At 41.6% G+C, this 72,089-nt stretch overlaps 1 protein-coding gene across 1 annotated transcript; it reads right to left on the bottom strand.

Annotated features, from left to right (window-relative positions):
- Positions 1-35,866: 35,866 nt before the first annotated feature.
- LOC123938408 (proline-rich protein HaeIII subfamily 1-like) lies at positions 35,867-37,481 on the bottom strand. Its single transcript, XM_045999756.1, has 3 exons — positions 37,301-37,481; positions 36,658-36,909; positions 35,867-36,204 (listed from the first exon to the last, which is right to left on the bottom strand). Exons 1-3 carry the CDS (start codon positions 37,479-37,481, stop codon positions 35,867-35,869), a joined length of 771 nt encoding a protein of 256 aa, XP_045855712.1.
- Positions 37,482-72,089: the final 34,608 nt, after the last annotated feature.

Below are 72,089 nucleotides of genomic sequence, written 5' to 3'. Positions count from 1 at the left end.
AGTCGCTGCATACATACACCCATCGCAGGTTGACAACTACATCCTTGGCAATTGGTATTCCCTAGGAATTAATGTTTGGTGCCAGCTTGAATGTTAGAACAGTAATTAGACTGTTAATTATTCTAATAGTATTGCACATTCATCATATGTATATTGGTGCATGAGAAGATATGATAATTCCACGTAACTTACTTGGGAGTAGGTAGGCTCATGAGTCATGTGAAACATCCTTTTTCTAATCAGCCAAAACAGGAAGGAGGAGAAAATGAGCATTAACCCAGGACCCACAATGTTCCCAGACCCATGTTAGATCCTGTGAAGATGGGAATCTCACAGAATGCTCACAGTCTCTCTGAAATAAACATCACTAACCTCTACATTTCACAGAGGAAGGACACAAGGTTAGGGCAGGAAAGAAGGTGTCCCATGTCACAGTACTCAGTTGGTGCTTAAGCCAGGAGGCAAGCCCAGGGCCCCTTACACTGAAGTGCGAATCATGACAGGCCTGTCTTGATCCAGCTCCAGGGATCTGGAGAAACATCTCTGCTTCTTTCTCACTCCACTTTCACCTTCCTCACAGGAGGAGTAGCCAGACCAACTGAGATGTTTGCAACACAGGTGGGAGTTTTCAGCAGGAGACGGAGCAAAGCAGACAGGAAGCACTGTTTAAATAAAGGCAGGAGTTCATCACTCAAGTTCTTTATTAAAGGAGTAGAAGTATAAACCAGAGGCAGGGCTCAGAATAATGGCTGGGTTCTCAGTCTTGGTAATTTTTAGGAGACCGCTAGTAGTGGTGTAGTCTTTTCTGTCACTGTGACTACAGGGCATGGGGTGGGGGGCAGAAGAAGGGATGGAGCGGATCAAGAGGGGATGCATTGAAGGTTTGGTCCTTCATCTTCCTGGGGGTAAACTCTGGATGTGGTGACTGGCCCCCCTCTAAGCCCAGGCAGAGGAACTGGATGTGGCCCAGCAGAAGGGCAGGAGTGGATTTTGGGAGTCCTGGGCTCTCCTTGCCATGACCAGGAGTGCTTGATTCCTGTCTGGGCTTCTCTGCCCTCTTTTATAAGATTAGACTATGCCAGCCAGAATTCTTTCAGTTGAAAGTGACAGAAACTCTAGTAATTTGAACTGAAGCTTTATCTTGGCCTACAGATGAGCCTCCTTTAGGCAGTGAGAAGATTGGAAGGCAGCCTTTGTAGGCTTACTAGCCTCAGGTTAGGACTCTAGCCCAAAGGAGGCTATCCTCTCTAAGTAGTCACATCTGAATTTCCAAGGAATGTTCTAGATGACCTGTCCTAGCTCACAGCTTTACTCCTGGCCCTGTGGCCAAAGGGGTGGGATTAAGTGGCTGATTTTCTTTCTTTCTTTCTTTCTTTTTTTTTTTTTTTTTTTTTTTTTTTTTTTTTTTTGTCAGAAGAAGGTAGGGAACAGGGACGCTAGGCAGACAATAGCTATTGATGTCTGGCAAGGAGAAGGAATAATCCTTGTAAATTCCAAAGTAAGCCAAAAAATGTTTGCCTGTTTCACCAGCTAAGTATTTACAAATTTCTCCCAATACAAACTTTCTCCTTTCCTTACTTTCTTCCCTTTTTAGTGTAAACAAAATTATTTTCTAAGAAAGGGGGAGTTCTTTCTGTCTGATCAAGATTTGTCCTGTTATAGAATTGTTTAATCACTGACTGCCTTCTCTTTCCATTGGTGGGTCCAGTGGATCACACTGCAAATCCCAGGGCACCTGCCCAACAATCACGGACATCCAGAATGTAAAGGGGATCTTCACCACTTCAGTCAAAATTAGGCAAACTTAACTACTTTCTAGTCCCTTGTTAAATTGTACCCAGAGGAAATGAGAACGCATTTAAAACACCAAAGTTTATTATATAACTATCTTCAAAGGCATTTGAAGCTATTTATTACACACACACACACACACACACACACACACACACACACACACACGACAAAGCAACCAACCAACCCAACCAGCAAACCAGAACAGTGACAGCAACAACTCAGTACATTTAACCAAGAGATGGAAATAGAAACATAAGGCAGCAAAGAAGTGAGTAGATGCAGAGAACTCTGAGACTTAAGGTGATAAGAGTGACCATGATTCGAGATCACACCAGCTCTGAGGTTCTTGGCACGGGGACAGAGATGTTCTGTGCCCTTTGAGAGCAAATCGGTTTCTCAGGGGCAATAAAGGTTTCCTCCTCAAGATAGGCATTATCATGCCCATCTTTACTAGCACTATGTTCCAAAAGACATCTCATGTCTGATTTCCTGTATGAACATCAATGACTGGCACAAGGGACTCTTTTCTGAACTACAGAAATGGACGGCATGTGGAAGTTTCAGTTGATGGGAAGTACAAGTTGTGAAGGTGAGGACTTCTGCCTGGTCTGACTGGGTCCAAATACAGAACTCATCTGGGGGGATTGGAGGGGCCCTTGTTCTAGAAACTAGGATATGGTTATACATGTCCATAATTTTTCAGTTCTAGGCACATTGGTCCATCTACTGTCTGAGTGATTTCATGTCCCCACATGAGGCCAAATGACATGTCCCCGTTCTGATATATCCGGGTGCCCTCAACGTTCTTCAAATGCTACTTCTGGGAACATTTTCTGATTTCTCCCCAGGGGAGCCTGTCCTCCCCACCACACTCAGCCCTCTGAGAGCTCACTCCATCTGCATACACCTTGCACAGGCCTGGTATATATCACAATCTGTTAGCAAAAGTTTGTCTAATGCATGGAGAATAGCTAAAGGCCAATGCCCTTTATGAAATATGAAAAGAGACAATAGTTAGGCATTTTCAGGTGAACTAGCCTACAATCTTGAATTAGGTACCTTTTTTTTTTTTAATGCACCAGTGATGAGTCAGATAAGAAGGTATCTGCAAGGGGAATCAGAAGTAAGAACTTTCCAAAGGATTTAATATAATACTTTTATTTAAGCCATTCATCTAAAGAGAGCTGAAATATTGGTTATTTGGGAAGAATCCATCAGTCTATTGATGATATTTGGAATGTCTTTCAAGGGCTAGTGCAATTCTAGGCATTGGAGACCTAGCAAGGATAAGAGGGGAAAACACACACACACACACACACACACACATCAGCTTCTAGTGGGGTGAGAGGCATGATCAAACAAATAAGGTCATTTCAGGCAGTGGTAAATAGTGTGAAGAAAATTTCAAATGCAGGGGGAGTGGGGAGTGGCAGCTCTAGTTTGACAGGCCTGGAGGAGGAGAAGGATCTGGAGCTGAGACACAAATGGGAGGAGAAGCGGTCATATGAGGACAGCAGGAGAACATCCTCAGGAGGCTGAGTCACACGTGAGCCCCAGGGCCAGAGTGAGGTTAGTCTGTGCCAGGGACAGAAGGCCAGCATAACCTTTTGCAAGATGAAGCACCCAAATATGTCAGATGACCAGGAAGATCTAGATTCAAGGCAGGGATTGGTGAACCCACTGATTTGAAGTTTGTTCTGTATATGTAGGAAGGTTCTGGAAGGACCTTCTGGCAGGTTCTTGCTATAAGGTTCTATGCTGGGGAGCAGCAAGATATGACACAAACTTTGCCAAAATTATACTGGATGCTGTGTGGGGCACAGCCTGAGATGGGTGAGGGGATGTGAGGAGGTTAGATGGAAGTGTGGCAGTCACATTAGGATAGCATGGATGGCGATGGCCACAAGGAGTGGGACAGTGGAGTGATGTGGTCAGGGTGGTGGAGAGCACTGTTCTGGGGCTCCCACCCATTGGACCCACTACTTCTAAGTTTCTGGCTAAGCAGCTGGTAGATGGGAGGTGTTCCATCTCCTTAGAGAGAAAAGGCAAGGGGAACACCTGGGTTGGTGGTGGCAGGCGTACAGAGCAGGGGGCAGCTGGAAGGGCCACTAAAGAGAGTGTTCTGACCACACTGCATTTGAGATGGCTGCTGGATGACGACGTTGTTTATTACTGAGGACAGGCTGCTTCATTACAGTTGTGTTTTTTAAAAAGTCTTGGAATACACTGTAATCTACTTCTTTCATGAGGTCTTAATTTTATTTGACTTCTAGGCACTAAATGTGGCTTCACCCACCATGACACCGCCTTCCTTTTATGTTTCATTCATCCTTCTCTTTCAATTTACTTTATTTCCTTTCTGTTGCTTTAGAGTAAAAATAATAAACCCTGTCATTTTCCATTGCCTTAGGTACCATATTTCAATATAGCAAATATCTTCAACTCATTCATTGTCTTGTTCATTCGTCCAAAGGTCATTTACTGACCTCCCAGCTCTGCAGGAAGCTAACATAAGATGTTGAAATGGGTGGCTACAAAGAAAAATAGAACAGAATATGGGACGATGGAGAGGTGGCCAAGGATAATAGTCACGACATTCAGTTGCAAAAAAAAAACTGAGAGCACAGAGAACCCGTGGAGGACACAACCTTAGCTGATGCTGAGGGTGACTTCAAGGAGTTCCTTGAAGAACAGGAAATTCATGGAGCAGAGGGGAGAGTGAGGCAATCTGGAGCCAGGCTGAAAGAGCTCTGTTGCTGAGCAGAGAAATTTGGATTTTGAGAGAGTGGAGCTCGTCAAAGAGTAAAGTGATTTCATACTACTCTCCAGGTGGTTCCCTGTGGGACCAAAGGCTGCATAACCATCCTCACCTGCAATCTCTTCATCCAGGGACATGTTGCCCCAGCTGTGACCCAGTCACCATGGGAACAGAGCTCATTCTCTGGACCCCCATTACGTAGACCTTGGCTTCCAACTCTAGAAGGAATAAAGTGTGAAAACTACCATCGGTGGTAAGATTGCTCACTGCTTTCTGTGGCCAAAAATGTAGGGGTTCCATTTGCCAGCATTTTGAAACAAGCATTTTTACATCTTTTTTTACATCTGGACAGACCCCACCCTTGTGGAGATACAGAAATCCCTGTGTTAATGGGATTGGTGTTGTGGGTGTGAGTGCGTGTGCATGAGTGTGACAGGGTGTGAATGTGTGAACCTTTGTGCGTGTGTGTGTGCCTCAAGGTGACTCCTCTGGTGGCTGGCGCCCATCTACTCTGAAAGAAGTCTTGTCAAAGTAAAGACCAGGGGCGCCTGGATGGCTCAGTGGATTAAGCCGCTGCCTTCGGCTCAGGTCATGATCTCAGGGTCCTGGGATCGAGAGCTTGCTTCCTCCTCTCTCTCTGCCTCCCTCTCTGCCTCCTTGTGATCTCTCTCTGTCAAATAAATAAATAAAATTTTTTAAAAAAGTAAAGACTAAATGCTTGTAAAGACAATTCAGAGGCAAAGAGAAGGGCTGTTTTTGTCGTGGGAATGTTTTCAGGAGGTTTAGAAGGATCTATGTGAAGAAACGAGGCTGAGCATGAAAACAAAGACCTCTGTTGCAAACCTGATATGAAGGGCATGTCAGTCATAAATATTTAGCATTATGAAATGCAAGTATTTATTAAAAACATGAGGCTTTCTGGGCTTATTGTGCTTAATGTCAACCCATGTTAGCATATCTTGCTTTACCTTTTATAAAAAAGGTTCAGTAGCCTGCGTTTAATGATATCTGTACACCTATAAGCTGCAAATGGTTTCATTTTATAAGAGATAAAACTGTATTTGGTGGAACCAATTAACTACAAAAATACCACCATCTGCCATTTATTCTACTATAAAATGATTTGGGCAGATACTGACATCACTCAAGATGATTGATTCATCCCTGACAAGAGAAGATGAGCAGAAGCTTCCAGCTGCCCACTGCTCAGACAACACCAGTTTATAGGTCTAAACACCAATCCAGGCTGCTTGATGTGGAGGGAGCAGGTGAATAGATGGCACATTAATAAGGACCAGCCATGAATTTCTAAGCACATTCACTGTCTTCTCCCCACTCCTCACCACCTTTGACATCTGGCCCCTATTTTTGCTGGAAGAATGTTCTACACACATGCTGCATTCTATTCAGTGCCTTATGTCCTAACAGTGGGATAACTGGGAGGAGTCTGTTTTATTGTCGAGAATGTTCCAGTGCTCTCAACGTGGTGCTACAGTTGCGTATAGAATTATTTTTTTTCACAGCAGGCTGTAGGATTTCATTTAAAAATATGTTGTTTACAAAGAAGCCAAGCAACATGTTACAGACTGACTTAGAAACAGCTGTACACCTAGCGCTCCAGCATCGATGCCCTTTCCGGAAAAGTATGCATTTATATCTTTGGGTAGGGATGTTTTCCTAACCATTTGTTTTTTAAACAACCTGAATACGTTGAGAAGGGAAATTTAGACATCAAGACATTTACTTGGTGCTATGTTTATAAAACATACATAGACATCTACTTAGGTAGGGATTGTTAGAGGCAAAATGATTTATCTTCTCTGATAGAATTAAAGCCAGAGGTGAAGCTGGGTTGTTTTTTTGTTTTGTTTTGTTTTGTTTTTTGGGGGTTTTTGTTTGTTTGTTTCCCTATCTGATTCATTGCATTTTTAAATATGGGAGTTCTTCATGGGTGGTTAAGCAAAGTGAATTAAGACTATTTCTTGATATTATTTTCAATTAAATGCAGTGAGCCTTTCATAGCATAACACACTTGAGCTGTGATTACATGGGCATATAATTGTGCATGTTTGTGTGCTTACAGAGAATTTGGTTACTTTCAGTCAGGTGCTCACCCACTTACTTCTTTTCTATTTCGTGTTGTCCATTCTTCTGATGTCAGAATAGGAGCATTAGCTTTTGTCTGTTTCTCTGCCAGCTATTTAAGTAACCCTGGTAGTAAGTGTTACTGGAAACTTCTTTCTGTTCACATTCTTAGCATCTTTTTTGTCTCTCTTACTTATACTTAATTCTTTACATGCTTCTCATATCCTGTCCCACTCTTTACCCACCACCTGTCCGCTGGCCTTCTTGATACTCTTTGTTATCTTATTTCTCTCAGTCCTCCAGATTTGGGGTATACTAGGATTCAGCTTTTCAAAGCCATGGGATACTCTGACGGGGTAGTTTCCTTCCAACATCACCTCACCTATCCCCACACCCTTCTTCCCAAACTCTCACCTCTTTCTCTATCCTTCCCTTCTGTTTCTCTCCCTTTTAAGAGTGCCTACTTGCTGAAAGCTGAAAACGCAAAGAAGAATAAGATAACGTTATGTATAACTGGGTCCCCTCCTTCCAGAAAAATTCAGATGTTGAAGTCCTAACTCCCAGTACCTCAGAATGGGACCATATTTGGGGAGAGGGTCCTAAAAAGTAATCAAGTTAAAGTGAAGTCATGAAGGTTGGCCCGAGTCCAATCTGACTGCTGTCCTCATAAGAAGAGAACTTTTGGACAGACTCACAGAGAGGGAAGCCCAAGTACAGAAACAAGGAAAACGTACCTGTCCACAAGCCAAGAGGAGAGGCTGGACCACATTCTCCCTGGTGGCCTCAGAAGGAACCAACTCTGCAGACAGCTGGGTCTCAGACTTATGGTCTCCAGAACTGTTAGAGAGTAAATATGTTATTGAAGCCCCCAGTCTGTGGTGCTTTGTTACAGCAGCCCTAACTAGCTAATACAGAGACTGCTGTGCCCTCGGGGTCCCCCCTGGATGAGTGGTAAAAATGCAAAGACCTGTCAGGACACAGTGACAGGAAGTCTAATGAAGCTGGTAGCAAGGCAGAGTTTAGGCCTTCTGAAAGGGCCAGGAAGGCTTCTTGGAGGAGGAAGCATGAATGTAACAACTTTAATGATGAGGAAGGAGTTTTCAGGCAGGAATTTGGAAGAAAGTATTCTGGATAAAGGGAAACTCATGCAAACTTAGGATGGAGGGAATGTGTAGGAGAACTGTGGTTACTGGTGTTTTCTTGTTACTCAGGTAATGATGGTGCCTTTCACCTACATTCCCTGCCTTCAACGACATAGCCTTACCTTCTGCCATAAATGAAGGAAGTTCCCCATTCGGTGGGCAAGTACACTTGTCTCTGGAATCTAAGGTAGTGTTTCTAAACTTGGACTTGAAACGGGAGTGGAGCGTGGGTGGTTTATCTCTCCCCACAACTTTCTGGTTTAAAACAACCATATATGATTGTGTCTCCCAGCTCTGTGGCTTGGCTGAGTTCAGTCAGGCAGTTGTCCCCTAGTCCCTCATGTGCTATCAGTCAGATGATGAGTGGAACTGGAGTTTATCTGGAAGTTTGACTGATAGGGTTCCTTGGTGGGCTACTTCGCTAACATCTGGCATTCCACGCGGTAGCTAGAGCAGCCACAGGTGCTTGGCACATCCACACTGCTTCTCTACATGCTAGTTTGGGCTTCCTTGCAACGTGGCACCTGGCCTCCTTTCTCCAGAACAAGGCTTTCTAGAGAGAAAGGCAGAAATTTGCACCCCAACCCCAGAAGTCATGCAAGAGTGTTTCAGCCATGTTTTATTCACCATGCCAGCCAAGATTCAAAGTGAGGAGGTCTTCAGAAGGCCAAGATGTTGGGGATGTGTGGTTAATTAAGCATAAGCATTTTTTAGATAGTAACACTGGGTTTGTGCTGGGTTCCATCCCCCCTGTGGTAGCTAGCTGACTCTGTGAGGGCATAGTCAAGAACTTGAACTGTAGTGGGCACCACGAAGTAGGTTTTCTTTGCCTGAGAACACTGGACCAAGAGTCTCAGCTTTAGTAACTAAGTCTCCTTAGCTAGAGCAGATGAATGCGTACAGGTGTCACAGCCCAGAGCTCCAACCGAGTGTCCAACTGGAGCCAAAGTTGACAGGAAATGGCAATCAGAGAGTTTTCTGGCTGCTTTGATTGCTACAAGGTGTCCCAAGGCTTGGGGGTATCCTTTGTGAAGCCACTAAACCTGCCTTTAATGAATGAGGACCCATTAGCATGACCATTCTTCCTGCTTATAGGGAGTACCTATGAGCGCCTGATTCTATGACCCATGAGTCATGATGAGGGAGACTTTAAGGAAATCTTCTCTGAAGCCAAAGCAACTGAAATATAAGTTAAGGTGAAAGGTTAAACTGGCTGCTTATCCTTTTTTTAATTATCTTTCAATCCTAGTTAAAATGATTAATTCTTCAAAGCAAGGAGGCTTGTTGGCTAAACAGTTGCAAGAGCCATGGACAGAGGCAGGGACAAGATATTTGTGTTTCAAGTTGTAGGCAGAAAGAAGGCAAGCGTGCTCTGAACTTCCTGTATGCAGCTTCCTTCCTGGGCTAGCACACCCAACTGGGTCTCCTGGCATCACTCTGTCCACAGCCCCTCTAATGGCCTCCCTAATTTGTACCAATTCCCCTGCAATATTACTTTTATTTTTGTCCTCTGCAAGCAGATTTCTTCTGCCATATGCTCTTTTAATTCTGATTCTGGTGCATGAACATCTCATGTAGTAAGTGACCCCATCTCTGGAGGCTTGGGGAAGCTGAGTGCTGTGTGACCCATGAAGCTGTGTCAATGGGAAAATCTCTTTGGACTGGTCTGATAATGTGGATCGCTCATTCCTAATTAAAAAGAGCACAGGTCAAGAATATTTTTGTCCTTTTAATAGGAAGGCTATACTGTTTGCTCCTAAATTGCATCAAGCTTGTGTGTCTGTTAGGGGGGAAATTGCCATGCAATATGTTTTGAGAAGTTCAGTTTCTCTGAATGGAGGACATCAAAGTTTGAATCTGGAATGTGATGCTGAAATGAGGAATGGCAATTTTTAAAAAAAAAATTTAAAGATTTTTATTTATTTATTTGACAGACAGAGATCACAAGTAGGCAGAGAGGCAGGCAGAGAGATTAAGAGGGAAGCAGGCTCCCCACCAAGCAGAGAGCCCGATGCGGGACTCGATCCCAGGACCCTGAGATCATGACCCGAGATGAAGGCAGCGGCTTAAACCACTGAGCCACCCAGGCGACCCAGGAATGGTAATTTTTAAATCCCCCATCACCAGGAGTAGAAGTTTCCCAGGCTTGACAAGTTGACAAGATGTTGGTGATCCTCACCAGTAGGTATTACTGGGAACATCCAAGGCATGCTTGCTTGTCAGTGGAAAGGTTGGCTTCCATCTGCTCCATGTCACCTTACCTGTGCTTCAGGTAAAGGGAGGGGATGGAAGGGCCAAGGAATGACAACCTGCTGAGTTCCTGCCTCTGAGCTAAAGAGGGAAATGATTTCGATTTGGGGCAGAACTGTAGCATTGTCCTCTCTGGAAACTGTCTGATTGTTTCCTGCTCCTCTTTTTTCTCATTGACCAATGTCATTAACACTTTTCTCTCAGTGCCCCTTTTATAGGCTTTCCCTCCCAGAAAGAAGCACTTCTGGAATTCAGAGCTCTTTGGACAGATGAACTGGGTTGCCTGTGTGCCTGTGTGTGTGTGTGTGTGTGTGTGTGTGTGTGTGTGTGTGTGTGATGTGATATCTCCCATCTGGAGGGTGGCTGGATCCAACTTCATTATTCATTCAAAGTGAATGGTGGCGGTTGACCCAAGGCTGCGAGTACAAGTCTGCTATGTCAATAACTTGATAGGAAGAGGTATTCTTCATAGATCACTATGAGCCAGGTGCTTTCAAACCTCTGAGACTAACATGGGTTCTCTTGTCTTAAATGCCCTTCTTTCCTTCATATACCTGATACTATACTACTTATTACTAAAGAAAATCCCATTGCGACATTTGAGTCACCTTCTCTGCAGGCTGTGCATCTGTGTGTGTACGGATCTCCAGGTAGCAAGTGGGCATGATCAACAATGGTAGTGTTTTGAACCTTTTTGTTTATATTATGATCATGTTTACTTGCTATTTCAGATGGCAGAAACACACTGAACTTTCAATAAATAGCCCAGGGTGCTTAAACACAGCCTTTTTCCAAATCAGTCATAGTGGGAACAGTTACACCATGGAAATTGGCAGAAACTGCAAATCAGACTTTTCTTGTCTTGTCTTTCTTTTCTTGTCTTATCTTTCCTTTTCTTTCATCTATTTCTTCTTCTTTTTTTTTTAATCAAGAGCCAGTTTACCATTACATTTCTAGTTATTGTAGATTGCTTTGCTTCTTGTGGGCTCATATGTCCCATTTCGATCAGCTTATGATTCATGAAACATTGGTGTCCTAAGAGCTTGTGATAGGTTTTCATTCAGGAAAGAAAAGGGGTTGTGACCAATTATAGGGTAAACACAATTAAATTTTTTAAAGTTTATTTACTTATTTGAGAGAGAGAGAGATAGAATGAGAATGAGAGAGAGAGCGTGCATGCTGGGGCAGAGGAATAGGGAGAAGCAGGCTCCCTGATGAGCAAGGAGCCCCATGCAGTGTTCGGTCCCAGTGTCCTGGGATCATGACCTGAGCCAAAAGCAGATGCTTGATGAACTGAGCCACCCAGGTGTCCCATCCCAGTGGGTGGGTGAAAGCTTGCTGTAGTCAGGGGTGGGGCTACCACCAGAACTAAGGGAGTTCAGGGACTTTATGGTGCCTACTTATCTGGTCTGATATCTTAGCTCCTTGTCTCTCCTGGTTCTTACTCACCTTCCCATATGTATAGAAATATGCCTGTTGGTAACACAGTCTTTGTGACTTGATGAGATATATTTTTTGAAAGTCTAAATTTATTTCCTGTGTTTGCATATTCCTCAAGTGCTGTGTTCTCTTCTCTGAGATACTGATTGGTGAGATACTGTTGTAAGGAGAACACTGCCTCCCAGTAAATGTGCTTATGTGCAGGGGGACCCCACCTTGATTACAGGCCACATCCGCATGTGACATGTGCCATGGTTCTAATCTAGATACAAAGCAACCACATGGCTTTTCTGCTCATAAACATGATTCAGGGCCTATGTGTTTTATAAGTCTGGGACTGTTAAGTCTGCCTAAATTCAAATAGTGAAGGCCATATCACTGTTTCTTGCAAAGCATTTCTGTATATTTTTGGATTTTATTTTTTGGTGGTCCATTGATATGAATTGTGAAAAATGGTTTGAATGGAGTATTAACAAATAATAAGGAAAAGATTTTTCATGTGGAAATAAGAATGAGAAAAGAATTGTCAATTTTATCAGCAAATACGCACACATTTTCTCAAGACATTATCTGCATGTTTCCAAAGATCTGGCCTCTGTCGGTTTGTAAATCTGTCTTCCTGAGGGATTGAGAGCCAGAGGCACACCATACAGATGGTCTAAACAGATGGACTTCCATGTGACAGATGCCCTTGAGGTCTCAGAACTATTGGGAAACATTATACCTCACATGAATATTCATGAGGTGAGGGCTGCAGCCTGAAGCTTCACTGGGAGATTGGTAACAACCTGAAAAGACCTTGGATGTGATGATTTCATTTTTAGGAGCTTAGGTTAAGGAAATATCCAATACAAGCAAGGATAGTCAGTGCAGTACTGCTTATACATGTATTAATTTAATGCTAAAAAGCATCTTTTTAAAAATGTTATGTTAGTCACCATACATTCAATCATTAACTTTTGGTGTAGTGTTCAATGATTCATTAATTGGGTATAACACCCAGTGTTCATTACAACACATGCCCTCCTTAATAGCCATCACTGGGCTACCCCATCCCTCCAAAACTCTCCTGTCTGTAACCCTCAGTTTGTTTCCTGGAGTCCAGAGTCTCTCATGGTTCATCTCCTGCTCTGATCCTCCCCCATTCAGATTTCTCTTCCATGCCATAATGTCCTCCATGCTCTTCCTTACCTTCCATATATGAGTGAAAACAAAGGATAATTCTCTTTCTCTGCTTCACTTATTTCACTTAGCATAATCCCCTCCAGTCCCATCCATGTTGATAGAAAAGCTGGGTATCCATCCTTTCTGAGGGAGGCATAATACTCCACAGTATATATGTACCATATCATCTTTATCCCTTCATCTGTTTAAGAGCATCTTGGCTCTTTCCATGGTTTGGCAATTATATCCATTGCTGCTCTGAACATTGGGGTGCATGTGGCCCTTCTTTTCACTACATCTGTATCTTTGGGGTAAATACCCAATAGTTCAATTGCTGGTTCATAAAACAGCTCTATTTTTAACTTTTTGAGGAATCTCCACGTTGTTTTCCAAAGTGGCTGCACCAACTTGCATTCCCACCAACAGTGGAAGAGGATTTCCCTTTCTTCTCGTCCTTTCCAACACTTGTTGTTTACTGTCTTGTTACTTTTTGCCATTCTAACTGGTATAAGGTGGTATCCCAATGGGGTTTTGATTTGAAATTCCCTGATGGCTCGTGATGTTGAACATTTTTTCATGTGTCTGCTAGCTATTTGCAAGTCTTCATTGGAGAAGTGTCTGTTCATGTCTTCTGCCCATTTTTTGATGCAATTATTTGTTTTTTGGGGGTTGAGTTTGAGAAGTTCTTTAAAGATTTTTGGATACCATCCCTTTATCTGCAATACCATTTGCAAATATCTTCTCCCACTCCATGGACTGTCTCTTAGTTTAGTTGACTATTTCCTTCGTCGTGCAGAACTTTTGGGACTCCATCAAGATCCAAAGCTTCTGTTTTTATACTTAAAAGATGGAAAACATTCCTGTCTACCAGTGGAGGAATAGAACATAAGTTATATGGTAGGAATATAACATAACATAATGTATGGTAGGAATATAACACAAGTACTATAACAATTACTTAAAATGATGATATTGATTTATACTGATTAACATGGGAAATTCACATTATATTGTTAAGTAAAAAAAAAAAAAAAAAAACACCTGCTCATCAAATAGTCCATTAGTATAAATATATTTCAGGAGTAAATTTCATATGTAAATATATGTTAAACCCAACAAATATAGATGTATACAAAGGAGAAACATGGAAGCTTATGTATAAAAGTGCTGATAATAGATTTCTTCTAGGGAAAGAAACATAACTTAAATTTCTTATTTCTGCTTGCTTCCTTATATGATTTTTGAAACATCCTTAACTGTTTTATTTTAAAGAAAAAAGTATCTCTGGAGCTGTTGGTTCTCACCATCAGGACCGGGTGTATTTGCAAGGCCCTGATGTCTCTCAGTTCCCACCATGGGGAGTCACTCTTCCCACACCCGGCCTGTTGGCCCAGTCCTGTGTGCTTTCACCAGGACGAGCCTGGCTGGGCCAGGAGTACCTGAGCTCTGTGCTCTGCAGTTTAGCCTCTAGCAGCCTGGCCCTCTGCCTACCTGGAATTCTGCCTTGATCCTGAGCCCAGTACTCGTACCTGTATTTGTTTTGTGTGTGTGTGCATGTGTGTGCATGTGTGTGTGTGTGTGTGTGTGTGTGTGTGTGTGTGTGTATGTGTGTTTCTGATTCTGGCCCCTGAGTCCGTCCTTGTGATCTGCAGGATATCTGCCCTTCTGGTGCTATCCTGTCTTTATGAGTTTTCCCTACACAGGGCCTCACTCTCCTGCTGCAGTTGCTGATATCCTTCTCCCTGCTGACGGACCGTCCTAGGGTCCAATACACATGGGAATGATGACCTCACCACCCACACACCATGTACCTGGGTTCCGTGCTGTTCACACCAGGCTGGGCTGCCACTCAGGGCTTGTGGGGTCTCTTGTCCCCTTGTTACTGTGCCTGGCCATGTGGTGTGTCTCTTTCCTGCTCAGGCCTGACCATTCTGCCTGGTAACCATGTCCATTATCAGGTAGAAATTGGGAGAGTTTCACACTCCAGGAGGCCCCATGGCCATAGATAAAACAACTCAGACCTGACTCAAATGAGATGTGGATGTAACTGCTGATAAATCTGGATAAACTCACCCAAAATATAGGATTCTGTCAGCTGCAGCAATAAGCCAGGTGAGAGACCTAAGGAGAGTTGTCCATGGATCATGGACCCTTCTGAAGATTTGTCAGAGGCATGGCTGTTCTGTTCCCTTGGCATACTCCGTGGCTTCCCTGCTACTTCCTCCCCAACCCCATGGACCTGCTTTCTTTTCTTTCTTTTTTTTTTAATTTATTTTCAGCATAATAGAATTAATTGTTATTGTACCACACCAAGTGCTCCATGCAATACATGTCCTCCCTAATACCCACCACCTGGATCCCCCAACCTCCCACCCCCACCCCTTCAAAATCCTCAGATTGAATTTCAGAGTCCATAGTCACTCACGGTTCATCTCCCCTTCCAATTTCCTTCAACCCCCTTCTCCTCTCCATCTCCCTCTGTCCTCCATGTTATTTGTATGCTCCACAAATAAGTGAAACCATATGATACTTGACTCTCTCTGCTTGACTTATTTCCCTCAGCATAATCTCTTCCAGTCCTGTCCACGTTGCTACAAAAGTTGGGTATTCATCCTTTCTGATGGGGGCATAATACACCATCGTGTATATGGACCACATCTTCCTTATCCATTTGTCCATTGAAGGACATCTTGGTTCTTTCCACAGTTTGGCCACCATGGCCATTGCTGCTATAAACATTGGGGTACAGATGGCCCTTCTTTTTACATCTGTATCTTTGGGGTAAATACCCAGCAGTACAATTGCAGGGCCATAGGGTAGCTCTATCTGTAATTTCTTGAGGAATCTCCACACTGTTCTCCAAAGTGGTGCACCAACTTGCATTCCCACCAACAGTGGAAGAGGGTTCCCCTTTCTCCACATCCTCTCCAACACACGTTGTTTCCTGTCTTGCTAATTTTTACCATTCTAACTGGTATAAGGTGGTATCTCAATGTGGTTTTAATTTGAATCTCCATGATGGCTAGTGATGATGAACATTTTGCCATGTGTCTGATAGCCATTTGTATATCTTCATTGGAGAAGTGTCTGTTCATATCTTCTGCCCATTTTTTGATAGGATTATCAGTTTTGTGTGTGTTGAGTTTGAGAAGTTCTTTATAGATCGTGGATATCAACCTTAGTCTGTACTGTCATTTGCAAATATCTTCTCCCATTCCGTGGGTTGCCTCTTTGTTTTTGTTGACTGTTTCCTTTGCTGTGCAGAACCTTTTGATCTTGATGAAGTGGGCCTGCTTTCTGATGGGAAACCAAAGATGTTTTGCCAGTGGGCTGTTACAACTTGGGAGCAAGGATCTGTATTTGAGTGAGGTTGTCCTGGAGATACGGTTCCCTCCCCAAGCCAGGCAAGTGTTGCTCTCTGTTATCCATATGGAATGTCCCTGGGCCTTCCTTGGGTGCAGGATATGTGCTACGTTGTCTCTTGCCCCATCCTGGGCTCATCTGTTCCTCCTTCACAGTGTTGGTCCTTCACCCCTATGTCATATCACTGATGAGTTTTTGTGGGCCACAATTCAACTCTTAATAGTCCATCCTCAGATCCCCAAAAATACATGTCCTTTTCACACGTGAGATCCATCTCTACCCTTTCTATTGGAGTCAGTGAATGGTCTTTGCTAACCAAAGGGGCTGTGAAATGCAGTCTATCTGAGAGAAAGGTTTTTTTGATGAATTTACGTCAGAATATTTTTGTGTCATGAATTCATTTGATGGAACTTGTGGCAGATAAGCCAGACCTGACTCAGATGGAGCAGCCATTACAAAATAAGTATTATTTGAAAATCTGAAACCAGGCCTCAGAGGTCTTCATTGGGAGGTTGAAGATCACATGGCCTGTAGGGGAGGGGAAGGGACCAGGTTGAGACCCTCTTCAGGTTCCCGCTGCTCTCTTTCTGTAACAATCATTTGTCAGTGTCTTGTTTAGCAGGAATTGATTTATTGGTGGGTGGCCTCAGAATCTATGCAATTTTCAGGTACGGTATGGTAATATGCATGCTATGGTACAGAACAGGTGGAAACACTTACCTCAAAAGTTGAAAATCACCTCAGAATTCACCGTTATGAGTTCTCATAAGGGTTGGAATCTTCTCTTTAGTCCAACTGTTTGGAATTTGATTTCAGGGATTCCAGTGTATTGAAATTAGCTTGGATAACATACTAGTTATGCTATGGGAGGGTGGAGAGCTTCTCTCTTCCTGCACGGGGAATCTGGGAGGATTTTCTTTCTCTTTGGTGGCTCTCCCACCTCACTTGTCACTCGTCCACATCACAGCCCAGCCATGGCAGGCCTTGACCTCCTATATGAGGCATCTGCTTTTCCCTTTGGCTTTGTCCAATGTCATGATAAAATACACACAGTCTACAGCTGTTCAAATGATGTTGATTTTCCCAATTAGTTTCCATTAACAGAGGCTTTATTTCAATAGGTAAATAAGATACAATGCCACTTGGTGTTAAGGCTGACTAAGTGGGCAGTGGACAGCCTGAGATGTGATTGCCTAGAGTACCAATAGGAAGCATGTTTCTTGCTGTAGCCAAAAGAATCTTTAAGCAGTCACTGTGTGCAAGTCACTTAAAGTCTTTTTTCTGTGTCTTCCTGCCCTTCCCCTTCTAGAATTCATTTTTTAGAACAATATTATGTCCCCGGTGTCAAATAATGGTATAGACATCTCTTCTCATTGAGAGGCCATTTGCTAAAAGGAAAATAATTTCTCTGATAAAAATTAGGCCTTAAAAATTTTGCAAGGGAGGGCACCTGGGTGGCTCAGTGAGTTAGGGCCTCTGCCTTCTTCTCAGGTCATGATCCCAGGGTCCTGGGATCAAGCTCAACATCAGGCTCTCTGCTCAGCAGGGAGCCTGCTTCCTCCTCTCTTTGCCAGCCTCTCTGCCTATTTGTGATCTCTGTCTGTCAAATAAATAAAAAAAAAAAATTGCAAGGGAATTCACTGCTCAAATGGCATTATTAGAAAGTGTCCATTGTAAATTATGCACATAAAGCACTTAGAGCTTATTAAAGTCATGCTTTATGATGCAGAGCAATTTTTGTCCATTGCAGATATGGCTTCTTTGTCTTGCATCACTGTGTAGACTAGATCATCGCAGGGAGTTTCACTAAAGAGGGATCATGACTACTTTCACGGACTGAGATGGAGCCAAGTGTGACACTGAGGTCAGGTTGCAGGAAGGATGCCATTGTTTTCCATCTTGTCAGCAGAAAGCGCCTCCATAGAAATTTGGAACCAACTTTAAAACAGACCCAACAAGGCTCCTTCTCTGCTCTTTCCACAGCTTCGACTACGTACCTGACACAATCTCTATCCCAGCTCGGTGCCTCAGTTTCCTTACTGGCACCAGTGTCCTGTGGCCTGTTGGAAGATTATGTGAGATAACACACACAAAGTGTTGCAAAGGATGCCTGCACGCAGCAAACAGGTGATGCATGTTAGATATTAGGATCACTGTTATCATTTGCCCAGATGCAGCCTTGGGTCCTTGTCTTCCAAGGCGGGGCTCAGCAGAATGATGATTATATAAGACGACGCTTTCCACAGCCATGACTGCGGGATGTAATGCTTGGGAACATGGCCAACTAGTTGTGGACTGACATCCATGCCTCTCGGGGACTAGAGGCCATAAAGCCTGCCCTTCACAAAGTCCACCCAGGCTTTTCGGGAGGACCTGACTCGGATGCCTTCTCACCATCGATGGTGAGATGGCAGAAACTACATATGTTTTGATCATTTTACCTGAAATTTAACAAATTTTATGACCTGAACTTTATATTTCAAAGTGATTCATATCCATGCAGTCAGCTCTATATCACAGTGATCACAATGCTGTGGTTTTATTTTCACTTTTTTTTTTAAATTTCTTTTCAGCTTAACAGTATGCATTGTTTTTGCACCACACCCAGTGCTCCATGCAATACATGCCCTCCCTATTACCCACCACCTGGTTCCCCAAACACCTACCCCCCCCGCCCCTTCAAAACCCTCCGTTTGTTTTTCAGAGTCTCTCCTGATTCATCTCCCCTTCCAATTTCCCACAACCCCCTTCTCCTCTCCGTCTCCCCATGTCCTCCATGTTATTTGTTATGCTCCACAAATAAGTGAAACCATATGATACTTGACTCTCTCTGCTTGACTTATTTCCCTCAGCATAATCTCTTCCAGTCCCGTCCATGTTGCTACAAAATTTGGGTATTCATCCTTTCTGATGGAGGCATAATACTCCATAGTGTATATGGACTTTAATAGTTATTAAATAATCCACAGTTTGGTTATTCAAAAAAATTGAAAGTCCCCAATACAATCAGTTAGTTGTGTATACATACATGATACCTCTATCATTCAGTATTATTGTTGAGATTGCCAATAGTTTAACAAAGAATTAAGACTACCTATGGAGTCACGTACCAAACATAGCCAGATGAATTTTTTAAATTTTTTTAACAAACGAGTTTGTCATCTTCGTAAATGGGGAATTTTCACTTTCCATTAAAACCCTCATCAATTAGTGAGATCTGGGTATAAAATATCTAAAAGCTTGTATCTTCAGGTTATTTGAAGCAACCAAAGGGTGTATAGAGAGGAAACAAAACCATAGAAGCCTTTTATTAAATGTTCAGTTATTTTTAATCCATCTTTCCTTCCTCATTCTTCTTTTTTTTTTCCTTAGCAGCATTAATTTGTACTTTTTTTAAACTGAAAGATAAAGTAAATTTCAGGTCTGTAATGGTGAATAGTAAACAAAACAGGTTTTCTCTCATATTTTCCTAGTAAGGTCCTCAGTACTTGGCCCATTAGTGTTTACTGTAGCTTACCGTTCTCCAAAACTTTCAAGTAAGTATTATGCCTTTGTACTCTTAAATAATAGGTTAATTTTCAGTCATGAAAGTGGTTTTCTTGGAAGGTTATGTTTAGTTTCCAGCTAACAAGTTTGTAATCTCTCAATATTAATGTATAAAATAGAACAAACTTTATATTGCAGTTGGGATGCTTAAAGGTTAAAAGCAGCACTATTAAATTTCAAATTATCAACTAGTAAGTCCTAAATATAATTTTTTCTATACTTCTGTGATACATACCTTTACCTTATTTGTCTGAGACATCTGAAAATTCTTTGCTTTTACTGACATTATAGTTTCTCTTTAAATCCCTTTAAATCCCAACTTCTTCATTACTTGAGATTTAAAAATGTAAGAAATTTCTTAGAAAGTGTATCTTGCCAATTATTTGAAACTCTTTGTTTCATAAGATTTTATTCTGATTAAGAGGACCTTTGAGCTCCATTACTGAATATGGATACTTTGGCAGATAATTTTACCTTACTAAAATGGTTAAATACAATTATTATTTTTATGAACAGAAACAGCATTTTAGTTGTGAATACATCTTGCTACCATCATTTGAAAGAGTTTTTAGAATTACAGACTTGTGTTTTGTTCCAAATTTTATATTATTTTTCTTTAAAGCATATTGGAGATTTGATATAATTGGACTGTGCCTATCTGATGCATAGCGACTTTCAGCATGCAGCAACTAATTTGTCAACCATCAATATAGTGTATGATTAGAAGATAAACATATTAAGGCATTTGAATAAGCTGCTATTTATTTTAGGCTGATGTGTTTTGTAATCAGTAACTCTAGCTGTCATAGATACCATGCATTAAATATAATCTATTTCAAGCATTTTCTCCTATAATATTCCTGTGACTGTTCTCTATAAACAGGGCCAAATGGAACTAGCCTATAAAACATGTTTCATCTAACTCACTGCTACCCGTTTATAGCTGTACCATGTGGTAGGAAACCAGAAACATCAGGTCTGCTGTTCTGGCAACATTCAAGTGGCCTTCGTCTGAGTGGCAGAGCCAAATGTCTTGCCTAAGTGCCAATTCACAATGGCCCTATCGACCCGCCCCACCTAGCAAATTACTTTGAGGCAGTGAATGATCTTACGTGGAACAAGAAAGGATTTTGCAAAGTGGATATTAAGTTCTTCTTTCTTTGAACTAGGATGCGTCACTAGCTGGAGTCCGCTGTTCTTTATTGAAACAATTTGCTTTTTGGCTCCTCTAGGATTTTTTTTTTAATGGAATTTAGTACAGCTGTGTGTAGACCTAGTCCTTCATCTCAGTTACTTCCCAATTGCACACCCCTTTTAATTTTGTCTTTGGTATTTATATTTTGATCAAGTACATTTTATGTTAATGATAATTGTAGGTTTTGCTTCCTCTTTTAAAAAATATATTCATTTATTTGAGAGAGTGAGAGAGAGAGAGCATGAGAGGGGAGAAAGTCAGAAGGAGGAGGAGACTCCCCATGGAGCTGGGAGCCCGATGCGGGGCTTGATTCCAGGACAACAGGATCATGACCTGAGCCAAAGGCAGTCGATTAACCACATGAGCTACCCAGGCGCACTAGGTTTTGCTTCTTAAATAAGTAACATTGGTTTGGCTTTGATTCTTTGATATAACAAAGCTATGGGGGAGGGGGAGGCAACCTACCGAAAGATTCATTGGTATCTACAGATCACTTAATGTTGGATTTTTCAGTTTTGCATTTTCTTTTTACTTAGAAGAAATTCTAAGTATTCCCTGTGTATTGCAATCTCATTGGCCGCCGGTGTGTGGGGCGGGCTCGACCGCCTCTATAAAGGTTAGTCTGTGCGGCTGGGAGGAGTCTGCGTCCAGAGCGTCCTGAGGGTCGGGAGCGTGGTGGTCTTCGGGAGAAGCATCGTGGACCAGTGGGGCAGCATCGCCGGGGAGCAGCCTCGTCGTCGGGAAGGGCAGCATCGCTGGGGAGCGGTAGTGTCGCCTGGCAGTGGCCTCCTGGTCTGGGAGCGGCCTGTCATCAGGAGTGGCGTCGTCGTCGGGAGCGGCAGCATTGTCCAGAGCTGCTTAGTCGCTGGGGAGCGGCCTCTTCCTCCGGAGCAGCCTCTTGGTCAGGAGCGGCAGCGTCGACGGGGAGCGGCCGCGTCAGAGAGCAGCGCCACCGGGAAGGGTCTTTGTCAGGTAGGGTAGTCATCGGGGCCAGCGTCGTGGTCGGGAACGGGCCTTGCCGCCGGGGATCAGTTTCGCCCCGAGGAATGGCCTCGCCACCGGGGAGGGTCGTGGCCGCCGGGAAGGAGTGGCGCCCCCAGGGAGCGGGCTCCCCAGGTAGGGTTGTCGCTCATGGCCGGGGAGGGTCGTTGCCGCCAGCGAGATGCCTCACGGTCGGGAAGGGGCCCCGTGTCACGAAAGAGCTTGGGGGGGTGGAGCGGGCTGCGCCCAGAGCGGCCTCGCCCGTCGTCGGGGAGGGAGGGGCCTCGCTCGCCATCAGGAAAGTGTCTCGCCTCGGGGACCTGCCTCGCTGGGTAGGATTGTCGCTCTCTGTGGGGTAGGGTCGTTGGTTTGGCTTTGATTCTTTGATATAACAAAGCTATGGGGGAGGGGGAGGCAACCTACCAAAAGATTCGATGGTATCTACAGATCACTTAATGTTGGATTTTTCAGTTTTGCATTTTCTTTCTACTTAGAAGAAATTCTCCAAGGGAATAATGGGTATTTTTATTGAGCATCTTTATAGACTCTATTGAACGATAAAGATAAATAAGCATATGTCAGTAACGTCAAACAAAGGAAACTATGTGCTCTTTGTGGTGAAGTTTGGTTCTTGACAGTTTGGTTCTCTAAAGCAAATAGAATTGGGAAAATCTATTCTGTATTGTATGGTTCACAGTGAAAATCCTGGGGTAAAAAACAGAAACCTCAACAAATTCAAAACTTCAAAATTAGAGACAAATCTCAACCCTGAAGTCAAAATGGATTCAGTTAAATGGGCATCCAACAGGATTATAATAATAAGCTGATTAAAGCAGCATTGAGGGAGGGGGAGGAGTCAAGATGGCAGAGAAGTAGCAGCCTGAGACTACATCAGGTAGCAGGAGATCAGCTCGATAGCTTATCTAAACATTGCAAACACCTACAAATCCAATGGGAGAGCGAAGAGAAGAAGAACAGCAACTCTAGAAACAGAAAATCAACCACTTTCTGAAAGGTAGGACTGGCGGAGAAGTGAATCTAAAACGACGGGAAGATAGACCACGGGGGGAGGGGCCGGCTCCCGGCAAGTGGCGGAGGAACGGAGCACAAAATCAGGACTTTTAAAAGTCTGTTCCACTGAGGGACATTGCTCCAGGGGCTAAACCGGGGTGAAGCCCACGCGGGGCCAGCGTGGCCCCAGGCCCCGCAGGGTCACAGAAGGATTGGGGGAGTCGGAGTGTCGGAGAGCTCGCAGGTATCAGAACGGAGAAGCCGTCTGCAGAGACAGAGCCGAGGACTGAACTCTCAGCTCGGGGTTACCTTGAACTGGTCGCGGGCTGGGTGAGCTCGGAGCGCGGCTAGAGGCTGGGGATACGGGAGTGATTGGGTGCTGTCCTCTGGGGGCGCACTGAGGAGTGGGGCCCCAGGCTCTCGGCTCCTCCGGGCCGGAGACTGGGAGGCCACCATTTTCATTCCCGTGTTCCGGAACTCTACGGAAAGCGTTCAGGGAACAGAAGCTCCCAAAAGCGAACCTGAGCCGATTACTTAGTCCGGCCGCCAGTAAGGGCGGTGCAATCCCGCCTCGGGCAAAGACACTTGAGAGTCACTACAACAGGCCCCTCCCCCAGAAGATCAACAAAATATCCAGCCAGGACGAAGTTCATCTATCAAGGAGAAAGCAGATTCAATTCCAAAGACAGCAGAGCAATTCCAGAGGAGGAGAAAGCAAAGCACGGAACTCATGGCTTTCTCCCCATGATTCTTTAGTCTTGCGGCTACTTCAATTTTTTTTTCTTTTTTCAATTTTTTTTCTTTTTTCAAATTTTTTTCTTTTTTCTTTTTTCTTCTTCTGCTAAATTTTTTAAAACTTTTACCCTTTTCTTTTTTAACATTTTTTGACTAGTTCATCTAAATATATATATTTTTTCTTTCTTTTTTATATTTTTGTATTTGTTTTATTTTTAAAATTTTTTTTTCTTTTTTTTTTCTTTTTTTTTTTCCAGAACCTGTTTTTATCCCCTTTCTCCCCCCCACAATTTGGGGTCTCTTCTCATTTGGTTACAGCGCATTTTTCTGGGGTCTTTGCCACCCTTTTAGTAGTTTATTTGCTCCTTCATATCCTCTTATCTGGACAAAATGACAAGGCAGAAAAAATCACCACAAACAAAAGAACAAGAGACAGTACCGAAGGCTAGGGACCTAATCAACACAGACATGGGTAATATGTCAGATCAAGAGTTCAGAATGACGATTCTGAACATTCTAGCCGGGCTCAAAAAAGGCATGGAAGATATTAGATAAACCCTCTCTGGAGATATTAAAGCCCTTTCTGGAGAAATTAAAGAACTAAAATCTAACCAAGTTGAAATCAAAAAAGCTATTAATGAGGTGCAATCAAAAATGGAGGCTCTCACTGCTAGGATAAATGAGGCAGAAGAAATAATTAGTGATATAGAAGACCAAATGACAGAGAATAAGGAAGCCGAGCAAAAGAGCAAAAAGACAGCTACTGGACCATGAGGGGAGAATTCGAGAGATAAGTGACACCATAAGACGAAACAACATTAGAATAATTGGGATTCCAGAAGAAGAAGAAACAGAGAGGGGAGCAGAAGGTCTATTGGAGAGAATCATTGGAGAGAATTTCCCTAATATGGCAAAGGGAACAAGCATCAAAATCCAGGAGATGCAGAGAACCCCCATCAAAGTCAACAAGAATAGGTCCACACCCCGTCACCTAATAGTAAAATTTACAAGTCTTAGTGACAAAGAGAAAATCCTGAAAGCAGCCCGAGAAAAGAAGTCTGTAACATACAATGGTAAAAATATTAGATTGGCGGCAGACTTATCCACAGAGACCTGGCAGGCCAGAAAGAGCTGGCATGATATATTCAGAGCACTCAACGAGAAAAACATGCAGCCAAGAATACTCTATCCAGCTAGGCTATCATTGAAAATAGAAGGAGAGATCAAAAGCTTCCAGGACAAACAAAAACTGAAAGAATTTGCAAACACCAAACCAGCTCTACAGGAAATATTGAAAGGGGTCCTCTAAGCAAAAAGAGAGCCTAAAAGTAATAGATCAGAAAGGTACAGAGACAATATACAGTAACAGTCACCTTACAGGCTAATAATGGCACTAAATTCATATCTCTCAATAGTTACCCTGAATGTTAATGGGCTAAATGCCCCAATCAAAAGACACAGGGTATCAGAATGGATTAAAAAACAAAACCCATCAATATGTTGCCTACAAGAAACTCATTTTAGACGCGAAGACACCTCCAGATTTAAAGTGAGGGGGTGGAAAACAATTTACCATGCTAATGGGCATCAGAAGAAAGCTGGGGTGGCAATCCTTATATCAGATCAATTAGATTTTAAGCCAAAGACTATAATAAGAGATGAGGAAGGACACTATATCCTACTCAAAGGATCTGTCCAACAAGAAGATCTAACAATTTTAAATATCTATGCCCCTAACGTGGGAGCAGCCAACTATATCAACCAATTAATAACAAAATCAAAGAAACACATCAATAATAATACAATAATAGTAGGGGACTTTAACACTCCCCTCACTGAAATGGATAGATCATCCAAGCAAAAGATCAACAAGGAAATGAAGGCCTTAAATGACACACTGGACCAGATGGACATCACAGATATATTCAGAACATTGCATCCCAAAGCAACAGAATACACATTCTTCTCTAGTGCACATGGAACCTTCTCCAGAATAGATCACATCCTGGGTCACAAATCAGGTCTCAACCGGTATCAAAAGATTAGGATTATTCCCTGCATATTTTCAGACCACAATGCTCTGAAGCTAGAACTCAATCACAAGAGGAAAGCTGGAAAGAACCCAAATACATGGAGACTAAAGAGCATCCTTCTAAAGAATGAATGGGTTAACCAGGAAATTAAAGAAGAATTGAAAAAATTCATGGAAACAAATGATAATGAAAACACAACAGTTCAAAATCTGTGGGACACAGCAAAGGCAGTCCTGAGAGGAAAATATATAGCGGTACAAGCCTTTCTCAAGAAACAAGAAAGGTCTCAAGTACACAACCTAACACTACACGTAAAGGAGCTGGAGAAAGAACAAGAAAGAAACCCTAAACCCAGCAGGAGAAGAGAAATCATAAAGATCAGAGCAGAAATCAATGAAATAGAAACCAAAAAAACAATAGAAAAAATCAATGAAACTAGGAGCTGGTTCTTTGAAAGAATCAATAAGATTGATAAACCCCTGGCCAGACTCATCAAAAAGAAAAGAGAAAGGACCCAAATCAATAAAATCATGAATGAAAGAGGAGAGATCACAACTAACACCAAAGAAATACAGACAATTATAAGAACATACTATGAGCAACTCTACGCCAACAAATTGGACAATCTGGAAGAAATGGATGCATTCCTAGAGACATAGAAACTACCACAACTGAACCAGGAACAAATAGAAAACCTGAACAGGCCCATAACCAGTAAGAAGATTGAAACAGTCATCAAAAATCTCCAAACAAACAAAAGCCCAGGGCCAGACGGCTTCCCAGGGGAATTCTACCAAACATTTAAAGAAGAACTAATTCCTATTCTCCTGAAACTGTTCCAAAAAATAGAAATGGAAGGAAAACTTCCAAACTCATTTTATGAGGCCAGCATCACCTTGATCCCAAAACCAGACAAGGATCCCACCAAAAAAGAGAACTACAGACCAATATCCTTGATGAACACAGATGCAAAAATTCTCGCCAAAATACTAGCCAATAGGATTCAACAGTACATTAAAAGGATTATTCACCACGATCAAGTGGGATTTATTCCAGGGCTGCAGGGTTGGTTCAACATTCGCAAATCAATCAATGTGATAGAACACATTAATAAAAGAAAGAACAGGGGCGCCTGGGTGGCTCAGTGGTTTAAGCCGCTGCCTTCAGCTCAGGTCATGATCTCAGGGTCCTGGGATCGAGTCCCACATCGGGCTCTCTGCTCAGCAGGGAGCCTGCTTCCCTCTCACTCTCTCTGCCTACTTGTGATCTCTCTCTGTCAAATAAATAAATAAAATCTTAAAAAAAAAAAGAAAGAACAAGAACCATATAATACTCTCAATAGATGCTGAAAAAGCATTTGACAAAGTACAGCATCCCTTCCTGATCAAAACTCTTCAAAGTGTGGGGATAGAGGGCACATACCTCAATATTATCAAAGCCATCTATGAAAAACCCACCGCAAATATCATTCTCAATGGAGAAAAACTGAAAGCTTTTCCATTAAGGTCAGGAACACGGCAGGGATGTCCATTATCACCACTGCTATTCAACATAGTACTAGAAGTCCTAGCCTCAGCAATCAGACAACAAAAAGAAATTAAAGGCATCCAAATTGGTAAAGAAGAAGTCAAACTATCACTCTTCGCAGATGATATGATACTATATGTGGAAAACCCAAAAGACTCCACTCCAAAACTGCTAGAACTTGTACAGGAATTCAGTAAAGTGTCAGGATATAAAATCAATGCACAGAAATCTGTTGCATTTCTGTACACCAACAACAAGACTGAAGAAAGAGAAATTAAGGAGTCAATCCCATTTACAATTGCACCCAAAACTATAAGATACCTAGGAATAAACCTAACCAAAGAGGCTAAGAATCTATACACAGAAAATTATAAAGTACTCATGAAAGAAATTGAGGAAGACACCAAAAAATGGAAAAATGTTCCATGCTCCTGGATTGGAAGAATAAATATTGTGAAAATGTCTATGCTACCTAAAGCAATCTACACATTTAATGCAATCCCTATCAAAATACCATCCATTTTTTTCAAAGAAATGGAACAAATAATCCTCAAATTTATATGGAACCAGAAAAGACCTCGAATAGCCAAAGGAATATTGAAGAACAAAACCAAAGTTGGTGGCATCACAATTCCGGACTTCAAGCTCTATTACAAAGCTGTCATCATCAAGACAGCATGGTACTGGCACAAAAACAGACACATAGATCAGTGGAACAGAATAGAGAGCCCAGAAATAGACCCTCAACTCTATGGTCAACTAATCTTCGACAAAGCAGGAAAGAATGTCCAATGGAAAAAAGACAGCCTCTTCAATAAATGGTGCTGGGAAAATTGGACAGCCACATGCAGAAAAATGAAATTGGACCACTTCCTTACACCACACACGAAAATAGACTCCAAATGGATGAAGGACCTCAATGTGAGAAAGGAATCCATCAAAATCCTTGAGGAGAATGCAGGCAGCAACCTCTTCGACCTCAGCCGTAGCAACATCTTCCTAGGAACAACGGCAAAGGCAAGGGAAGCAGGGCAAAAATGAACTATTGGGATTTCATCAAGATCAAAAGCTTTTGCACAGCCAAGGAAACAGTTAACAAAACCAAAAGACAACTGACAGAATGGGAGAAGATATTTGCAAACGACATATCAGATAAAGGGCTAGTATCCAAAATCTATAAGGAACTTAGCAAACTCAACACCCAAAGAACAAACAATCCAATCAAGAAATGGGCAGAGGACATGAACAGACATTTCTGCAAAGAAGACATCCAGATGGCCAACAGACACATGAAAAAGTGCTCCACGTCACTCGGCATCAGGGAAATACAAATCAAAACCACAATGAGATATCACCTCACACCAGTCAGAATGGCTAAAATTAACAAGTCAGGAAATGACAGATGCTGGAGAGGATGTGGAGAAAGGGGAACCCTCCTCCACTGTTGGTGGGAATGCAAGCTGGTGCAACCACTCTGGAAAACAGCATGGAGGTTCCTCAAAATGTTGAAAATAGAACTACCCTATGACCCAGCAATTGCACTACTGGGTATTTACCCTAAAGATACAAACATAGTGATCCGAAGGGGCACGTGTACCCGAATGTTTATAGCAGCAATGTCTACAATAGCCAGACTATGGAAAGAACCTAGATGTCCATCAAGAGATGAATGGATAAAGAAGATGTGGTATATATACACAATGGAATACTATGCAGCCATCAAAAGAAATGAAATCTTGCCATTTGCGACGACGTGGATGGAACTAGAGCGTATCATGCTTAGTGAAATAAGTCAATCGGAGAAAAACAACTATCATATGATCTCCCTGATATGAGGACATGGAGAAGCAACATGGGGGGTTAGGGGGATAGGAGAAGAATAAATGAAACAAGATGGGATTGGGAGGGAGACAAACCATAAATGACTCTTAATCTCACAAAACAAACTGGGGGTTGCTGGAGGGAGGTGGGATTGGGAGAGGGGGAGCGGGCTATGGACATTGGGGAGGGGAAGGCGAACCATAAGAGACTATGGACTCTGAAAAACAACCTGAGGGTTTTGAAGGGTCAGGGGTGGGAGGTTGGGGGAACAGGTGGTGGGTAATGGGAAGGGCACGTTTTGCATGGAGCACTGGGTGTTGTGCAAAAAGAATGAATACTGTTACGCTGAAAAAATAAATAAAATGGAAAAAAAAAAGCAGCATTGAGGGAGCAAATGGGCGAAGTTCCACAGAATTATCATGGATAGAATTAGCAAAGGAAAGCTTAATTCTTATGGGGTATTGGCAGTGACCTCTATTGGAAGGTATTTTATTTCTTTATTATTTCTTTATTCATTTTTAAAGATGTTATTTATTTGACAGAGAGACAGCGAGAGCAGCAACACAAGCAGGGGGAGTGTGAGAGAAAAAGTAGGCTTCTCGCTAAGCAAGGAACCAGATGTGGGGCTCCATCCCAGGACCCTGGGATCATGACCTGAGACAAAAGCAGACGCTTAATGACAGAGCCACCCAGGAGCCCCTGGAAGGTATTTAAAAAAAAAAAAAGTCGAATTAGGTAGTTCTTATCTTTTAGGAATGTATAGTAAAATCTACATAAACTACCTAAAAATGTTTGTAGTACATCTTATAGTCAGGGCTATAAAAATGGTAACAGGTATTGTTCTGAATTAAAGATAGTCTGAAGGGCACCTGGGTGGCTCAGTAGGTTAGGCGGCTGCCTTCAGTTCCGGTCATGATCTCATGGTCCTGGGATCAAGCCCCTTGTCGGGCTCCCTGTTCACTGTGGAGCCTGCTTCCTCCTCTCCCTCTATCTGCAGCTCTCGCTGCTTTCTTCCTCTCTCTAAGAAATAAATAAAATCTTAAAAAAAAATAACCTTGAAAACATTCAGTCATCCCTGGCCTAAAAACCTGACATGCTTTGAGTAACCCTCATGCTGGATTGGTTTGAGATCTTACTAGATTTCCTCCTGAAGTCCCTGATGATACCAGAATCAGACTACATTTTGCTGAGGGTGATAGCATCTAAAAAGATGACACAAATGCTCCACAGTTTATGTTCCGTATGCTTTTAGTTTACAATTTTAAGCGCTAAAGATGACCAGTTTTTGACATAGTCTTCATTATTTAAAACTTCATAGATTTAATTTTATTTTAATAAACTTAAGCATTTGCCTTTTTGTTGTTGTTCTGAGCTAAGCATCAGCTTGTAAATTAAATAGTTCATTAATTTTTATGTCAGCCTTGATGCGATTACATGCATACAAATGAAACTAAACTACCAGAGGGAACTTGTAGAGGGTCAGTTTCAAATCTGTGAATTAATGCAAATGGTAAGGTTACATCATTTGGGAAAAGCTATAAGCTTTGGAGAATGGGGAACAAGCAATCAAGGTAAAACAGCCCTGGTGCTTGCATTATTCATGAAAATGAGATCCTGTCATCTCTATTCCAAGGTGCTGTTGCAGGAGATAGAGCAGGGGCCTTATAAAGGTCAGTGTGTGTCTAGGACCAGCCTGATGTATGGGCAGAAAAACTCCTCTGCTGCATCTTTATTCAGAGGAAATCCACGGGGCTTTCATTTGACCCTCTGCATTTCTAATATTTATTGCTACTGTAACTTAATATTCATTTTATTGTCCCAAATATCATTGCCCTTTTCATCTATTTCTGGACCAATGTTGGCAAAATGCCAATTTTGCATAGTCATCTAAATAACAAAAATAAAACTTTTGTCCTACACACTTGGCAAAATCCAATCATTTGTTTCCTTGAAGAAAATTACCTATTTATTATCCATTAATATGTGAAGAAAATTAGTTCTGATTGTCTGGTATGGTTATATCAGGGTGACAACGGGATAAGATTCAGAAGACCTGGCTTTTGGTGCTATATCTTTATTAAGTCATTTCAGCCAGCTGGGCAATCTGCCACCAATCTCATCAGTCCCCTTGAGTCTTAGAACTATTCCTTCTTTTTGTCCTTCTTGGAGACAGGCTTTTGTCATCTCACTGCAGGATTCCCAGTGAGAAGAACTCCTGCCAGTTCCTCTGCATCTTTTTCTTTCTCTGATCATTCACCCTTAACAGTCCAGCAAGGTTCAAAACCCTGGCATCTTTTACTGTTTGTGTAGAATTTACTTTAAATAATTCCATATGTTTACTGTAAAAGCTTCATGGCATTTGAGAATAGCCTGAAACATTCTTGAGAGGAGGGATGGTTGAAAAGATTTTTGAAAGGAGGTGTACTTTCTGCAGGGTCTTAAAAAAAAAAAAACAAAAGTAGAATTTACCCAGGAACATTTTCTAGGGGAAGAGCAATGTCATGAGAAAGGTTTAAACTCACCTGGCTCTTTCAAGCAGTGGTGAGCAGACTGAGATGGAAGTCCCAGCATCTATGGGAGATAAAGTTGTTGAGTGGTGCTAATCTAGATGGTGTAGGAGACGGGGCTATGGTGCTAAATGGTAAGCCTTAGGGAGTGGAATACAGGAGGGAAAGATTTGTTAGTACGCTTCTGGTTTCTAGGGTAAAAGCACAACTCCAGTCTAGCTTAAAATACAAAGCAGGAGGGAGGATTTGTACTGGCTCCTATAACTAAGAAGTTTAAGGGGAACATTGGCATTAGGTCCTGCTAAACTCAAACAGCTGTACTTAAGAATACTGGAAATCAAATTCTTTCCCCTTTCTTCATTGCATTCCCTTTCCTTTGTAACCCAGAAGACTTTTGCCATTTTGTTTATAAACCCACAGCTATTGCTTTCTAACTGTTCTAGCAAATGCCACCCCCCCCCATGCCATGGCAGAAGAGGTTGCCTCTAATTGGACCTGGCTGGATGTAGAGCTCCAATGGTCATATATGCATACTTGAAGGTGAAGGTGGTAGGATCTGGACTTATTTTCTCCATCAAATAGACTAAAGGAGAGCAAGACTGACCTCCACCCTCACCAAAGGGGGGGGGAAGAAGTCCTTTATCAGAGGGAGGGGTATGCATAGTTGAAATGAACAGAAGTCATTCTAGGTTTTTCAGCAGGACACCGAGAAAGAAGTGTGGTTAACTGACCTACGGAAATTTGGCTGTTGAGAAATTTACAAGAATCTATTACTATAGTGTGTGTTGGTTAGAGATAAGTGGACTATATTGCACACACAGCCCCCCCCGCCCCCCCGCCCCGGCCACGAGCCACTTCTACAACCATGGGGTTGCAAACAGTGAGTCTGTACAACAAAAGCAACACTCGAGTTACATTCTGCTAAATGAAAAAAAATAATAATAATAAAAATAAATGCTGCTAAATGTACAAATATGTATTGTCAAGCCATTGCAAAACTGTCATACAGTCCATTCTCATAGCTCAGGAGTAACTATGAGAGCCTGAGGCATCTGGTGAGCCTGCACATGGAAGGTCTTCTCTGGAGCAGCTGTCATGGTGTCTCCCAGCCCGGATTCACTAGCCTTCTACTTACGTGTTGTCTGCCTGTCTGTCCACCTATCGGTAACCAGTGCTGTTACTGGACTTGCCCTTGGGAGTCCTACCATGACTGCAAGATGCCCTCACTGGTAGCTGTCAGGAAACTTTGGTGAGGGGGAGTCTGGAAATGAGGTGGGGCATCCCTGGGCACTCACAGCAGGATCCTGGGTAGGGAGAGAAAACCCGCCTGGGGTTCTGCTTTCACTAGGGGTCAGGGTGGGAGCCTAGAGTTTTCGCAGGTTCACTCTTTATTGGTGAATTTAAAATAGGAGGGTAAGATTTTAGAGCATGGAAGAGGAAAAAAAAATCAGCCAAGGTCTTAGACTGGACCAGATGTGGGTGCTTCTGAACACTTTATCCAGTCCTGTGGCCGGCATTGAGCTCAATGGGGATAGTCCTCTCTGAAGTGGATGTCTTTGCAATCAAAGCCAAAGCCAGGCATTCATGCCACACAGAAAAAAAGCCAACAATTAGGGCTTATACTACATTAGATCAGGTGACTAAGTCATTGTTGAAGTAGAGTGACACAGGACTAATGGGGATCTAGACCTTGACCTGCCGTAATATTTATTATGTGGATGTTTGCCAGACTGATGGCAGGGCAGATCATTCTAACCAACTGTTTATATGGAACACCTCTTATTTCACCAGTGAAATATGATTTTTGACCCCTGACCCTCTCTGGTATAGAGTACAGTCATATTTGAGGCCCTTAGTTTTACTACCCTGGGGTTTATTCCTGTTCAGGCCACATCAAAAGGTGACTATCCTGAAAATGTGTAATAAAGTTAATTGAAATAAACACATCATAGCTTAAATCTATTTATTTTTCAAATTGCAGTGGGTGATCATGATATTAATTCACTGGGTCATTACTACCTTTTTAAAATGAAACTATAGAAAATATCAAGAGAATAAAATAGGATTTTTTAAAATAAAACATGTAATAAGTGTAAGGTTTGTTTTGTGAAACTTTAGTTTTGTGTCTTAATCTTATCTGTCATGAAGTATATTTTTGGTGGGCTACTGTTTAAAAAGTTGTGAAAACCACACATTTGAAGCCTGTAGACATTTTATTCCTTTATTTTGTTACTGGCACAGCTGCTGGTTAGAATACATAGTATATAAATATATAGTGAATTCTTATATTTTATCATAGTTATTTTATAGGGTTTTATTAAGTTAAACTCGAGTGTGTTTATATTGAATCTGTAGATTCTTTTCACACAAAATCATCTGAATTTGTCATAGAATAAGTGGGATATTGAATTAATTATATTTAAAAGCACCTGTTCCTCTCTTCTCTCCCACTCCCTGTAAGGCATTACTCCTACCCACTCCCTTTCTTTACTAATAATTATTGAATGGTAAGCACTTTATATATATTATGCCACTTAATCCTCTGCCCTTGAGGTGTTATTGTTCCCATTTTACTGATGGAGATATTAAGGATTAGAATCTTGACAGTAGTTTTCTCAACATCACTTAGTATTTAAACCAGGCAGATGGATTCTATAGCCTGCTATCTTGACTGATTTTTTTTTCCCGATATAAAAAACCAAGTTGGATCACCACATCAGTGGTTTTTGGATCTAATTGCCCTGAACACAGAGAACATAGGGAAGGCGAGCAGTGGAGGGTTTCTATCCCACTGAATCACAAATGCTCTATCCAGCAAATTTCATGTTCTCATATCTCTAGGGCTTTGACTTTAGGGATTACAGGCAAAGACATGAACAGGGAGATAAAAGATTGAAAGAGAGCTGTGCACCTGATTACTCAACAAAGAGCAAACAGACAGTGTCATATAGGCCATATTCTGTTGAAAGCCCCTGTCCACCCTCTCCTGCTGGCCATGTTGCTCCAGCAATGACCCATGAGTCAACCCAGAGCAGGGGGTACAGCCAGGATGAGGAGTACTGGGTTTTGTTTTTTGTTTGTTTGTTTAAACTTGAGTTCTCTAATGGCTCTGCTTTGGTCAGAAGCTTTCAGTGGCCTCCACAGAGAAATGTGATCTTTCATCTCACGTGTGTTCATCTTTATTCCTCTTTGTGTTCTCATTGCCTGCCTGCAAGGGTCTGTTTACAAGCATCCATTCCTTTTTTCTTAACAACCAAGGAGTAGGACTGTTGTATAAATCTCCCCACCCCCCCCAAAAAAAACAAAAAACAAAAACTAAAACCACAAACAAACATATAGACAGTTATCAAAAGGAACAAGGTAATTGTAGGTCATGACTACTCACATCATGTACATCTTTTTGTAAACTATTTGAGAACTATGAATTCCATAAGGGCATGAAAGTGACAGGCATTGTCATCCGTCTGCCCCAGAGCCCTTTGGGTAGGAGAGGAATGGCCTTTGTGAAGCAGTTCCAGAGAATCAGCACAAATCCCATTAGGAGGCCTTCAAGAAGACCAACCTGAAGTCAGTAATTCAGAAGTAGCAGGAACTGTGGCAAAGTGTGTTTGCTTGGATGCATGTTTTTGAAAGCCTGTTCTGATACTTCACTGTAAGGGCCTGGTTAGCCAGATGGAGCCATTTCGTAGCAAACTGGAATTGACCGTGCCCCTCCCAGAGAAACTTACTTGCAAACCCGGATACAGTGGTGGGCCAGGCGGATGGAGACATCCAATCAGTGGGACGTGCATATATTTACTATGGTAAATTGAAATTCAATTGGCCAGCCGTATTGCCCATCTAGCATGACTGTGCAGTTTTCCCTGTGTATTGCAATCTCATTGGCCGCCGGTGTGTGGGGCGGGCTCGACCGCCTCTATAAAGGTTAGTCTGTGCGGCTGGGAGGAGTCGGCGTCCAGAGCGTCCTGAGCGGCGGGCACGTGGTGGTCTTGGGGAGAAGCATCGTCGACCGGAGGGGCAGCGTCGCCGGGGAGCAGCTTCGTCGTCTGGAAGGGCAGCGTCGCCAGGCAGCAGCCTCCTCGTCTGGGAGCAGCCTGTCTTCGGGAGTGGCGTTGTCCTCGGGAGCGGCATCATCGTCCGGAGCTGCTTAGTCGCTGGGGAGCGGCCTCGTCATCGGGAGCGGCTTCTTCCTCTGGAGCGGCCTCTTCCTCCAGAGCGGCCTCATGGTCAGGAGCGGTTGCGTCGCTGGGGAGCGGCCGCGTCAGAGAGCAGCGCCACCGGGAAGGGTCTTCGTCAGGTAGGGTAGTCTTCGGGGCCAGCGTCGTCGTCGGGAACGGGCCTTGCCGCTGGGGATCAGTCTCGCCCCGAGGAGCAGCCTCGCCACTGCGGAGGGTGGTGGCCACCAGGGGGAGGGTCGTAGCTGCCGGGAAGGAGCGGCGCCCCCAGGGAGCGGGCTCCCCCGGTAGGGTCGTTGCTCGGGGCAGGGAGGGTTGTCGCCCACCGCCATGGAGGGTCTATGCCCGCCGCGGGGGAGGGTCGTCGCCGCCGGCGAGATGCCTCGCGGTCGGGAAGGGGCCGTGCCTGGTGTCAGGAAAGAGCTTCCCCGCGGGTGAGCCTGTGGCGCCTGGATTGGCCTCTCCCGTGGTCGGGAAGGGAGGGGCCTCGCTCGCCGTCTGGAATGTGTCTAGCCATGGGGACCTGCCTCGCTGGGTAGGATCGTCGCTCTCTGTCGGGTAGGGTCGTTGCTGTTGAGAAGCGACCACGCCGCCAGGAAGGGGCCGCTCTGCCAGTGAGCGTCCTCGCCGGGTAGGGTGGTCGCTGGTAGCCGTGGAGTAGGGGCTTTGCCCGCAGTCTGGAAGGGGCCTCACAGTCAGGAAGCGGCGCCGCAGGGGAGCAGCAGCGCCTCCAGGGAGCGGCCTCGCAGGGGAAGGTCGTCGCCGCCGGGGAGGGTCCTCGCCAGGAAGGGGCCACGCTGCTGGGGAGCAGCCTCACGGGGTAGGATCATTGCTTGCCGCCGGGGAGGGTCGCCGCCCGTCTCCGGGATGGGGCCGCGCCGCGGTGGAGTGGCCTTGTCTGGTAGGGTGGTTGCTTCTAGTCGGGAAGGGGCCTCGCCTGCCCTGGGGTAGGGGCCTTGCCTGCTGTCTGGAAGGGGCCTCGCCATCCGGAAGCGGCGCCACAGGGGAGCAGCAGCGCCACCAGGGAGAGGCCTAGCTGGGGAGGGTCATCGCCGCGGGGAAGGAGCAGAGTCCTCAGGGAGTGGCCTCGCCATGTAGGGTGGTCGCCCGCCACCAGGAAGGGGCCTCACCAGGCTTCGGGAAGGGGCCTCTCTGCTGGGGAGCGGGCCCTGCCTGGGAGCAGCCTCCCGGCTTAGGGACCTCGCCCGCCCTGGGGAACGGGCCTCGCCCACCGTCGGGATTGGGCTCTCTGGGTAGGGTCTTCGCTGGTAGTCGGGAAGGGGCCTCGCCTGCCACCAGGAAGGGGTCTCGCTGCAGGGGAGCCGCCTGGCTGGGTAGCATCTTCACTGGTGTAGGGTCATCGCTGTCCTGGAGTGGTCTCACTGCCAGGAAGCGGCCTCACTGCCGGCAAAGGGCCTTTCCGCCTGCAAGGTTTCACGCCTCCGGGGAGTGGCCTCGCTGGGTAGGGTCATAGCTTGTAGTTGGGAAGGGGCCTCCCCCGCAGTCAGGAAGGGGCCTCACAGCTGGGAAGTGGCGCTGCAGGGGAGCAGCGGCGCTGCAGGGGAGCGGCGCCTCGGGGAGCGGCCTCGCAGGGGAGGGTCGTCGCCCGCCGCCGTGAAGCAGCTTCGCCAGATAGGGTAATGGCTCCTAGTTGGGAAGGGGCCTCGCCGCTGGGAAGGGCCTTGCCCTCTGTTGGGTAGGATTATTGCTCGCTGTCGGGTAGGGTCATCGCTGTCCAGAAGGGGCCTCTCAGTTGGGAAGCGGCGTCTCAACTGAGCAGCAGCGCTGCCAGTAAGCGGCCTCGCAGGGGAGTGTCGCTGCCGCCAGGGAGGGCCATCACTCGCCTTTGGGTAGGGTCTTCGCCGCCCTGTAGGGGCTTCACCGCCTTGAAGGGGCCACACCACAGGGAAAGGGCCGCTCCGCCAGGGAGCAGGCTCGCCGGTAGGGTCGTCATTCGCCCTCAGGTAGGGTCATCACCCGCCCTCCGGAAGGGGGTAGGATCCTCACTCGCAGTCCTGTAGGGTCGTCATCGTGAAGTGGTCTCACCACTGGGAAGCGGCCTCACTGCAGGAAAAAGGCCTCGCTGCCTGGAAGGGGCCACGCCTCCTGGTCCCATGCCTGGGAAGGTCATCGCTGGCCATCGGGTAGGGTCGTCGCCATCTGGAGCGGCCTCACCATCGGGGAGCGGAACCGCCGGGTAGGGTCCTCATTGGCTAGGAGTATTGTCCAGAGCGTTGTGGTTGGGTAGCGGAGTTGGGAGCGGCGTTGTCCAGAGCAGCGGCATTGGGCTCGGTGTTCTCATTGCCTCTTTGTAAGAGAGGGCCCCAACTGGTTGGTTTGATTTTTGATGCTTGGCGTGAAATAAAGCTTTTCTCGACTGGCTTTGCATCAGTCTTTGATCATGGACCCTAACACTACTAAAGGAGATAGATGTTCAATAACTGGAAACTGGGTCAAGCTTTAAATCTTCTGTTTGTCATTCTGAAAAGTAATCCTTATAAATGGCTGCTTTGGCAAGACAGCACATTAAAACTGACACTTGAGTGGCCAGATCAGGTAGGCCTCTTAAGGCAGCACATGTGAACAATAGCACAGTTGATCCTTAGACCGGACCCTTTGAGGGCATAACCAATAGTAGTAACTACTAGTAAATGGGTACATTGGCGTGTTGCCTTTTGCCGTGGCTATTCTTGGAGGAAAGGTGATAAACATGTCATGAGATCGGGGCATGTGCTTTAAGATGGTTTTCCATGTTTCTGCATAGGAAAGAGATTTTTACATTAAAATTAAAAAGAAAACCAATTACTAGGCTCTCCTTGATCTATCAAAACTAATAATGATTGTCACAAATTTGCCCTGTGCTGTGTTCCTGAAATACGTAGCTTAGTTCTTTCCATTCTCTGGTGTTTTTTTTTTTTTTTTTCTTTTCATTTTATTTATTTTTTCAGCGTAACAGTATTCATTGTTTTTGCACAACACCCAGTGCTCCATGCAAAACGTGCCCTCCCCATTACCCACCACCTGTTCCCCCAACCTCCCACCCCTGACCCTTCAAAACCCTCAGGTTGTTTTTCAGAGTCCATAGTCTCTTATGGTTCACCTCCCCTTCCAAATTTTTTTTTTAATAAACATATAATGTATTTTTATCCCCAGGGGTACAGGTCTGTGAATCGCCAGGTTTACACACTTCACAGCACTCATGATAGCACATACCCTCCCCAATGTCCATAGCCCCCTCCCCCTCTCCCAGTCCCACCTCCCCCCAGCAACCCCCAGTTTGTTTTGTGAGATTAAGAGTCATTTATGGTTTGTCTCCCTCCCAATCCCATCTTGTTTCATTTATTCTTCTCCTATCTCCCTAACCACCCATGTTGCATCTCCATGTCCTCATATCAGGGAGATCATATGATAGTTGTCTTTCTCCGATTGACTTATTTCACTAAGCATGATAAGCTCTAGTTCCATCCACGTCGTCGCAAATGGCAAGATTTCATTTCTTTTGATGGCTGCATAGTATTCCATTGTGTATATATACCACATCTTCTGTATCCATTCATCTGTTGATGGACATCTAGGTTCTTTCCATAGTTTGGCTATTGTAGACATTGCTGCTATAAACATTCGGGTACACGTGCCCCTTCGGATCACTATGTTTGTATATTTAGGGTAAATACCCAGTAGTGCAATTGCTGGGTCATAGGGTAGTTCTATTTTCAACATTTTGAGGAACCTCCATGCTGTTTTCCAGAGTGGTTGCACCAGCTTGCATTCCCACCAACAGTGGAGGAGGGTTCCCCTTTCTCCGCATCCTCGCCAGCATCTGTCATTTCCTGACTTGTTAATTTTAGCCATTCTGACTGGTGTGAGGTGATATCTCATTGTGTTTTTGATTTGTATTTCCCTGATGCCGAGTGATGTGGAGCACTTTTTCATGTGTCTGTTGGCCATCTGGATGTCTTCTTTGCAGAAATGTCTGTTCATGTCCTCTGCCCATTTCTTGATTGGATTGTTTGTTCTTTGGGTGTGGTCAACTAATCTTCGACAAAGCAGGAAGGAATGTCCAATGGAAAAAAGACAGCCTCTTCAATAAATGGTGCTGGGAAAATTGGACAGCCACATGCAGAAAAATGAATTTGGACCACTTCCTTACACCACACACGAAAATAGACTCCAAATGGATGAAGGACCTCAATGTGAGAAAGGAATCCATCAAAATCCTTGAGGAGAACACAGGCAGCAACCTCTTCGACCTCAGCCGTAGCAACATCTTCCTAGGAACAACGGCAAAGGCAAGGGAAGCAAGGGCAAAAATGAACTATTGGGATTTCATCAAGATCAAAAGCTTTTGCACAGCAAAGGAAACAGTTAACAAAACCAAAAGACAACTGACAGAATGGGAGAAGATATTTGCAAACGACCTATCAGATAAAGGGCTAGTATCCAAAATCTATAAGGAACTTAGCAAAATCCATTCTTTGGTTTAATTGGAGGTGCCTAATGCTCATATTGACTCTTCGATGGCTTGTCTCTTTTCCCTGTCTCTCACCTCCATCTGCCTGCCTGTCTATGTGCCTGGTTTCCAAGCTTCTCTGCAGCTCCTGGGTCAAATTGGAAAGCTGCATCGGTATTTGGAGGGCAGGGAGAGGTGGAAGAAGCCCGTGCTTCAGATCAGTAGTTGACAGGTTTAATAAGCAAGGAACTTACATAGGAGGCTTGTCTTGCGTGGCTATAAAATGAGTCGATCTCCACGCCAGCCTGCCAGAATCTTAAAAATTTATGCAGAGACCTTAACTGGATTTAGTCATGTCTATTAATGGTCTAGGTCCTCTCAGCACCACATCATTATCTCAAGGCTTGTGTCTGTGAGACAGCCTCTGGGAGTGGAGAAGGCAGATGGGAACACACATTCCAAGGACCAGGGGGATCCAAGTCATGGGCCATCTGGTGGCCACATCCTCGTAATGACCTCCTCAAACACTGTTTCTCTTCTCTCTGTGTGTCTCTCTGAAGACTGCCCAATCCACTTACTCGTCCAGCTCTTTAGACAGCTCTGATTTCAGATTGATAGGGAGAATTTGTTTTGTATACATACGTGGTAAGCAGTCATCAGAGCTAGTTTTTTGCCTGAGTCTTGAGCAGTCTGCTTTGTTGCTTACCCTACCAAGAATGTGGCATTCCCTTTACAAATGTGCCCAAATAGTGCTGGGCGGCAGCTTGAGAAGGTGGGCTGTCCTTGGCATCTACACCTGGCAATGTCCTGTCCCTGTCAGCATTGAGAACTGCAGATTGTTCTCTGCCAAATAGGTGCTTCTGACTTTCATTGTTTATATTTCTACACTTACCTTTTGTTTGTAACTCTGAAAAGAGAAGTTATCTTACAATGAGGTGTAGTCACCTCATGTGCAGACTTTTCTAATTACAGTTAATTGCTTTCTTAATAAGGCAAATAGGAACACTGTGAATGAATTTGAGCAACACACGGTACTGAATAACCTTGAAAAACTTTTCCCAGTGGTTTCTGGAAAGTGTCCATTTGGTTGTCTGGATGTGTGTCTCACACACCCACAGGTAGAGCATTTGCCCATAAATCTTCCACTTGGTTTGCATTGCTAACAGTTAGTGTCCTAAGAAATAAATGCTTATAATTTAAAAGGGGAATGGATGGCGTGTCTTTTATATCCTTTCTCCATACTCAGGAATTTAAGCTCAGATTCATAATATCAGTAGTACTTTAAATATAAATGCATATACTTGGTGTGACTCTGCTGGCCATTCTCAAAGTATGATTTGTGGACCTTTCAGAGTTTCAGAAAGGTTGAACTATTTCCCTAATAATGGGAGACATTATTTACCTTGTTCATTTTATTGATATTTGCACTGATGCAAACATATTATTACCCACTTCTGCATGAATCAAGGCATTAGCATCGAACTGTTCTTGTCCAGGTGTTTTTACTGCAGTGCACTCAGAGTGCGCTTAAAAAACCAAGGGCAAGTTTCCCTTAAAATCCTCACTGAAGCAGTAAAAATTATGAATTTTGTGAATTGCCAACCCCTGAATAATTAAGCTTTTGCTCTTCTGTGACAAAGTGGAAAGCATGCATCAGGCAGCTTTGCTCTATACTCAAGTACGATTGTATGTCTGTGGGGGAAAGCACTGGGGCAGTTGCTTGAGTTGTGACTTAAGCTGGTTGGTTTCTTCTGTGTTAACACCAATTTTACTTGGAAAAGAACTGACGAGTTTATACTTGGGTGGTATTTCCATACGTTCTCTGAAACAGACAAGGTAAGTTAGTCACTTTATGATACAGTTGACAGGGACACCTGGCTGGCCCAGTAGGTGGAGCAAATGACTCCTGATCTTGGGGTTGTGAGTTCGAACCCCCACATGAGGAGTAGAGGTGACTTAAGAAAATAGAAATTAAGAAAGGCAGTTGACTGTGTGTGTTAATGACAAAATTTGAGTGTTGTTTTGAATTTTGGAAAACTTGTATTTTCCGTATTATTTTCCGTATTAAGTTTGACAGCTTCCCAGGACTTCAAGACTTTTCTGATGAGATGGATGGTAACATTAATAACGAATATGACCTCTATATACTGTTTAACAAAAAGAGTCAACATTTGGGAAATAGGCCTAATTCAAGTTATTTTCAAATTATTAATCTAGGATATTACAAAATTAGTCATGGACAAAAAAAATCCATCCAAAGTGCAAGATATACCAATTTTAATGTAACAAAATTGTATTGATACAGCTTTAGATCCATGTTGCAACTTAAAAGCAAACAATACCTTTCAACTTTTGGTGTAGTATCAAAGAATACTGAAAGGCTATTATAATACCCCTTTCTTTTCCAACTACATACTTGTGAGAAACTAGGTTTTCTACATACTATTTAATCAAAATAGTTTATGGAACAGAGAACCAAATGGGAGACAGACTTTCTGTAAAGCCTCTAATTCTAAAATATACTATATATATATATTATTTTATATGTATATGTGTGTATATATATGTAAATGTATATGTAACTTTTGTCATTTTTTTATAAAGACTTCATATATAATGGGTTTATTTTTATTTTAAAGTGTTTGAATTTCGGGCACCTGGGTGCCTCAGTCGTTATGCATCTGCCTTCAGCTCAGGTCCGGATCCCAGGGTCCTGGAATCGAGCCCCACATGGGCCTCCCTGCTAAGTGAGAAGCCTGCTTCTCTCTTTTCCCCTGCTTGTGTTCCCTTGCTCGCTGTCACTCTCCCTGACAAATAAATAAATAAAATCATTAAAAAATAAAATGTTTACATTTTTCTAGTCTTTGTTTTGGTAAATATCAATACCTTATAACTTGCATAACTTTTGGATCCTCAGTAACTTTACACTGTACATGCATTTTGAGACCAAGTGATTTTAAAAATAGCTGGTCTAATAGATTCATATTGAAGTAAACAATTTTTTTAAATAACAGAATTGTAAGCATCATAATGGAGGTCACTTAATAAAAGAAGTTAAGTTGACTTTACAAGAATAACCTATCAAAAGTAATATCTTACCATGGTCTATGTGAAATCTCTTAAACAGTTCTGTTCTCAACCAAGGTAGGGCATCTGTCTCTTAATACTACTTCCCTTTTAATTCCAAAGTCCAAATGCATCAAAGGAGCAAGACTGGCATGAAAAAGATACCATGGTCTTGATTTTAAATGAATATCCCAAGTTAAGATTTTTTTCTCTTACACGGCCCCAACTACAAAACCCATTCCTCTTGAAATGTCAAGGAAGTACACTTTCTTTGAAAGCCAGACATTTCCTTCTGAAAAGAGTGGACCACTCCTACTTCTTCTTGTTTTAAGATTTTATTTATTTATTTGACAGACAGAGATCACAAGTAGGCAGAGAGGCAGGTAGAGAGAGAGGAGGAAGCAGGCTCCCCGCTGAGCAGAGAGCAGAGAACCTGATGCAGGGCTCAATCCCAGGACCCTGGGATCATGACCTGAGCTGAAGGCAGAGGCTTTAACCCACTGAGCCACCCAGGGGCCCCTTTTGAACGGTTTTTAATCTTCAATAGATATAATCGCTTCTGTAATCGTCATCCACTTACTGATAAATTTTTAAGGATTAATCCTAATCACTATCTCTACTTTTTCTCCCCTTTACTCAAATTCATTGGTTTAAACACTTTTTGACCAGATTCTATTAACAAGGTTTTGTGACAACTGCTCTCACAAAGGTCTTTAATGACTACCTATATGCTGAATCTAAAAACAACTTGGACTTTGAGTTACAATCAGTTGGCTTTCCACGGCCCATTGTTGAGTACCCCCTTCTACATTGGTTCTCCTTTTTCTCTCTGGTCCTCCTTCTCAGTGTTGGATGGAGTCTTTCTCCAGGCACACTTCAGCCTTGAGGTTATTTTCCGGAGGCCTAACTGAAGTCATCTCCTCTTCCTGTTTTATATACTCTACATATGTGAGACTGCCAAAACTTTCTCTGTTAAATGATCACAGTAAAACTATTTATTCCCTAATCTGCATTTCCCTTTTAAAGCTCTAGACTTACATTTCCAGAGGAACCATTATATCTTTTTATGTACAATTTTTCTATAGTATTTTCATAAATATAAACTTCTAAGTATTAAAAGGCATATTTATTTATATATATATATATATATATATATATATATTAATAATTACAGAATACTGAAAATAGTGTTAGTGTCCAGTGCTAGAAGTCTTGTTGGGGAAAGCTGAAGTATGCTTGTTGACGTAGAAAGATCACAACATACTACTGACTGAAAGAATAGGTTATAACATAGGACTGATTGGAAGAGGAGTACAATACTGTGCATTTATTTATTTATTTATTTGACATGGAGAGAGAGATCACAAGTAGGCAGAGAGGGAGGTGGAGGGGGGAGAAGCAGTCTCCCCACTGAGCAGAGCACCCTGAGATCATAACCTGAGCCAAAGGCAGAGGCTTAACCACCGAGCCACCCAGGCACCCTTAATTAAATGGATATTATCAGACTGTCATCAAGGAAATTTTAATTTGGCTCATGACTAGCAGAACATGAAGGGCATATGCTGCCAGCCTTCCTGCCTACAATTGCTTCTATTTTCTTGCCTCTGGAGTAGATACTATGTTTGGGTTACTCCAGCTTCAGGAAGGGGATACTTTCTTGAGGGTAAATTCTGATGAGTAAAGCCAACTGTATTTAATTCTCTTCCCTTTGTCCGTGAATGTTCTAGGGATGGCACCATAACACAGTTGTAGCCAAAATCTTTTAAGTTTTTGGAGGGGGCGGTGGCATCTGGGTGGCTCAGTGTGTTAGGCCTCTGCCTTCAGTTCAGGTCATAGTCTCAGGGTCCTGGGATCGAGCCCCGCTTCAGACTACCTGCTCTGCGGGGAGCCTGCTTCCTCCCTGCCCCCTCTGCCTGCCTGTCTACTTGTGATCTCTCTCTCTGTGAAATAAATAAATAAAATATTTATTTTTTTTCTTTGCTAGAAATGGTGAACTTTTCCTTCCCTCCCCAAATTATATTTATCAATATTTGATGATTTTTATAGAGTTTAAGTTTTAATTTCTTATTCCTTTAAATTTTCAAGTCGAACCCTGCCTTTTTAAATCCCATCACCATGAAGTTACGCAATGTGTGTCATGCTTGAGAGCCTCTTATTGGATCATTTCATAGCTCATTACAAGAACCATATTTTGAATGGTTCAGCTGAGAATAAAATCCACAATGAATTACTACAAAGCTGTTCTGTAAGTTTTCCATAACTCCTCAGGCCTCTGATTTCAGCTATAAAATCATTAGCTGTGATTGATTCCTTAGTAACGATAGCATCTCCTTTGATAACATACATCAGTCCAAAGAAGTTTGGTCCATTTTATTTTAGGCATCTCCCATAACAATCAGTTTTTACGAGCTCTTCTCTTGATGTACCATTCCAGATGTGGTTTTAGTTCTCCCCTAAGTGCTCTGGGGGATGCTGTACCTTCTACAGTGACCAGTGCTAGGGATGGATGTGATTACTGGATTTCTGTCCTGGAATACACCTTGCAGACTTCCCCTTTCTTTCTTCCTCTCCCTCTCTCACTCTTTCTCTCTCTACCGCCAACCCTTACTATGCAATCAGTCTACACTGCTGAAGTTCTTCTAAACCACATTTTGTATCTTTCTAGTTTATATATATACATTTTTTCTTTCTAGATATTTTCCAATTTTGATCTGTGGATTCAGAGATTTATAGAATACCTTGCAAATTTTAGAAAGCGTGAAAACTATTTGGCTCTTTTCCAATTTTTGCATTTAAACATTTAAAACTTAGATTTTAAGGTCACAGCTTGGGGAATATTACTAACCAGTTACATGTAAATAGAATAAAAACTGCCAGTGTAAGATCTCTCCTGGCAAAGATTATGTGTGCAAAGGAAACCAAATATTCCCTTCTAATGATTAATGAAAGGCTAAGGAATCGGGCCAGGTTTTGTTGTAAAATTTGCAGAATTAAAAACTCTTTTTTTTTAAAGATCTATTTATTTATTTATTTGACAGAGAGAGAGAGATCACAAGCAGGCAGAGAGAGAGTGAGAGGGAAGCAGGCTCCTTGCAGAGCAGAGAGCCCGATGCGGGACTCAATCCCAGGACCCTGAGATCATGACCTGAGCCGAAGGCAGCGGCCCAAACCACTGAGCCACCCAGGCGCCCCAGAATTAAAAACTCTTAAGGAAGTTTGTTCAAGCCTCAACAAATCATACTGTCCAGATCTAGTGAATCATAAACATAATAGTCTGAATTGCTGGAATTTTTAAAAAAAAATACATTTTTATATAATGCATGATATACCTTGGTTAACTGGGCAGTTTAGTGCAGTCTTTCCCTGAAAGCAATGATCAGTTTTTACTCAACATAAATTGAACTGTTGTACGAATTCATGCCACAGTCCACAACAATTTTAATCAGTTTTGAAGAAGCTGAAATTACCTGTTAAACGTGGCTTTGAAATTGTCTTTGCTTAACTTTCTTCCCTCAAACAATGTCACTGTTTCTGAGGCATTTTCCTGAGACTGTTCCTGGCATTTTCTGAGGCCTCGACTGTGAACATAACTTAGGCACCCTAACAAGAACAACCACCGTCTTTCAACTTTGGGGATGACTTAGGGGGTTTCTGTTTTGTTGCAGGTACAGATTTTCCTCCTTTAACTTCTTTTCTCTTATGGTCCCTAGAGTAGCTGTGTGAGGTTGGTTCTTTTTACTTCTGTTTTACATATTAAGAGAAACAACCAAAGACCAGAGATTTTAATGGCATTTTCCTGCCTAAGGTATGTGCTGGAGCCAGTATTTGAACCCAGGTTTGCTCTGCTGCAAGTGCCTGATGTTGTGTTCGAGTTAGACACCCCCCAGACTGTCAACATGCCTGTCCAAACATCACACTGACCCGCTCTGGTACAGTTTCTCACCATAAGATGGAACCAGTTAGTGACGTGGTTCCTGCCCCCCCCCGACTTTAACATTTCTCTCTTACTGTGCAAATCTTAAAATATAATAAAGTGACATTGGCTTGACTTTTCAGAGCATAATTTTCAGAGCATAATTCCACTGTGAGGGTGGAAAGAAAGCATATTGAAGTAAATTAAAATATTATTTGGGATCTGAATCATAAAAATTTGTGAATTTTGTTTTAAGTGTCTTTGGTCTTGAAGTTTAAGTTGTTAGGTTCAAGAACAATTATTTTTTTTTCCAAAATGGAGTTTATTTTCTACAGTATTAACTCTTCTTGGTTACTTGTACCTAATGTCATTATTTTTGTATCTTAGCAAAAACTTAGTAAATATTTTAGATCATCTTATAGAAAGGATAAATATTTTAGAGCACTTTAAATATCAGAGTGTCTCTTTGGAGGGAACTGTACATCTCTGGTCTGGAAATTTGGTTGTTTTGTCATCTGCATTTAGAGAAATTAATGTATAAATATTATCTAGAATTCTTAAATTCTTGGCATGATCACTGTGAAAAATCCTCCTACCTCCTACCTTCCCCTTGTTGGAGATAACTTTGTTTTTTCCATTATAACTAAACAGTTTCAGAAAATATTGAAGATACTACTTCTAAATAGAAACTCATTTTGATGAAAAACATGTTCAGTTTATTAGTGGCTGTTTTTATTAGTAAATTTGAATATTCTAGGTGCTGTGGAAGAGAGGCATCTATCTTACTGCTTATTCATTCATTCTCTTCTATATGATTGTTCAATTCAGCCTGAAATATCATCACTTTGAATGATCTCTCTATTCCTCTTCAGAGTATTTGAAAAGAAGGGGCAGTAGGAAGCATAGATGACTTTTCCTCCTGAGATTCTACGAAATGTACATCTATACCCGCATTCTCCATGCGTTTTTTTATATTTCCAAAAGCCAGTGTGAAAATGGGTCATTTTCTCCTGGTGAAGAAGTAATGTTTTTCTTGCCAAAATTAATGGATATCATTGATTGATGTCCTTTGCATATTAATATTAGAACCGAGTTTTGAGACTTTTTATTGGGTTAATTCTCAGCATCATTTCTTCCAATGTGAGTTATCCAATATCCAAAATGGGAGATTAAGGACAACAGTCCCTGGTGTTCTAACTTTTGTGTTTGTATCTTGCGAACGGGCTAAAATAGAAGTAACATAAAATCTTAACATTTCCTGCCTCTTCTATGTCCTTCAGGAAAGGACTTGATAGATATATAGAAGGACAAAACGTAATCTTTTGAAGGAAGGCAGAGGACAACTTAAATTATTTATGTTGACTATTAAAAGCTTGTGAAAGATTGTCTTTTTTTTCTTTTTAGAGATTTTATTTATATGTTTGACAGAGAAAGACAGAGCTGAGGGCAGCCGCTTAACTGCTGAGCCACCCAGGCACCAGACTGTCTTTTTTTTTTTTTTAATCTATTCAGAATTATTACCTATGTCATTTCAATTTGTATCACCTATATTTGGCGTACGACATCTCTTAATATTTCAATACCACATACATAGACTATTTATATTATTCTCTCAAATCATCATAGATTTTTCTCTTCTAAAAGTGGTCCGGAAGGAAAGGAAATTTTTATACTTGTCAACCTACATGTTTTATGGAGTTTTTAACCACATAAATGTTTCTTTTAAAAAGAAAAAGCAGTTTTTAACTTTTTAATTTATAGGTTTGCTAAATAGGCACTTTTGTACTCCTTTGCTGGAAAAATTTATCTGGGAAGACTTCCTTTCTCCCCATTTTACTGCCTTTAATTATATCTAGATTTTCATGAGATTTCTGTAGAAGTTAATTGAATACATATAATATCTAGTCATATCATGATCACAATCTTTACCTGGGAGGATGTAAGGACTGGAGTTCCAATTTTAGTGCGTGTAGACATTTTTGACCAAGTATTTTTGAGATTAAATAAAAGGAAGATAAATGACAATTTATTATGTTCTTTTCCAATTACAAGCTAGGGTTAGAAAAGCCAAGTTCAGTCAGCTGAGGATGAGATATCTACAAATGAACTTACTTGGAAACAGATTAGCAATTTAAATGAATAAGTTAGTAAGATCCAATTGTAGCTAATTTGCCCATCCTTTCTTTCTCTTGCCCTCCTACAGGCTTCACAGTGTGAAAGCCTTGCAGGAATTCCTGGGAGCAGAGGGGGAGGATCCTAGGTCAGGGGAGTTTGTAAGGAAAACAGTCACAGTTAATTACACCTGTGTCAGCTCTATGGGCTCTGCTGTCCCTATATATTTATTAACAAATAAATATGTATTTTAACATATGTATGTTTATATATATGTTTAAAAATGCGTGCATATATACAACATGTAGATACTCATATGCATGTATATACGTATGCATGTTATAAAACGTGTGTATTATATAATGTGCATACATGTGTATATACTCATATACAGCCTATGTATAGTATGTATACATACAGCCATATTCCAATTCATATTCTGATTTTTTTCCTTTCTTACCTCGCTGGAACATCTTTTCCTAACTACTTCAAATTTACATTTTTCCCAGTGTGCTGGCATACTGCCAATTATCCTTTATATATTTTTTTCATAGCTTTTCCCCCCCTTACTACTATTTTAGTGATCCCCTACCACCTTTCAAATACTAAATTTTCCTGCTCTGTGGCTTTTTTTTTAAATGTACTTTTGTTCATTTTTATATCAGTATGTATCTTTGAAATGTTAGCTCATTGATATTAATAACACATTGTTACATTTAAGAATGCCAGCATTATCAGTAATATATTTTAAAGAATTTCAGATTTTAGAGAATTTCTCATTATTGCAGGATAGATGAAACTTTACATCGATTTTCTCATTACCTCTGCTCAAATGCAGATACTATTTCCCCAAGCCCTGTCTTGTTCAAAGAAGACACTTAGATGTTCCTGTTACATTTTTGCAACAGAAGAGTTACAGTATGTAAAGCCAAATGGGGGAGGGATATTGGCTAGGCAGTACAGAGGGAAATTAAGAAATGTGGCTTCCAGAGTTAAGAGGCAACCTGTATTGATAGAGTACCAGGTGGGATGAGGGAAGGATTGATACAGAAAAGCCATATGAAATTAATGTTTAGGGATATAATAGAAAGAGTATACTATCATTAAGAATTGTTAGGAAACAAAATGTTTCAGATTTAAAAATTAAAAATTGGATGATAGGGGACAATTTTTAAAAAATGAAATAGTGATGCTTTGTCAGTGATGTCCTGCACTTAAATCATGTCCAAATGACTTTTGGTGCAAGAACAAAGTTTCAAGTTTCCTTGTTTTTGCGTTTATTTTTTAAATGATGTGTCATTTGTTTTAGTCAGTTTTTCCTCAATTCAGGAATTGATAAACATCTCACTAAAGGTGTTATTAACACCTTATTAAACACCTTGTATTAAATCAATCCTATCAGGTCAGCCTTCAGAAAATTTACTAGGTGTAATAGTTTATATATATATAGGTCACTTATAGTTTATCATTATCAAATGGCTTTCATAAACTGGTACGTGATGGCAGAGAATGCACAGAGAGAATTGTAGAGCATCTGAGGCATGTGGACATTTCCCCCTGTTATGCTCTTTCATCAAAACCAGTCCCCTCCCACTGGAGAAAGCGTTTTGTTTTGTTTTGTTTTGTTTTTAAATAAAGAAGGAGGAAAAACAAAACAAATACTTAAGAAATTAATGTAAGAAGATATGAAATAACCTTTTAAAATAAGACTTTTAAAATATATACTTACTGTCCTTTATGTTTAAAAGTTTTTGATAAAACAGGTTTTATGATTGCTGTTTATGTTATATATGATTATCAAACAATTATGCAAATTGAAAAATGCTGCCACATCAACAGAGTTCTTTTCCTAATTATTAAAGTATATTTTATGATAATTCATTACTAGTATGCATCCATTTTCTCAATGGCCTGTATTAAGCTGTCTTGCTCCTGTTTGTATAGTAGACCTAAAGTACAGGGAAATGGATTTTGCTTTAATCCAAGGCCGATTTCTTCATAGGGATTCTGCTCTTACGTCACTAATACATACTCATTTTCTATCTCTCTTTTCTCTCTGTTTCTGAGGCTAAGGATTGGAGTGAACTGTCTTTTTTTTCCAGGACTGACCTTAGAGATCCTCTGTATAGATGAGCTGGGCTGGGACATGCAGTAGATCTGTTTCTGTCCCAGCCCAGTGAACCCACAACTCTAGAGAACAGCAAGGTCACAACGCATTAAGAACCCCTCCCAGATTCTTGCAGTGAAATCCAGGAAAGAACCACTAAGTGAGTGAAGCAGAAACCCCAGAAAAAAAATGAATGTCCTTAACGAGTGGTGATGGTCTCTTTTTACCTTTTTTAAAATTTTTTAAGGTCATAACTTCAAATACATTGTTAATTAGGAAAATAATGCCTTTGTATTTGCTTGTTTATTTAATATTCTAGTAACCAATTTATTGAATCCGAGGGTGGCTGATTTCTATGCAACTCAGTTGGTTGTTCAGTAACTCCTTACCAAGAATACCTTGTTCTTCAATTCTCCTCTCCTTTGCTAATCAGAAAACGGCACTGTCTACAAGAATGTCCAATGTGCATCTCATGTATAAATAACCCTAGACCTTTGGAGTAAAACTACAAAGGAATGGCAAATCTAGGATATCCACACCACTACTCCCTCCCCCCGCTTGGAGCAGACACTCCTCATCAATCACTGTTTTCTTCGCCCACTGAAATTTACAGGCATCCCAGTTCTTGACCTTGCGTTCAGACAACAAATGCTGATCATTGTTAGCACATACAAACCTAGTTCTTATCCCTTCCTTTAAGCATGTTAACTCTCTTGTCCTGGGCACCTGGGTGGCTCAGTGGGTTAAGCCTCTGCCTTCAGCTCAGGTCATGATCTCAGGGTCCTGGGATCGAGCCCCGCATCAGGCTCTCTGCTCAGCAGGAAGGCTGCTTCCCCCTCCCTCCATGCCTCCCTCTCTGCCCACTTGTGATCTCTCTGTCAAATAAATAAAATCTTAAAAAACAAACAACAACAACAAAACTCTCTTGTCCCAAAACAAAACCAAACCTTGAGCCCACCTTGCTACTATCCCTTAATCTCTTTTTTCCTTAGCTAAACTTCTTGAAAGAGTTTCTCCACTAGCTGTCCTAACTTCCTCAGTTTCTGTTCTTGGCTTAGCCTATTTGTGGCCTTCTGTGTCCACTGCTCCATTGAAGCTGTGCTGGTAGGTCTCTGGGAACCCTAGGGCTACACTGCCTTTAAGCTTTTATCTTCCTGCCATGGGGTTTATCCTTCATACTCTTTCTCTGCACTCTCCCATTGGTTCTTCATTTCTCCTCCTGATTGTCTTCTGATGACTCATGAGCTCCTCATGCCACTTATTTTCCTCATTTTCCGGGGATGTCCTTGACTGCCAGTGGGTCTCGATCTCCATTGTCCTCTGTCAACCTCCCTCAGGTTTTCATTATTATAGCTTGAAGTCTATGTGTCCTTCCTTAGCCTTTTTTGATATTTATTTAGTCCTGTATGTCAAAATTCTTTGGGGCCATGTCCTCCCGGATATCCTACAAGAAACCCATCTATAACATTCACCTCCTGAATTCTGTCTTTCAGGTGGACATGGTCATCTCCCCATCAAGTCTGAGTCAGCTGGATACAGGCATTCGCTGTCATTCTTTATTTCATCCATTGCCCTCACCTCAACTGAACCAACTGTCAAGTTTCACTTGAACTCCAAGTAGCTCTTAAATTTGTTCTCCCTCTCTGTATCTCGTTACCATTGCCCTAAGTCAAGGTTTGTAACCTTCTACCCAGGCTCTTAATTACTCATTCTGTTGCCCTTCTACTCTTTGCTGCAGGGAAAGAAAAAATATACCTTACATGAAAATTCAACCATGTCATTCATCTAATCAGAATCTTGAAGTGCCTCAGATACCTAAAGAATAGAGGCCAGTGTCGTTAGCATAGAATATATAGTGTGCATAATGTGGTTCTTATATAATGGCATCTTTGGGATTTAGTAAAGTTGGAATGACACTGGAAGGTGAACTGTTCTCTGCACAAACTGTGGTGTTTCATGAATTTATGTCTTTCCTCTTGGTGCTATCTGGAATACCTTCTCCTTCCCTTTCTGCCAGTCTAACAGACACATCCTATAGGATTCTAGGTATGCTTCATTGAACCTGTGAAATCTTCACTGAGGTTTGGTCCAGCTTAAAGTCCTCTTTGGACCTCTCTACCATTTTTCCTTTTTGCATGCAGCGGTTTGCTGTACATTCACATTTAATGTATAGTGCCATTTTTTTTTAAAGATTTTATTTATTTATTTGACAGAGATCACATGTAGGCAGAGAGGCAGACAGAGAGAGGGAGAAACAGGTTCCCCACCGAGCAGAGAGCCCCATGCGGGGCTGGATCCCAGGACTCTGGGATCATGACCTGAGCTGAAGGCAGAGGCTTAACCCACTGAGAAACCCAGGTGCCCCAAGGTGCCATTTTCAAAATCAGAGAATGAAGAGTGGACGACTTACTGCATTCCATGTTCAAGAACCTGAGAATAATAGTTACGAAGTGAGGCCACAGTAAGTGACACCAGTTTGGAAGGACAAAGGAGCCCATGGCCAGCTCTTTGTGGTTTTCAGTGTTGCAGATCTGATAAAGATTTAGATCAAATACGGCAAGCCCTTATTGGTAGCCACTGTGTGCCAGACCATAATTACATGCTTTAAAATATATTATCATCTTTAAACCTCACCCAAAAAAAAAAAAAAGCTCTCTTTAAAGACGCGAGGTTTCATATACATGATATGGGATGCATGAATATATTCTCAAGAATTTTCTGTGTTCTCTGAGCCCAGTTTAGTGCCTGGAATGAATGAATTAAGTGCTCATTAAATCTTTGTTGAACTGGAGGTCAATACTACTAGTGCCCAAAATAGAGATGAGCCACCCGCTCCCTTGTATTGGCTGTTAAGACACAGTGATTCCTATGTTGTGTTTTTCCTTAAGACAAACCAAGCAGATTCTCTGAGGTATGTGGCGACAGAGCTGGCAGAAAAGCAGAATGAAAAGCAGTACTTTGAAATTTTGGGGGGAAGAAAGCAAGACAAAAGATGAAGCTGAAATGTGGGTGGGGGTAGATGTGGTTGGGTTTTACAGTAACGAAGACTGATGAAGCAGAAATGTAATGTCAGAGGTTCATGATTCCAGATGGCCAGTATTACTCCACTGAAATATGTTTCAGTACAGCAGGAGATGTTCAAGAAATAATCATTCCACTATGGTCTTCACTGACCTGTCTTTAAACAGTGTGTGGAGCCCGTGTTTTCAAAAGTCGTTAGGAAGAAACTGATGATCTCTCTGTGGAATTTTAGAAATTCATTTAATGAAAGTAATCTCTCTGCATACCTTCCAGTTTGTTGTAATTTTTACTGTTGAACAAAATTAAGTAGGTGAGTAGATAGCTCATTCACACTGGAGTATTTGTTAAAAGCCTCAGGGGAAAGACACATATTTTGAGGGCAAGGACTACAAAGCAATTTAAAAATGATCAGGATCGCCATGTTAGTGTAATTATGGAATAAGAATATATTTAACATCACTTATTTTTTTTCTAAAGAATAAAAGTTTATAAGTCCAGACATTGAAAGGCAAGATTTACTTGAAAAAATGTATCTCTTTAGCTATTCATTCATTGTATTGTCATAGTGGCAAACTAATGAAGGGAATATAGCAATAATATAACAATATCTCCTTTCCGGTAATGTTTATTTGCCTGGTGCCCTATTTTTTGTCTATAATACTTTATGTGTTAGTTTATCCTTTGGAGAAAAGAATCAGTAAAATGCCATTGATTAACAATGTGTAGCCTACATGTTTTAGTAAACCGAACCACTTTGCCTATTGCTCGTGTGATAGACACTTTTTAATGGAAAAATTGTGAACCAAAGGACAGCAAATATGTTTCTCTTTCAGGAAAAGATGTAGGGAATAGAGAGGAGAGTGGTTCACAACATAAAAAGTTGAAAACATTAAATTACTTGATACATTAGCCATTTACAAGTATTCAGGAATAGCATATTGTCCGGTTTCAGAGACTTGAGAAGGGATGAAGATTACTGCTCTATATGTAGAGTTAAACGTGTTGCATTAATGTCTTAAAATAACATGGATGATGATGTAAAAACCAGTTAAATTTTTAAATACCTGATATCTGAGTAAAGACTATTTAACCCTTCCCTTTTTAGCTGTAACATTAAAATATATTATCTAAAATAAATTAGCAATATATGAATGGGTAAAAGAAAGCCACCCATTGTGTTTTAAATGGCTGCTTATTTAGAGCCCATGGATGTCCATTGTACCACAGTTAAAAATGTACTTTCTGTGTAGCATCCAGTGTAAAATAATTTGGGAATTAATTAACAAAGGTTAAATTACAATTTGGACTTTGAAAAGAAAATTGATGAGCAGATTGTTGTTGATGGGTGATTCCATTCCCACTAAGAGAACACCCCATCAAAAGAAAGCAAGGCCTTTGCATTATTAAAAGCTTGTTCTGTAACACTGTTGGGAATTTGTTTGGGTCATGAATGCTGGCAGGTTGTCAGGAAAACAGAAATAATGCAACCGAATGTATAGTCTTCTTGAAAAGTGGCTTTAGGATTGCTACTTTTGGTTATCTAATGGCCGATCTGGAATTTCTAAAAGTAATATTAATGGAGAGGAACATATTTTCTAGTTTAATTACCTATGCTCCTTTGTTGATATAATAGTAATAAAAATGTTTTTCTCTGTATAGAATATTATAATACAAAAGGATTTTTTTTTTTTGCAACAAAGTTTTGAGATTTTTGTTTTGATAACAGTATGTGCTGCTCTGTGTTCATTTTTTTGATGATGGTATTACTGATTAATGGTATTACTGATTAATGGTTAAGATTTCTAGTAGTTGTGTGAGGGTTTCTGTTAGTTACATTCACGTTCCCATGACCCCTTTTTCTAATCATTGCTATTTAGAAAGAGGTATGAGAGGATCTACTTCCACTGTATTATCTTTCACAACGGCTGTCTGTCTTTTTTTTTTTTTTCTTAATTTTTTTTTTCTTTGAGAGAGAGAGAGAATGAACAAGCAGGGAGGAGGGTCAGAGAGAGAGGGAGAAGCAGACTCTCCACTGAGCAGGGATCCTGATGTAGGGCTCAATCCCAGGACCCTGAGATCACAGCCCGAGCTGAAGGTAGACACCCAACCAATTGAGCCACCCAGGTGCCCCAAAAGCTGACTTTCTGATACCATGATAGACCCCCTGATCCTGGTTATAACTACATGAAGACAGACATCCAATAACACTGTATCATAAGTATTTATGATTCAAATTTATAGAAATGTGAGAAAATAAAAACACTGGGCCCTTACTGCAAGAGGCTAAAAACACCTGAAGTGAAAGATAGCTATAAAATTGTTGTTGGTTTTTCTCCGTCTCTTGATTCCAAACCATGAGAGACTCTGGACTCCAAAAAACAAACTGAAGGTTACAAAAGGGTAGGGGAGTGGATCGGGTAACCGTGTGATGGGTATTAAGGAGGACATGTGTTATTATGAGCACCGGGTGTTATATGCAACTAATGAGTCGTTGAACACTACATCAAAAACTGCTGTACTCTATGTTGGCCAACTGAACATAATAATAAAAAAAAATTGTTAATGAGTTAGGTTTTGGTCTTTTCGAAATACAATCAATAATTGGACTGTACATAGATGTTTAAATTATGGGTTTAAGAACATTCAGACATTCACATGGGCTAAGAAAGCCTTGACGTTAAATTAGAGACATTTTTTGTGGATATACCACATTTATCTTGAGGAATAACTTCTTTTCCTTAGCTTGTCCAAGCAAACCTTTAATATTTCTTTAATATTTGTAGAATAGAAGCATTATCTTCATCTTATCCTAGCATTCAGGATCATGCATGATCTCCCCTCAAAATGATCCCAAGCCACTCTCTTCTAATTTCCCCATGCCTTATTTCTTTAGATACCCAATGTTCTTATCCAGCTACCCCACTTACCATGTGATTCTCTGCAAGTTATTTCAACCCTGCATCTTTTGTTTCATCTAGGACTTGACCTAAATAAAAATAGCAGCTGATATGTAAGTGCTGAAGAACTTCTAGTCAAAGGTTTTATTTGTTTGTTTTGTTTTGTACTTTTTTGGTTTTTTCTCTTTTTTGTTGTTTTTTTTATTATTTTTTAGTAGGTTCCCTGCCCAGCCTAACATGGGGCTTGAACTCATGACCCTGGGAGATCAAGACCTGAGCTGAGATCAAGAATTAGAGGCTGGACTGAATGAGCCACCCTGTCCCACCCTAGCCATTGTTTTGATTATTATTCCCATCCATGTGATTGACTCATGCTGCTCCCGCCCTAAGTGGCCCACATCATATTTGCTGTCATTCAAACCCTGCCATGCAGTAAGAAGAGAAGGTTTTTATTTAACTGTGCAAGAAATTCAAAACTGTATTTTTGATACCAGTATGTATCGAGGTTGTAAAATTATTGTACTTGAGTACTGCTTTTGAGTTCAAGGTAGTGTGAAGGGCTCTCCTGTGGTAGTAGGAGTGGGTAGGCCCCGGGTCCCAAAGGAACCTGTCCGCAGGCGTGTCTGGTGGTAATGCTGGAGGGAAAATGATAAGGATGCTAGAAATGTGTTTTGAAAAGCATGCATGGTAGTAATAATGGATCAGAATGACATGTTATTAAAAGAATAAGAGATATTGTCTCTTAAGATTGATATCATGTAGACACTGTGTAATTAGAAATTATCTATTATACCTCAGCCTACATGTTATACCCATAATAACATTGATCCGATAGCCACAATCCCAACAAAGCCCACTTGGTATCTGGCAGGTAGGATTTTCTCAAGGCCAGACCTTCAGGTAGGAAACCTTTTAAAGTATTGGTACTTAGAGACATGATCTTGACTTTACCTATTTTACTGTTGACAAAATTGTCTGATCTTTGAGTGATGTATTTTGGGTTGATGCACCCATTTTCTGGTTTTACTTAGCTAAGGGTATTTTCATTTATTATTCTTCCCTCCCACCCCTTTCCGGAAGTTTAAGGGAGATTGTCCGTTCTCCCAGTTCCCATTCTTACTGCAACTCGTCTATAGTCTAAGCCAAATATTTTTATACTGTGTTTGTTTAAATGTGAAAATCGTGCCTTTACACCCAGCCTGAGCAGATAGTTTCTCTAGAAAGAACTTTCCTCTCTTTCTTCATTTGCTGCAACAGATGCTTATCTTTCATTGAAGGAACTAAATGAGCAGTTCAACAGTTAATCTCTCTCCTATATATCTTATAAGCCCAATAGCAGTAAAAGAAATGCCTGACCTTGCCTATTTTTGAAAGAATGGGGAGTTAAACTACACCCTATAGCAATCAGGATTCAAAGTCATTTCTTTCCTACTTCAAAAGTGTATGTGTTTTTTTTTAAAAACTGCTAATGAAAGCATTGCAGAGATTAGCTTTTGAAGTGGTGAGTACCTTTCATTTATTTTCCTTCTGGTATTCCCTCTGCCTGTAGCTAAAATTTAGAACCTTAAAAGTGTTGCTCTTCTGTGCTAAATTCAGTGGATGTTCTATCAAAGTGCATTTGGATTATCAAAGTTTTGTTCTTATCTTGCAGTTCAGTATTCCCGAGAGTACACTAGTCGGATTATAATCGACAAGTCTGTTTCTGTTGCTTTCAAACTAGAACGCGGTTTCTTCTCTACCATGGGCCTGCCTACCTGCACTGCTTACCTTTCTCCAGTTGCCCTGCAGGGAGATGGGTGCCCACACTGTGAGGCTAAGGGAGGCAGTGTTCCCCTCGGAAAAGCAGAAGAGCTGCTTTTAGTGGTTGATTCAGTGGGGAAGAGTCACACAGGAATTACCAGCAGGAAGAGCTACATGATGAGATTAGTAGATTCATAAAACTCAAATTTGGAAACATTTTGCTGTATTATATTACCTAAAGCAGGAGGCTTAATATTTTTGATGCTTGAATGACTCCTAAAATGGAAAAAAAAAAATTGGACACTAGTCATTGCAGAGATGATTTTATTTCAACAGTCTTTCTCTTTTCTTTTTTTTTTTTAAAGATTTTATTTATTTATTTTAGAGAGAGAGAGAGCAAGCAGAGGGGCAGTGGGAGAGGGAGAGAGAGAATCTCAAGCAGGCTTTCCACTGAGTGTGGAGCCCAACATGGGGCTGGATCCCAGGACCCTGAGATCATAACATGAGCTGAAACCAAGAGTCGGACACCTAGCCAACCGTGCCACCCAGGCACCCCCAGTCATTTGCTTTTGAATGGCATAAACTAGCACCAGTAAAATTTGCTTTTATATTATTTCACAGATATTATATCATTCTGAGGCCCTGTGGTTATTTGTTCCTGAAAAGCTGTGTAACTTGAGATTTCTTAGAAGTTGTCTCCTCCAAAAACAACAACAACAACAACATAATAATAATAATAATAATTTGGGGCACCTGGCTGGCTCAATGGGCTAAGCCTCTGCCTTCAGCTCAGGTCATGATCTCAGGTTTTTGGGATGGAGCCCCGCATCTGGCTCTCTGCTCAGCAGGGAGCCTGTTTCTTCCCCCCCCACCCCACCCCACCCCCCGCCTGCCTCTCTGCCTACTCTTGATCTCTGTCAAATAAAATATTTAAAAATAATAATAACTCAGACACATTAAATTTAACCATGGTTTTGGTTTAATGTGATTTAATTCTATCTCCCTCTGTACCAGCTAGCATCTTGGGACAGATTTGGAAACTGCATGGTTTGATTTGGAGGCTTTGTTGACCCTCAAGTGTTCCATTATAATAACATTTATCCAAAGACTAGAATGGCCAGCTGGGGTTTGGAAATCTGTAATTTTCTGGGATTAGGGGAGATGACTAAACTTACATAAAGTGAGTGGAGCAAAAGTCAACTTGAAAGGTCTAAGAAATTGAAAGGTCTCATAGCATCTGGCATGAACCCTGTGCTCAGGGAGCTGGTGACTGGGCAGAAGGGAGGAGGAGGAGCAAAGGCAGGTGAATGTACTTTAAAGCAGAGCTTATTTGTGAAAGGCAAGATCATGGGATTTTCCTGAGTGGTCTGGTAAGGCCTGAGTCTTGGATGAGTATGTCCCCTGAAGGGACAAGCATCGCTTGCTTGCTTGAATTGAGGACAGCAAAAATGGGGTTGTAAGAGATCCCTTCATCTTAAAATCTTGAAATCAACCAACCTAACCACACATTTCACATTAGGTGAGGCTCAAAGATGGTATAATTTAGTGAGGTGGCCCACAATCCCCCTGATGTGACTCATTTAGTTTTATCACCGTAGATTTCAGTTTTGACCTGAAACTGACCAGGATAATTAAACTGTCTAATCTCAAAAGGAAATAGGAGACCCAAGAAGGACTGTGTCTAGGTATTGGTGTATTGAATAACTTTTATTTTAAATAACTTTAAATATTTTAAATAACTTTTATTTTCATACTATAAGATTTGAGGTAAAATACAAGAAATCAGAAGACCCAGAATTGTGAGTTTTGAACAAAATAGATACTGAATTTTCTACTCTCCTTCCTTCCTGCAACCCTTCTTCCCAAACACATGCACAAGTGTGTGCACACACATGCGCACACACCACACACACACACCCACGTGCACGTATTCACCCATGAGTTGATAGTTTCTATACCGTAACTGCCTCAGATAATAGACAAGAAAGCAATTTCTCTGATATCATGCAAATGAAATGCACCCAAGAAGTTTCATTTTAATGAGTGGGTACATTAAGATCTTGGCACTTTTATTTAGGACTGTGTATACACTGATACTTTCTAGTTTCATCAAGAACAAATTAACAGAAGAATTCAAGGTTTTATAAATTGCTGTACTGAGAATCAAGGGTACTTTAACCAATGGTGTCTTCCCTCCCTCAGGGATCTGTGACAACTCTGACAATTTTAAATTAAAGTCTCCTTTCAGACAAGTTTTTCATGGTCATGGATAATAGTTGGGAGCCTTCGTGTTCTCATTATGTGTGTATCTCATACAAAAAGGACATTCTTTCAGAAGTCTTTTAACATCTGCTGAAGTTTTAATGTCTTTGCTTAACTACATGCTTATTTTAATAATACAAACAAGGTTGCTAAATATCACCAAAGAAAATAATGTGTGAAATACCAGCATCTATAGGTAGGCTGATACATAGGTTCTGTTGCAACACAGGATGGTATTGCTTTAGTTACTGGGACTTTATAATATTACTTCATGTCCGATAGGGCAATTAACCCTCCTCAGTCTTCTATTTAAAATATTAAGGCTGATACTAACTGTTTCTGGAAATGCAAAATAGTTTGTTTCATTTCTGGGAATGAATTATGTTCATATATGTATGTGTATACATGCATATTTATATATATTTATAATAATGAGCTCGGTCACTCATTTAGTCAGTTATTTTACATCTTCTTAGAGACTAGATGCAATTTTTTTCTTTTTTTCTTTCCTTTTTAAAAAATGAATGAATTAATTAATTTTAGAGAGAAAGTGGGAGCCAGGCCAGGAGCAGAGGGGGAAGGAGAAGAGAGGGAAAGAATCTCAAGCAGACTCCACCTTGAGCAGGGCTCCATCATCGCATGACCAGAGATTGTGACCTGAGCCAAAACCAAGAAGTCTGATGCTTAACAGACTGAGCCACCCAGTTGCCCCAGATGAATTTTTTCTTAATCCTACATATTTCACATTTTGGGTTGCTACCATTAATTGACAAGTTCGTTGTTGTTGTTGATTTTTGCTTATATTCTAATAATTCACTTATTCAATTAACAACTACGGAATGCTTTCCAGACATTGGGCATCATTTAATTGTAGAGAAGAGGCAGTTCTTCTTTTTAGCTTAGGAGAGTGATTTATTTTTTTAAATTCATTGTAAAAACTGTCCTTTGCTGAATCACACCTTTTTTAAAAAAAGCAGGTTTTTCGGTTGTCTCTCTCAGGCTGTAATTTACCCATATTTCCACTTTCTACAAAATGAATGTCTTTTTCCATTCTCTTTCTTTCCTTCTGTTGCCTGATTGCAATGATACTTACCAAACCTCTATATTAGTAGACATTTTTACTTTCATACGGATGCTTCCTATTATTCACTACTCTGGCTTTTAAGACACACATATACACATCTCCTTTCCTCAACCCCCCTTCCAGCCCACACACTTAAGCACAGGTATGTGTTTATGATCTGACTCAAGTTTTTCTCTTTATCAGGTCCTTGCTGGGGGCTAACTTCATATTAACATACATGTAACTTACTTTAACAGATTTCCTCTTCATTATTGTTAAAATTGTTATACATTTACTAAGTATTTACCAAGCTCCAAACTCCGTTCCAAACCATTGCTTGATGGTATCATTGAATGCTCCCCACCAACTAGGTTGTGGTTGTAGGTGTTCTCAGAGACTCCAGGACTCCCTCAGGGGTTAGACCTGTGACTGTGCCTGTAGTTGTATCTGCCCTGAGCTTCCTGGGTTCAGATTTTAGTCTTGGTGTTCTCATCTCTAAAAAGGACACAAAAGGCATATTTATTTTAATGACATAAAAATTAAATGATAAAATGCAAGTGATTACCATGGAAATTATTTTGGTTATTGGTGCTGGTGGTAAAGATGAAGAATTTGTCAAAAAGTCCTAGAGTCAACGAGTGGGAGAGGAAAAGAGCCTGATTCTAATGCTCAAGGTCTTCTATTCTTTATTGGCTTCTATTGCTGGACTCCATTCGAGTTTGCTATTTTGTGTATTTTTATTTGTTTGAGTAGTTCACAATCAGGAAAATTTTTTTTTCTTTAAGATTTTATTTATTTGTTTGACAGATAGAGATCCCAAGTAGGCAGAGAGGCAGGCAGAGAGGGAGAGAAGAGGAAGCAGGCTCCTTGCTGAGCACAGAGCCGGAAGTGGGGCTGGATCCCAGGACCCTGGGATCATGACCGGAGCCGAAGGCAGAGGCTTTAGCCCACTGACCCACCCAGGTGCCCCTTTCAGGAGAATTTTAAACTGTGCATTAACAAGGCCACATTCTAAGAAGTCATGTGAATATACACAGACATCACATCTCGTGCCCTCCTTAATGCTTATCATCCAGTTACCACCACCTCCCCACCCCAGATGGCCCCTTCTGAACTCTGTTTCCCAGAGTTACGGATTGTCTTGCTATCTGAGAATATACTTCTGATTCTGCCATTGTTACGGGAGTATCCTCTATTGTTGTTGCAGTACCTACTGTGCCTTCTTTAGCCTTTGATTCATGAGTGGGAGCACCACTCCTGTCATTATTACCAGCTGAATGACTTAGGCTTTTAGTGATGAGCGTATCATCTGTTGTGAGGACATCCCTGCCATATGGCCATAGAAACAGAAATAATCCAGGAAACTTGTGTCTTTTAATATTGTTTTGGACAAGCAGAGATCCTGAGAACTTGAGGCCAAAGTAAGTTTGTTCAAGCTCACTGCATATATTTGCATTTTGTTAATTTTATCCTATTGACATTCTTATGGATTTGTTACCATTCACCATTTTAGTAATGTTTTCCTGCTTTGAAATACAAACACTATTTCAATGAGATTAGTTTCATTCTAGGTAAAATGAAGCAAGAGTTGACAGGTTTCCCTTCCAGCATGAAAGTAGGCCTCTTGAGAAGAAATTTTGTAAGCAGAAATGATGAGAAGCAAAGAATATCCCATTTCCTAAAAGCTCACCTTATGCCACTTAGCTTTTACAAATACATGCGTTAGTCAGTTTGAAGTTGCTGTCTTAATGCAGGTCTTTAATAAAAGTATAGTGGTGTAACAGGAGCTTTCAGAAAACAGGGGTTACTGTATTACAATTCAGAGGTTGAAAATTCTATTTTAGGGACTGGAGTTTGTTCGCTTTAGTGTTTTTGGTATAAAATACTCATGCTAGACAATAAAACCAATACTTTTGTTACTGTTGATGAAGAAGAAATGTTGTCTCTCCTATGCAGAGAAGGGAAAGCAAGGGAAGGAAAACATGTACGGTTGCTTTCATAGACTATGAAAGCAAATGTGCATGTTTTCCTTCCAATTCAAATTGGAATAAAGATGAAGTCCTTGAAGGATCATGCTTTTAAAAATTAATAAAACGAAGCTAATTTTAATCGAATCATAGGTGTCCATTGTCCTATGATTAACTTGTTTTCTGAAAATTGCCCTTTTTTAGTTGCCTAAATCATTTGCAAGAAGAAAGAAAGTGCCCATGCCTTTCCTTCCTTGAATAAACTGGGAAAATATATTATTATTACTAAATTCTAAATAGGAATAAATGAATGGTTTGCTTTGTCTTCACAAACTGAATGACATTCGGGAATGTCACAGTAATCATAAAAGGGCCTTGTTTTTATTAGATCAGGCTTACTATTAGAAAGAAGACCTGATAGGACGATGAGGAAGTGGAGATGCAACATGGGGGGTTAGGGGAGTAGGAGAAGAATAAATGAAACAAGATGGGATTGGGAGGGAGACAAACCATAAGTGACTCCTAATCTCACAAAACAAACTGAGGGTTGCTGGGGAAAGGGGGGTTGGGAGAGGTGGGTGGGGTTATGGACATCAGGGAGGGTATGTGCTATGGTGAGTACTGTGAAGTGTGTAAACCTGGCGATTCACAGACCTGTACCCCTGGGGATAAAAATACATTATATGTTTATAAAAAAAATAAGAAAGAAAGAAAGGAAGACCTGGATTCAAATGATGGCTTACTTAATGATAGTGAGCCAGTGTGTGTTTTCAGTGAAAGAGGAGGATCCTTCACTTGACCTCCAGTCTATTCCGGTGCCCCTGCTTGTGTAATCAGTAGCACAGTGAGTCCCCTCCTCACCTGGTGGTTGGCCACAGTGTTTAGAGCCAGAGCACAGAGAAACCTGTTCAGAGAAACTTATGAGGATGGCACTTGGGGGAGGCATTAAAACCGCTCCTGACTGGACATAGGGTTCCCAAAACTCTAGAGCATAGTGCAGAAGAATCACATTGATGTGTGACCATCAGCAAGTGGCTGGCCAGGGCTCCAAAATACCACTGCATTAATTAGAAAATACAAGCCCACTTAACTCACTCCCTCGTTCTACTCTGACATAATTTGGGAAATGTAAATTGGTTTCAATATTCACCTGACTCACAGAGGGAAAGAACAATTCATAAATTGATCTCTGAAGACCAGAGCTGTGTATAATCTTCTATCCTGGGGAACAAAGTGGTACAGCTGGAGGCTTTGCACTGATTCTGAGACCTGAAAGCCTGTAGGCTGCTGAAATTGACAGTTTCAACTCCTAGAAGTCTGTGCATAGTGTGGAGCTAGTTAAAAGGAATACACTGTATACTCTATTCTCTAAATTTTTAAACCTTTAAGGCACTGTGAAGGATCAGAATAATTTTTTTCATATGAAAATTACCTCTAGAGTATCTGTGTGAAATCTAGACAAATTCTATTTTGAAAAAAGATTTTAAAGTCCTATCTATACATATCAGCCTTTTCTTTTTGTGAGAGGTCTCTTATGTTCTGGATGTATGAAAAATGCTGGTGAAATGAAGTTAATTCCAAATAGAACGAGTGTCTCTGATTTATTTAGCACGTGTAATAATCCCTTTATTTTGATGGATAATTAAACATTTTTTAATAAAAGGATCTGTTTTTCCTCTATCCCTATTAAAACATGAGGCAGATAGCTAAAGGGTATTTCAGTGAAGGGGTGCTAACTTAGAAACCTTCCTAGCTGTCTGTCCTAAGTTCTATCCCCTTCCATGATAGCAACTAATCTAAAAATATAATTTTCTACAGATATCAAGGCTCTTTTAAAAAGGTAAAAAAAAATCCAACTGTGTTTATAAACTCACAATAAACAAGATATCCTATAGCCTTTCAGGGTCAGGATCTGCTGAATATTTAAATATTTTGAGAATATTTAAAGCAATACCTCTTAAAACCAGAACATGGCACAGTATCATTCAGGCTAAACAACTGGGTAGTGGTTAAGATCGTGTGTTTTTAGAATTATGGCTTTTAAACGTTGTAGAGTTCGGAGATGATTTTTTTAGCAGGTTGTCTTAACATTATTCAGATGTTCAACTCAGGCAGCTCTATATTGAGATTGTATTGGGCACTGACAGGAGGAAGAAGGAGGTGCTCTTTATTTGAAGAAAATAATGCACACAACTGTAGATCATATACATCATTAAACACTGACTTCCCTGGTGAATGGAAAATAAGACAGTGTAAAGTTTCCTGCAAAAGGCAGAGTAAAGTAGTCCTCTCCTCATTATGAGCTAGACAAGCTTTCTAGTTGTAAACCTCTAGTGAGTCACGGTTATGGTTATGGTAGAAAGAGACTTGGGTTGGTGAGCCAAACCCTGTTTTCAGTCTCTTATCTGCTACCTGTGACCTTGAGCAAATCCCGCCCTGTTTTTCAGTCTTGACATCTTACATTACAAAGGAATCTTACATTACAAAGGAACAAGTCAGGTTTCCAGGGTTCTTTGTAAAGCCTTCAGTTGCTGATACTGTAATTTCTCATTATTACTTAGTAGGCTTTGACGGTGGAGGCCAAGAAAAACATGGCCGTACCCATCTCGAGTCGACCCTGACATAAGTGCAGCCATCTTGATATTCCAGATTATCACAAAATATTTCTTGGGCTCTGACCTACTCAGGTTCAGCACGTTAAAGACTCCCTCTCTCCTTTAATGATTGATTTAAACCCCTGGACTCAGCTGCCTCTGTCTTTCATAACTCCCCTATACATTCCCCAACTGATCAATGTTGACCCGAGTAGGTAGGGACAACTCTACGCCCCTACTCAGCAGGAAGAAGTTACAGAAGATGAGACCTTCCACCTTCAACAACCTTAAAGATTTAAGGGTCAAAATTGTTCAGGGGGAAATGCATAGGCGGAGAAAAATCAAGGCCATCCCACCCCAGGTGTAGCCTTAGCTTAAGTACAGCCATCTCAGACCCCTGTGCCCAAGGGCTGAACTTTCCCCCACACTGCTTTAGTAACCCCCACCCTACTTTAGTTCCAGAGACCCCCACCCTGCTCTAGTAAGCCCCTTCCTGCTTTAGTAACAGGAGCCCATAAATACCCCTGCCTTAACTAAGCTCGGGGTCCAAGTCCCTACTCCACTGCATCGAGTATACTTGGGCCCAAGCTTAAGCATGTCACCTCTGGGTCCAAGACCCTACTCCACTGTGTTGGGTGTACTTGGGCCCAAGCTTAAGTTTGGCAAATAAACCCTTGTGTGATTGCATTGGTGCTTGGCTCCTTGGTGGTCTCTCGGAGGTGAAAATTCGGGCACAACATTACAAGATGGCCCCACTATTTTAAATAGTCAACAATTAATGATGAAATTAGTTTTAGGAAAGCAAAAGCGAAGTTCCAAGGCATCTGTGAAAGAGGGCAGTAAAATTTCCCCAATATTAAAACTTGTAGAAAGGTATAAGGGGCTATTTAGCCAGAGCGGCTCCACCTTGGTTGAACAGCCATTTTGTAGTTTATGCAGTAAAACTTAAACTGACCCTGCCACCCCCCACCCCCCACTTACTTAAAAGCAAGTCTGGGAAGCCGGTAAAACGTGGTCAGTCAGTCCCTGATAAGGTACCAGGTGGTGGGTAATAGGGAGGGCACGTACTGCATGGAGCATGGGGTGTGGTGCAAAAACAATGAATACTGTTACGCTGAAAATAAAAAAAAAAAAATTTTCCTGGAAAAAAAAAGCCCATGTACGAGGGCGGGTCAGGTGAGGTGGAGATAACAGAGCCTGAATGCAGGGATGAGTCGGGCCTGGTGGAGACACCCAATCAGTGGGGCTGTAATATTGTCTCCCTATCTACAAAGGAGTGTGGGTTCCGCCTTTTGGGCTCCTTTTGGGTGCCAATTCTGACCAAGGTGATAGGCTAGTTCAAATAGCTACTATGGGATGAATTGTGATTCAATTGGCCACCCGTGTGTGACCTAGCATGACTGTGCAGCTTCCTTTGTGTGTTACAATCTCACTAGCCACCTGTGTGTGGCCGGGCTCAACCACATGGCTTTTGCTCTATAAAAGTTAGTCTGTAAGGCAGGGAGGGGTCGCCCTCTCTATAAGAGGCGGCCCCAGATGGGTCAGTTTGGTTCTTGATGCTTGGCACGAAATAAAGCTTTGCTTGACCTTCGCTTTGTATCAGTCTCCTTCCTTTGACCACGGACCTAACAAAAGGGTTTCCCCAGACATTGGGTTGGGATTATTCTGAACCACACCTTCGTTGCTCTTCCATCTCAGAAAATGTTCGGTTTCGAAATCTCAGGACCGTCAGGAACTGCCTTTTGAAATAGCTTCTCCCTTCTGTAGCTGCCGTCACTTCTCTCAGTACCGGAGCAGTGAGAGACGGGTCCTGAAGACCAGAACTTCCATCCCTCTGCTGGAGCCATTCATCTCACTGCTGGGATTCTGCACACACTACTAGGGCTCCAGGCCCCTGTTAAGGCTCTCTCAGTGCTCTTTCCTCATTCCCTATGCGTTATACAAGCTCAGTCACCTGGCAGAATTTAAATGGTATTTTTTGACCTCCTACTTTGCCAGTCAGTTGCTTTGGCAGAATAGTAACTTTTACCTGAGTGCTGACCAGTTATCTGTATTTTCTGCAACACCCTCAATTATCATTGAAAGATGTTAAGGGTGGAATTTTCTTCCCTGCATTAGAGAAGCAAAATCAGAAGAAAACTTCCTTTTAATCAGTAAAGCTGAAGTTGAGTACACATCATTACTCTAAGGGAAGGGAGTGTTTTAGTCTTCGCGCCACACTTGACTCCCTCCAGAAGCCTAAATGGGTTTTCTGATTCTTTGAAAGAATAGTAGTAGCTTTAGTCTCTGTGTCTGGAATTGTCCAGAAGAAATAATGTAGTGGGCTCCTCAAAAAGCTCTCTCTCCATTAATGCAACTCTCTTTGGCTTCACATGTAGTCAATTGAGTCAAAAATCATTCTGTATGTTTCTGATTTGTTGTTGTTATTGTCTTGCTCTGGTCTGTATCCTCTCTTGTATGTCACTGGAGCTAAAATACTAGCTGAGTGGATGAATGAAGGAACATCTGCCATCTTGCCATGGAAAAATGGAACGGGTTTGTGGATTTTACATAGTGGCATAAAGCAATAAGAACTTCTTGATATTTATGTTTTTGGTTAATTTTAAACACATTCATAGAGAAAGGAAATCCTTACAGATGTGGTTATAAATACAGTTTTTCATCTCTTGTTTAGAAAACAGTTTGTGGGGCGCCTGGGTGGCTCAGTGAATTAAGCCGCTGCCTTCGGCTCGGGTCATGGTCTCGGGGTCCTGGGATTGAGCCCAGCATTGGGCTCTCTGCTCCGCAGGGAGCCTGCTTCCTCCTCTATCTCTGCCTGCCTCTCTGCCTACTTGTGATCTCTCTCTCTGTCAAATAAATACAATAAAATCTTTAAAAAAAAAGAAAAGGAAAAAAAAGAAAACAGTTTGTGTTGCCCTTGTGTAAGAGATCAGTGAAATCCCCAAACGTAAGCACTTAATGATCATCAAATAGAAAACAAGGCTATAGCCTAGTAACCTTTGCCTGCGTTGGAGAATTAGAAAAGAAGCTAAGTGTTGATTTACGGAGATGGTGATGATGTGTTTCAACTTATTTGAATGCATAAGTGACATTTAATCTATGTTCTATAATTTGAAATTGATACATTCTGGTTTTAAAAGGTTACAGACTATAGTCCTTATCAATCTCTGACCCTTTCAGTAAATATCCAGTATCTAATGATCTTTGGCTATAGTACTAGAAATGTGCGTGAATTTAAATTGAAATAATATGAAATCCACAAATTTAAGAATTGAGTCTGTCTAGAGATCGGAGCTTGTCTTTTGTGAGTCTTTGGTTTGGCCATCAAATTCATATTTAACTAACTCATATTGTAATAACCAGTTGCAAAGAAGGAAAAGAAGAAAATGTATTTCACATTTTTTTTTTCTGTAGGTTTTGGGGGATTGGCACTTGATAGTAGGTCTAATGAAACCCGATTTCTATTGTGACCTTAGATCTATTCCAGTGGCGTTGTTATATTAAAAACTGATCAATCTTTTTATACCTGTGGAGCAACCTAACATACAACTAAAGTCTTTCTTTTTGAAGAGATTTAGTTTGTCAGTTACCTACATCATTGGGGAAAATGACACTGTTTCAGATTCTATTCCCAGAATACTACTGTTCCACCCAAAAATGATTTCATAATGAAACAGTCTGTAAATAAGCATTGTTACTACTTTTTTGGGAGTTGTATTACACATTAGCTCATTTTACACCTATGTAGCCTCTCCCATTATCAACATCCCTCATTAGAGCGATGGACAAATGAATAATGACATGTATCCATCATTATGATATCATAAAGAGTATTTTCACTGCTCTAAAAATAGAAGAATGTTTTCTATTCCACTTTGTGCCAGGAATACAGCTTCCAAATAATAATTTTGTGGAGAAAGAGGAAGAAGAAAAGAAAGGAGAGGAGAAGGAGATAGAGGTCAAGGTGGGTCAGGAAGTCCCTGAACCAGGACATAAATTTCAAACCCTGTCAACAGCAGTGGTTCTCAAGATACCCCGAGCTAGCAGCCTGAGACTCACCTGAGATCTGTTAAAAAGGCAGAATCCCAGACCTACTGAATCAAATTCTGGGGGTGGTGCCCAACAACCCGAGTTTTAATCAGTTGTCCAGGTGATTCTGAGGAATCCAAGTGTGGGAGACCCTGAGCCTATGGGTACAATGCTATGAGAGAAGATTCTGCTCCCTGAGCATGCGGTTGCAGACTTTGAGCTTTTAAGTCTCGATGACAGAGTGTATCAGGCTATTCGAAATGCCATTATGCTTTATAAAAAGCTTAGTGTGTGTATCAGATAAGAGCACTCATGGGACCAATCTTAAATTTAAAGGAAAAGGCCAATACTTGCACTCTTTCTATTATATCATGAGATACTTTCTGGCCAGCCCTTTACAATCTGATTAGTATGATGGAAGACCTTCAGGTAAATCTAATTTGTGAGGTAGGAGGTCTTTGCATTTGCCTTGTGACTTGTTTTTTTTCCTCGAAGGACGATGACTGCACTGCTCAATGTGGAGCCTCTCAGATCTCTGATCGTTCCTAAAATTAAGCTGTATTGCAATAACTGACTCTATAGTCCATCTACAAATCCCATGTTTTGGACACGTTGGTGTCCAATCTATGCTTGCTTTTCATGCATCTGTACTATTGTGGGATGGGTAGAATAGAACAGAATAAAGGACTAGAAAAAATGTACTCCATAAATGTGTAGTTAGACCAGCAGCTGCATGGTATTAATGAGGTAAGTGAGTTGTCATGGGCCCCACCCACATCCTCCCACAGAAAAGCGATATGAGAAAGAGTGCCTCTCCCCTATCTCCCAGGCTGTGCTTTAAGAGGCTGTGCTGTAAATCCAGGCAATCCATTTGTCACCCACCATTAAAGATTCGGTGAGTAACACGAGCTCTGGCACCTGAGATATTTTGGATGGTAACCAATTTCTTCTTTAAGTAGAGGGCAGAAGCACTGTGTATGATACCCAGCTAATTCTTGGCACCGGATTTAAGAAGGATAAAGAGAGTGCAGACCTTTGATCGGTCTGTGTCTTGGCGTCCAGTAATATTTGTCTTCTTGTTATGTACATGAAAGCAGTAGCTTACCCAGGAAGGGGTGTTCCTTCTCATTTTGGTAGACCCCAGAACATCTCCCAGGTCTTGGGATCCCTGGCCTATGGATCAAATACTTATTAGGTCTAGCTGTGCTTTAGATGCATTTGGCCACTTTTAGAGTGATACAACAGTGAATATCAGTCATCAATTATATTGCTTTAGCCTTGGGCATCATTGATAGCTTTGATAACTTTCTGACACACTTGTCTCAGTAGCTTCTAGTGTCG

This window comes from Meles meles, chromosome 3, assembly GCF_922984935.1.
Source record: "Meles meles chromosome 3, mMelMel3.1 paternal haplotype, whole genome shotgun sequence".
NCBI lineage: Eukaryota > Metazoa > Chordata > Mammalia > Carnivora > Mustelidae > Meles > Meles meles.
Note: the sequence above shows the minus strand (reverse complement) of the source record. Positions and strands in the feature narration are given on the sequence as shown.

Coding starts and splice junctions, on each gene's coding strand:
- LOC123938408 (XM_045999756.1), bottom strand. CDS start 37,481: ATGACGACCCTACCGGCGAGCCTGCTCCCTGGCGGAGCGGCCCTTTCC. Junction 36,910..37,300: donor ACTGGCAGCGCTGCTGCTCA/GTTGAGACGCCG, acceptor GCTTCCTGGCAG/TGAGACCACTCCAGGACAGC. Junction 36,205..36,657: donor AGGCCCCTTCCCGAAGCCTG/GTGAGGCCCCTT, acceptor GGCCCCTTCCAG/ACTGCGGGCAAAGCCCCTAC.